General features: G+C 32.7%; 2 protein-coding genes and 1 long non-coding RNA gene across 3 annotated transcripts; 1 reads left to right on the forward strand and 2 right to left on the reverse strand.

The window, feature by feature from the left end:
- Positions 1–17398: 17398 nt before the first annotated feature.
- LOC128554218 (uncharacterized) lies at positions 17399–21769 on the reverse strand. The gene is made up of 2 exons (XM_053535464.1): positions 20627–21769; positions 17399–19216 (listed from the first exon to the last, which is right to left on the reverse strand). Exons 1-2 carry the CDS (start codon positions 21729–21731, stop codon positions 18933–18935), a joined length of 1389 nt encoding a protein of 462 aa, XP_053391439.1. The 5' UTR covers positions 21732–21769; the 3' UTR covers positions 17399–18932.
- Positions 21770–22743: 974 nt separating this feature from the next.
- LOC128554217 (uncharacterized) lies at positions 22744–47332 on the forward strand. The gene is made up of 5 exons (XM_053535463.1): positions 22744–22819; positions 33024–33101; positions 36045–36104; positions 41625–41852; positions 45360–47332. The coding sequence occupies exons 2-5, from the start codon at positions 33026–33028 to the stop codon at positions 45512–45514; spliced, it is 519 nt and encodes a 172-aa protein (XP_053391438.1). The 5' UTR covers positions 22744–22819; positions 33024–33025; the 3' UTR covers positions 45515–47332.
- A 9511-nt stretch (positions 47333–56843) lies between these two features.
- LOC128554216 (uncharacterized) lies at positions 56844–65122 on the reverse strand. The gene is made up of 4 exons (XR_008369552.1): positions 65035–65122; positions 59637–59674; positions 59096–59165; positions 56844–57299 (listed from the first exon to the last, which is right to left on the reverse strand). It is a non-coding gene; the product is annotated as an uncharacterized LOC128554216 (long non-coding RNA).
- Between the last annotated feature and the right edge of the window lie 1467 nt (positions 65123–66589).

Raw genomic sequence — 66589 nt, forward strand, 5'->3', positions numbered from 1 at the left:
GATCGTAGGATCGCGAAAGCGATCCCCGGGCGAGGCTTTTCTTCTCCGTGACGATTTGATAGGGGGTATTGTGACTATAATCATTCGTCCTCCATCTCATAATAATGTGGGGAAGTTGACAACTACTTGCGGAGAACAGGTTTTTTACTGGTACGGAATCCAGGAACGCTGGTTGAGTTAATTTTCCGTTACTGTTGAAAAATGGCGTTTAAACGCAAAACAAAACAAATCACAATCATTTTAGATATTCTTTAAACACAAATATAGCTCAGCTATTGTGTTTTAAAAATGGTTATATAGGAATCTTATTGACTCAACATACATTTATTTATGAAACTTCGTACGGCGATGAAACGGAGATGAAACAATTCTGAGTTGTTGACTTACTATTTTTCATACGTCATGAAAAAAAGTATAAAAACAAATGTTTATAACTTTATCACAGACAGTAAAAGAATAATTGACTAATTATAAAAATAACGCGGTTAAATGGTTTAAAATATTTTAACTCGCGGCTCAAAATATAAAATCTAAATATGGTTTGCAACCATCAAAGAATAGAACTTTCTGTCGTTTTTGCCAGAAAAAAGTTTTACAGGATTTGTTGGGAATCGATCTCGCATACCAATGACACCAGGCATAAAATTTCATTTCAGCCTTCGTGCGTACCGACTGCGTCACAGAGACTTAGGCCTATATACAAACTACGTCATAATTTTTACATAAAAGAACTATCTATATGTGTCTACTAGTTGCGGTGTGCATGAGTTATCTTTCTTGTCTCTATAACATTTATGTAAACAATAACAATTTTCTTTTTAAACAACTTTAATTACAATTTATTCTTTCTTTAAAAATGCCGCTTAAACAAAATCAACTTGCATATAATCCCGAAATACAGTTCATGTAGATCTAAAACACGTAACTGATCATTAAAATGTCTAGATCTACTTTCAGTTTCACTTTTGTATTTAACTCGGCTCTAAACATTTAATTTTCTTATAAAAACAACTTTTGGTTATCAGTTTCATGATAAGAACAAAACTCCCGCGTATCTGTTTGATGCTCGGTTGCTTAGAGATGAGCACGTTATCCTGTTTCCTTCAAAGAAAAGTGAGGCTAAAAATTTCGAAAAAAGTGGAAATTCCATATGAGCCGGACCGGGTGTCAAGCTGATTTTTTCTGAAAATGTAGATTTTAGAAACCTTATTTTCTCAGCAAAACTTCAGCTTGACACCAGGTCCGGCCCACAACGAAAATCGAGCATGTAGTGTGTAAATCGCGTGTAAAAACGGTAAAAGTCACGGACCTCGAGTATTTTAAAGGTCTGAGTCGTACAAATAACTTGGTTTTGAAGTTTTTAAAAGTCATAGTTTTAACGATTATGATCTTCTTTTGTGTTTTAGACAGTTAAAATTTCAATTATGGAGTTTTCATATTCTTATTATTTAGGGGGCCATCTCGCATATCTTATCATATCCCGTCCTTTATACTTAAATTGTTTGTTTTTATTGTCAAAAATAATTTTGTTCAGGACATAATAAAAGGAATCCCACTTAATTATATGCCCAAACCTTTGTTCCCAGTAACTATGTAGATACGGGCGTTCGATTATTTTTTTTAGAAAAATATTATATATATCTTTATTTCTAATATCTTTCAACAACTTATTTCCTTCAACAAACAAAGTTGATTCTGTTTTATCTCGTGTGTTGTGTGACGCGTGCGAATTTAATGTTTCTTTCCATGTTTTAGGTATTGCTTTTTTAATTATGTTAAATTCAACTATCCAATTGTATTTACGAATTAAATTTTGAAATAATCGGTTGACATCGATTTCCCCTGATTCAGACAATAGATCATCGATAAAGATAATTTCGGAATCTATCCAGTCTTTAGATATTAAACATTTTCCCTTATGTTTAATAAAACGATTTCCCCAAATAACTTGCTTTCTTATTTCACGAAACGACTTAAATTTGATATTTCTATTTATTTCCCTTTGAAATTCAATCCATATATCAATCATATTTTTATAAAAAGAGGGTAACAAATATTTTGTAGATGGAAGAGATTTGAAAGAATCTAAATTCATATTGAAAATCAACAGTTTTTTTCCATACTGATTCAAGAAAAATGGTGGAATAACTTTCCAATTTGCTCCTTCAATTTCTTTAAGATTGTTTACCCATTTGACTTTCATAGTTTTTGAAAATGAGTTTAGGTCTATCATATCAAGACCACCATCGAATTTTTCTCCTACAGTTATTGCGCGTTTGATCTTGTCTGTTTTACCATTCCACAGAAATTTATAGAACAAGGTGTTCATTTGACTGATAATTGATTTTGGTGTATCCAAATTTTGAATGAGATATGTCAATTTTGGTAATATTATAGATTTAATCACTACAATTTTGCCGTAGAAAGTAAGATTTCTTTTGCTCCAGTTCGACAGTACAGATTGACATTATATTATTTTATTATCCCAGTTTAATTTTTCACATTCCTGTTTATTATTTCCAAAGAAAACGCCTAATGCTTTCACATATTTATTTGTAAATTTAATATCAAATTCTTTGACACTTCTATTGTTTTTTTGTTTTCCTATCCATAAGCCTTCCGTTTTGGTTTTGTTTATTTTAAGTCCAGAATGTGCACCAAATTCATCAATTATCTTTATTGCAATTTGAATTTCTGACTTATCTTTCAGAAAAAGAGTGGTGTCATCTGCGAGTTGGGTAATTTTAAGATGTTTAACAGATTCATCTGTATTAACACAAATTCCACTAATGTCTTGACATTTTCGGATATTTGTCGCTAAGATTTCGGCAACAATGGTAAAGCTGATAACGGACATCCTTGTCTTATGACACGATGTACTTGAAAGAATTCTGATTTCCAGCCATTATTTATTATACATGAAGATATGTTAGTATATAAAACATTGACCCATTTAAGAAAAGACTCTTTGAAACCAAATTTAATTAAAACATTTAACAAAAAGTCCCATTCAACTGTATCTAAGGCCTTTTTGAAGTCTAAAAATAGAACAGTACCACTTATATCAAGTAAATGAGTGTAGTCAATTATATCTTGGATTTGACGGATATTGTAACCAACATATCTGCTTTTTATGTATCCTTGTTGATCCAAACTTATTATTTTCAGGAGTACATTTTGCAGTCGTTTTGCTAAAACTCTTGCTGCTAGCTTATTGTCTATATTTAGCAGAGAGATAGGTCTCCAATTTTCAATAATTTCAGGGTTGCCTGTTTTATAAATTAATGAGAAGACACTTTGTTTTTGAGTTCTTGACATTTCACCTCTTGTCTAGCCTTCATTTAAAGAGTCTACTACCAGGTTTCCAATAAGTTTCCAAAATTTAACGTAGAACTCAACCGTCAAGCCATCTAAACCAGGGCTTTTATTAAGCTTCATGTGAGAAATAGTTTGAGAACATTCTTCGTAAGTTAGCACACCTTCGCATTTACTTGAAAGTTTGTTTGTTAATTTGTTTTCTAACTCTATTGAATCGAGATAAGTCTGCGTATCTAATCTTGTTTTATCAGAAGTATATAACTGCTTATAGAATATTACTTCTTGATGTAAAATTTTATCTTTGTCTGATGTTCTTCTGTTACCTATAACTAGAGAATTAATTACCTTCCTGCTTTGTCTAGATTTTTCTAGGCTATGGAAATATTTTGAATTCCGTTCACCTTCTTCTAGCAGTTTAACTCTTGACCTAATTTGTGCACCGGATGTTTTTAAATTGTATATTTGCTCAATTTCGCGTTCAAGCTCCGAAATACGATATTTTACATTGTCGACAGGATTTAAAATGTTAAGAAGATCACTTAATTCTTTTTCTAATTTAGATAATTTGTTTTGTCTTTCACGTTAAATTTGTTTTGAAAATTTTATCGATGCTTCTCGAACTTCTAACTTACATATTTCCCATTTGATCTGTGGACTTTCGACACTTGACATTAACACTTTATTGATAACTTCCGTTATATTCGTAATATATTTATCATCTGTCAGTAAGGAATTATTAAGTTTCCAAAAACCAGGTCCACGATTACTAGGAATTCTTAATTTGAGGGAGGCTGCCATGTGATCGGTATATTGTATTTGAACTGGCCTTATATCAGCCGAATATACAAGAGGAAGAATATTTTCATCTATCAACCAAAAATAAAATCTGGAAAGTAGATCCCTCGGAAGCACCGAGAACAAGGCAAATAGTGAAAATTGCAGACTCGGTTTGATTGAGTCTGTTCATGGGCAGTAATGTAAAAAGCAACACTGCCCACGCCCCCTAGCACCGGCTTAAGCAGTATTCAATCTTCAAATCTAAATGAGTTGAAATCAATGATCCCGAAGGACCAGAAAATATAACAACACTGAGATGAAGTCGGGGCGACTTTTTACGGCCGCCACACAGCACTTAACACCCGCTGTTGTGAAGTAAATAAAATCTGGAAAGTAGATCCCTCGGAAGCACCGAGAACAAGGCAAATAGTGAAAATTGCAGACTCGGTTTGATTGAGTCTGTTCATGGGCAGTAATGTAAAAAGCAACACTGCCCACGCCCCCTAGCACCGGCTTAAGCAGTATTCAATCTTCAAATCTAAATGAGTTGAAATCAATGATCCCGAAGGACCAGAAAATATAACAACACTGAGATGAAGTCGGGGCGACTTTTTACGGCCGCCACACAGCACTTAACACCCGCTGTTGTGAAGTAAATAAAATCTGGAAAGTAGATCCCTCGGAAGCACCGAGAACAAGGCAAATAGTCTGTTCTGCTTTTTTCGATACCATTTTTTCTACGCCACGTAAACTGTACTTTGTTTTTATTAGTATGTTTCCATACATCTATTAAATTATGAAGTTTGATTAATTTTGATAAATTTTCTATCGGGACTTTATTTCGTTTATCTTGCGACTTACAAATTCTGTCAGTATTTGATAAAATATCATTATTGTCTCCAGCAACCAATTTTATACCTTGGCTATTTTCTGTTATTATTTCACTTAACTTCGAGAAAAAAATATTTCTCAGCTTTTTATCATTTGGCGCATAAATATTTACAAGTGTATAAGTATTACCATTAAGTTCAATATTTAGTATTACATATCTTCCATTTGCTTCATATAGATCATCTACAAGATTATAATTTGTTTGCTTGTCTATGAAAATTGAACAACCTCGGCTATTGGTTGAGCCAAAAGAATGAAATGCATCCCATTCTTCAAATTGGGACGAGATCTCCCTTCTAATTTTAGGTGAAAAATGAGTTTCTTGTATAAATGCTATTTGCGCTTTTTGCTGTTTTAACCATTCTATTACTCTTGCTCGTTTGTTTCGATCTTTTAAGCCCTGCGCATTTAAAGATACAAAATGGTTACTAAAAGTACTACTTTTTGACGCACACATAATGACTTATTTAATTGATATCTATTGCTAGCGTACTCTTAAAGTTACAGTATATCATATTGTAGTGAAGGTCACATGACCAAATGTAATTTTACTAAAAGTGCACATATCAAAGTATATTGTAATAAAAAAACATGACATGTGAAATAACAGAAGATAGAGTAATACTACATGAATTATAAACATATTATCATAGTTGAAAACATATATGTTATCGTATTACTAGATGTACTACTATTTGACACAAATAAAGGTATATGAAATTGGTAACCATGTACAACAAACGAAAATTTCGTGCATTTCGGTGAAGTTACAGTATATACGCATGGAAGTGAAGGTCACATGACCAAATATAATTTTACTATAAATATGCATATCATAGTACACTGTTATAAAAAAGTAACGTGTGCTTGTCTTAGATATTACAAGTGATAGAGTATAGACGGTACAGTTGCAAAAGACTGTAGTGTTTATACCACAAAATAGCATGAATCATAAACATATCATCATGGTTTAAAGCATACACTCTATAACAGACAAAATGTTGCATGTTTCTCGTAAACCTTCCGAAACGAAATAAAGCTCTTATAGCAAATTTGTCAAGTATACCCTAAGAGACACAAATAGTTAAATCTGTCCTTACATACGAGAAAGGAAGTCCTGTGCCTATATTTATTCCAAATACCCCTTTTTTATGATGAAATGAATATTTAAAGATAAATATATATTTTCATAGCTATTTTCGTTTTTGATATATTTTTTATATTTCTGATGAATCGTGAACTATTCATTCGGCACTGTCAGTCAACATGTTACAATTTCTTCTTTTTCTGTTTCTTTTTTTTTTTCTTTATCATGTGGTTCTTCCGGAGGTGTGGGCGGGGACCTTTCCGGCACGTTCATTTGTCTGCCTTTATTTGGAGTGAAGTATTTATCAATGGACGACTGACTGATAGCATTGTTTTGTGTAGCAGTATTTTTCACGGGATCCACGGGTTTTTCTCCTTGACTGGGTTTTGGTGTAGACGTAGGGTTAACATATTTAAGTGTTGTGTCTACGTCCTCCCTACCTTCCTCTTTGTCAGAGAACTGTCCCCCAGAACTAGTTACTGGTGTGTCAGAATCGTGGTCACTATCCTGCTCGCTGTCACCGGTATCACTGTCTCCGCATTTATCTCTTTTATGGCCGCTTCTTTTGCAGTTAGTGCATACCCAGTCATTCATGCACTCGGAAAATATATGGCCGGTCTGAAAACACTTGGTGCACTTGTTTTGGCCTATTGTCTTCAGATTTGGGTTGGCCGAAATGTATGATACGGCCTGTGAACTTTCCAAATGACATGAACCTAGGAAGAGGCTTCTGAAGGGCAGACGCTTTCACAATCAATATTCTATCTCCAGTTTCACAGTTGGTCAGTTTGTTGTTAACTTTTCACGATATGAGGTGATGACTTCAATGCTTCTCAGAGTTAAGGTTCTCGTTAAGACATCATCATCTACCGTTAGTGGCACATTTTTAATTCTCACCTTGATTGTGTTTTCCCCATCCGAACGATCTGGGTTAGTGTTAAGTACAGGGACGATTTTCCCCCTAAGAGGTACCCCTTCAGCCATTAAAGTGACCTTGTCCTCCAAATTATCTAAATATATGCGCCACATACCATTGATACGTTGCAATCCTGTAATATGTCCCACATCGATTCTTTGCCCAATTGCTTGATAGAGATCAACGTGTTTTATCCATTCAGCCTGTGTTGATTTGCGATTACCAAAGAAAGCACTTTCCTTCATAAACACAAGCGGTATATTGTACATACTTTCAGTTTGTGCGTTCCATCTGTCCGCCATTTTGTCTGTTCCCGTGGCTTGTGAAATTAGCTGTGAATCACTCTCGGCTATAGAAACCATTTGTTTGATCATTTGCTATCACTATAAGTCCAGTACACTTTTATTCCTCAATTATTGGATCAAAATCCTTTAGTTAGTTCACAAATCCTTTCAAAAAATATTATTTATTTGACCATAAGAAAACACCGCCTTAGCTAGTATCGCTTACGTCCAAAATAAAAGATGTATTTAGAACAAATTTTGAAAACTTATACAATCAAGTTCAAGAATTAAAAGATAGCATGATTAAACATGAAGAACTAAAAGACAAGATTATTGAAGCTGAGACAAAGTTACAAAATATGTATCAGTTAGAAATCAAAACAGAAGTAAATAAACTAAATACTGAAATGGCAAAATGGAATCAAGATTTGTTCGATACATTTTCAAATAAACTTGCAGAATATAAATCTGAACTGGAAAAGGCAGCTTCACAAAGAGGTGATGATCATGACACAGCATTAGATGACTTTAAAAAACAAATTCAAGGTTGGGTAAGTACTATCGATGTACGTCACAATTTACAGTACGCAGGCTTAAGTAATCTTACAGGTTTATTACAAAAAGATATTAATGCATCCAATACTAAAATCTAAAATAATAAAAATGAACTGGACTTTTTAGTTGAAAAATCAGTTAAACAAGGAGAGTTAATTACTGCTAATACTGAAGCAATTTCTACTAATACTCAATCAATTTCTACTAATTGGGAAAAAATTACAGAAGTAAGATATGTTTCCTTAAAACAAGAAACACAATTAGCTAAAACAAAGAATACTGTTGACTATCTATCTGCTTCTGAAGTTGATACAACGAAACGAGTTGATGATTTAGCTGAAGTAATTCTTAAACTTAAAAATAAAAATAAAAGAAGAATTGGAAAAATAAATAGAAAAAGTAAGACGTGAAGTGTTTCTTTTTTAATACAACAGTTATCATTATAAACCAGGAAACGTTAAAACATATTATGGCGTATTAGTATCAATAAGAAAGTATTATGATCACCGTATTATCATCATATTCATTAGATTTACCTTTAAGTGAAGAATTGGAAGAACTGTTGGATATGGGTTATTTAGATTTATTTAATTTGGAATCTGGAAATATCGTAGATTATAAAGATTTTATAAACATAAACCAAGAATATAAACTAGCTGTACCGTCTGTATCTTTAAAAAATGTTTTTTTCAGTCAAAAAAGCCGGAACTTATAAAATAGATATAAGTTTTTTTTATTATCAACGGCTATCAAGGGAAAAGCATGCCCAATATCACATTTAGTTTTAAGGTGGTGGCAAGATGGTTTTATCGGTGAATTTCCCTCTGGGATTGTAAATATAACACCCGAGGTCAGTGACATTGATCCGGAAATATCTATGTATAAGAAAAAAATTAAAATTTATCTAACAGAAAAGACAATGTTTAACATTAATCCTTATAGCGATTCATCATCTTTTGAAATATTATTTACGCTTTTGACGGATAGTTATGTCAGATTCTACATATTGGAGGAATATATAAATTATAAAGAAAGTAAACTTTTGAATTAAAACTTTAATTAAAACTTATTATTACTGTGTTTTTATTTAACTGGAATAATTAATACAATGGGAATATTTAATAATATAAATGAAAAAGTAAATAAAATAGAAAGGCAAATGATAAGAAAGCCTCCATTGTTCTTAACATGTTATACCCAAGATACCGATAGTGGATTATTTCAATGGAAAGTTGTAAATGCTAGTCCTGGTTTAGTTCAAAATGATAATACAGTAACAATTAAACAAAATTGCATCTTAATTATTCTTGTTGATGCAACTAAATTAGATAAAGGAGAAGCTAAATTACATCTAAAAAATAAAGAAAATGTAATTCTTCAAAGTTACAATGTAAAAAAATAACAGAAAAAAATGAATCTATTTCTATTAATTATGCTAATGAATTTAAAATGAATGATGTTATTTATATTAATTTTTTAAACGAAATGAATATTCAGTTAACAATTTATGGTTCTGTAATTTAAGAATAAGCTAATGTATCAATACCATTATCAAGAATATATCTTTTATCGATGTTTTATTTATAACATAACTTTAAAGATTGTGTTAATCAGAACGAATAACTTTAAAGGTGTGATTACTTTGGGTTGAATTAAACAAAGTATCTTTGTAATTTTTATGAACTATTGTTTACTTAACAACATGTTTTTTAATTCCTTTACATTTTTTAACATTAACTTCATTTTCTAATAAATAAGAATACATTTTACTTCTTAATCCGACAAATTCAACAATGGGAATGCTGGCAGCTTCATCTTTAAATTTTCCAGTTACTTTTTTATTATTGTCGAAATGAAATTCTTATTTTGGGTGGTAATCTCTATTATGAAATAAATCTTTGTCCTTATAAAAATCCTTATATGCAACTTCAGTATTTATTTCATAACATAATGAATCAGTGTCAGTAAATAAAAGCTTTGCTGAGTTTTCCTACTTTTTCTTAATATAATTATAATGAAAATCATGCATTAAATATTTTGATAAATCTAGAATGCACATTCCAACATAACAAGGTCTGTTTAATAACAAACTTTCTTTTATTCTATAAATACCAAAAAGGTTAGAATTAAACATCGTTGAACTAACAAATGAAGGTTTTGCTATATATTTTAATAAAATATTTTCATTATGTGTTAATTTAATATTAATTCTGTTACGTAAATTCTCCATCGTCTTACCGAACACAGATTGTTCATTAACTTAAAAAAGGTCTTTTTCAAATGAATATTTTGCTTTAGATCTTCTTTGAATATTAAACTCAATATATATTTTTTAACCAAGGACTTTCATCAAAAGTTAATATTCTGTGTATTTTTGTTACTTTTAGTCCTAATTGTGCATATAGTTCAAGGTTTTTATAATGAACTACATAATTTTGTTTGTTTTTGTTTTTTTCATTAAAGTTGGGACTAATTTTTTTACATTACTTTTTCTTATTTCTAATTCTGTTTTAATATTTTTACTATAATTTGAAAGCCATTGATCTGGTATTTTAATTTTTCAGGAGCCAAAGGGAAATCATTATGTACAGTGTGTAATTCTTTTGGATATTCAAGATCACATTCAATTATGAAGTTAGTTTTACCTTTCATATGATTTTGATATGGTTCAGTAAATGAAGATTCAGGTGACGGTAAAGCAGTTAAAACTTTCTTAGTTACTGATTCAAAATCAGCATAAATTACAAAAGGTACTGCTAAACCTTTATGATAATTTTTAAATTGTACTTTACTTCCCTCTTTTGGCATTTTTACGCCTTGGGTACCATTAATAGCTAAACAGTTTGGAATGTGTTCATTTAATATTCTTTCTTGTGAAAAATTTTGTAAACATGATTTGCAAAAATGTTTTTATGTTGATCTTTGGTTTATTAAACATTAATCTGTTAAAGTCTTTTATCCAAACATAATGGTTTATCTTATCTTTATGATTAATAACATGTCCCGCCTTTCGAAATATTGATATTTTGATATGTACAATGGATAAATACCTGCAGGTTCTTCATAACCAAATATATTAAATGATATTTCATTTTGAGTTTCAATTTTAGGTATTTGATTTAATGTAACAGGAAATTTTATTCCTTTATAATTGAGTTTTTCTATATGTTTTTTTTATAATTTGAAACTCATTCAGAATGTTTTGTTACAGGAAATTTGTAAGCTAAATGACACCATCTAAAACATTCATTATCATCATTCTTTATATTTATTAATCCTTTCATTGGATTTTGTAATGGTTTTGGTAACTCTAAATAACTAGTAGCAGCTAACGGATTATATCTATATCTATTTATATAATGAGCATCAACTGACTCTATTCTCCAACCACTTCCTTCTGAAATCCAATTACCAATTCTATTTATCATTTCATCAAAAGCTTGACGTAAAGTGTTTTTATTTCGTTTGTGTTAATAATTTCTAAAGCCTTTGATTGAAAATAAGCTGATTTATATATTGTATCTGTTGCACTCATTTTTACAAAAGTTATTTTTAAAACAACGTTTATTTTTATACCTTTTAAAATTTTAAGTTCAGATTTGAGTATTTGATAACAGTCGTTTATAGTTAAATATAATTGATTCTTTGGATCTTGTCTATATTCCATTTAAATTTCAAATTTCTTATAATATTGCTTTGTAGATCTCTCAGTTTCCATTTATATATTATATTTAGAAAAATAATTAAGAAAAAAACAAAAAAAATAAGAAGTTAAAATATTTAAATTTATATCTTTTTCCATTAGTTTTTGATATCCCACGTTTTACTCTGTTTTCCCCTTTACAGCACATTTTTATTAACCCCGAATTAATATCAAGGTCTTTAAATGCTGCGTAAGTGCTTTTATATATTTTTTCTTCATTAGTGTCACAATCGGTTGCAATAACCCTTTTAGGGTTGTTTCGATGATTATTTTGTCTGAGACAGTCACATAATCTTACATTACTTTCCTCATTAAACAACCACAGTCCCATTCAAATAAATTATTTTTTAAAAGATGAGGATCTATAACATTTTGTAATTTATCAATCACGTGATTTTTATATTCATCGCTAACTATTTGATCAAGTATTTATTTTATAACATTTCTTCTTTTAAGAACATTTTTATATGAATTTTTGTCTGGATTCATTATTTCTCCTAAAGTGCTAGATAATTTTGGCAAAATCATTCTGTCTACTTTTCTATTAAACGTCTATATATAATATACTTATAGAAAAAAATCTTTAAAAAACGCACGTAAAATTTAATACAGCTCTTCTTCTATTTTACTTTTATATCCGTTAAGTTTAAATTCCTTCATATACGTTTCAAAAGGTATTGAATAATATTTTCTTCCTGCATTTCTAAAAGTAAAGTAAAAATATCCTGAATAAAATTTTTCTCTTCTTCTTTATTCACTTTTCCAATTTGTGCTTTTGTTATAAGTTGTTTTATGTTGTGATGATGTGCTTTTAAAATAAATTTCTTGTCGTCAAGATTTTTTCTATTAGTAAATTTGGTAACTACTGATGGAACACCGCCAGCAACTGCTACAAATATAGGAATAGCTGGAACAAGTGCTAATGCAGCTGAGCAACCAAAGATACCTGCTGTAATATATAATCTAGTACTTACTCTTCCGCAAAACTTATAACTTTTTCTGTAAGCAGCAGCTAGTTTAGTTAAGTGAATGATTAATTGATCTATTGTTTCTATTCCATTATTAGAAATTAAATTTTTATTACTCATTTATATAATATATTTTTTAAATTAATTTTTTCCAATTCACTAAATGGTACCCAACTATTAAATTTTTCACTATAACCTTTCCATTTTACTAAAGCTTGTTTTTTCTTAAAGTCTCGTGTGATAACTTTTTCTATTCTAAAAACCTCTTGTTTAGTACGCAAAAGTTCTTGTTCATAAAATGAACCCTGAATTATTTCATCATTTAAATTTTTTATAGTGTATGTTCTGGGATTTGTGTTATTAATTCCATGAATTATAAATACTTCCTCTGTCCGGTTTGGTGTATATCCTTTTTCAAAATGTCTTTTAAGTTTGCTTAAGCGAACTCGATCACCAATTTTAAATTTTGGTTTACTCTTTGGTATCTTTAAATTACCGTATAAATTAAAGTAAACAGTACCTTTATTCTTAGTGTTATTATATTTTCTGGTCCTTCGGGATCATTGATTTCAACTCATTTAGATTTGAAGATTGAATACTGCTTAAGCCGGTGCTAGGGGGCGTGGGCAGTGTTGCATTTTCCATTACTGCTCATGAACAGACTCAATCAAACCGAGTCTGCAATGTTCACTGTTTGCATTGTTCTCGGTGCTTCCGAGGGATCTACTTTTCAGATTATATTTACTTCACAACAGCGGGTGTTAAACAAGTTGTTGCTATTCCCATGGGAACAAATTGTGCACCCCTTGTCGCAGATTTGTTTTTATATTGTTATGAAAGAGACTTTATGTTGAGCCTTTCTCCAGATACGCAGGCAGATATTATAACTGCATTTAATAATACATCACGCTATCTGGATGATATTCTTAATATGGATAATCCGTTTTTGGTCAATTGATGGGTACTATTTATCCTAGGGAGCTTCAGTTAATTAAAACTAACAATCCGGATACTGATGCTTCATTTTTAGATTTACATCTCTCTATTTATGACAATTTTATACATACCAAAATTTATGACAAGAGGGATGATTTTAATTTTAGTATTGTAAATTTTCCCCATTTGGATGGGGATGTACCTCAGGCTACATCTTATGGGGTATATATTTCGCAATTAATTCAGTTTGCCAGAGCGTGTAGTCATGTCAAGCATTTCAATGAACGTAATCAATATATTACAAGTAAACTTCTTCAGCAAGGCTACCGTTATTACAAATTGCGTAAATATTTTGCTAAATTTTATTATCGTAATTCTGATTTAGTTTTAAAATTCAATAGTAATCTAAAGACATTTCTGCGAGAAGGTATTTCTAAACCCGTTTTTTATGGGGATGTGGTTTACAAACTTCGTAAGATCTTGGATCATGGTAATTTTCCAAATGTATTTGGAAAGATTATCAAACGTTTTATTAAAAGAGGTTACGACCCAACTGTTTTGAGACATACCGCAAGTTTAGTGTTCAACCCGTTTACAGTTGGACACTACGCTTCCCGCTTTGATTGCGTCTGACGGTAGAGGGGGAGGACTCTATGATAAGCAGTTTTTAAATCCTACCAGGACTGAACTGTTTTAATATCTGTCTTCTGGCCTGTTTCGTCGGGCCCTTAAAGGTGTTTCTCTTGTTGCTCTGTCTTCTGAAAAGGCATTGAGTACATACGTTTTTGGTTCTTAAGGTTTGCTTTTTATATATTTATACACGAGCATTTTTGTGTTTTACATGCCATGCCTTTTTGTTTCCGTTACGTGTGTAAGAGATTCACCTGGAGGGGATTACTTTTATTTACTCTGTCCAATGTCTTTGGAACATGGTGGGGGTAAGGGTGAGGTTGGGTACGCACCATAAACCGGTTTAAGCTCCCCAGTGGTGTTTTTGCCACTGACCGTTCCAAGGCTATGCCCTACTGTGTTCCTTTGTTTGTTCGTTTTGTCCTTATGTGTTGGCTTTGTGTGCGCGCGCGTGTGTGTGTTTGTGTGTGTTGTTCGTTTTGTCCTTATTTGTTGGCTTTGAGTATGTGTGTGTGTGTGGTTCACGCGTCTGCGTGTTGTGGGTGTGGTGCACGCGTCTGCGTTCTGGGGGTTTCGTTTTGAGGAGGCTGCGTTTTTGGTGCGTGGCATTCCCTGTTTGATATTTTTATTTGTTTTTTAAGTGCTGTGTGGCAGCCGTAAAAAGTCGCCCCGACTTCATCTCAGTGTTGTTATATTTTCTGGTCCTTCGGGATCACTGATTTCAACTCATTTAGATTTGAAGATTGAATACTGCTTAAGCCGGTGCTAGGGGGCGTGGGCAGTGTTGCATTTTCCATTACTGCTCATGAACAGACTCAATCAAACCGAGTCTGCAATTTTCACTGTTTGCATTGTTCTCGGTGCTTCCGAGGGATCTACTTTTCAGATTATATTTACTGGCTTCGTTTGGTGTCATTTTTATACTAGAGTGTTTTGTTTTGTTATATTTATCAACCATATCCTGCAAATTATCTAAATAAGTATAAGTATTATTTGCTGTAAAATATTTCCACATTATTCTTTTTAAACTTCTATTAATTTTTTCAATTACTGCAGCCTTTCCTTCATTAAATGTATGATATGTTAATCTTATTTTTATTCAAAAATGATTCTAACTTTTTATTATAAAATTCTTTTCCTTCATATACCCATCAATTTGTAGGTGTTCTGCCTTCAGAAATTATTTTTTCAAATGCTTCAGTAACAGATTCTCCAGTTTTATTCTTTAATGGAATAACCCAAGCATATTTACTGAATATGTCAATGACGGTTAACAAGTACTTTACACCTTTATTATATTTTGAAAAAGCTTGCATATCAACTAAATCAGCAGACCAAGTATCATCAATGTCATGGACAATCACTCTTCGTTTAGAAATTTTCGTTTAATTGGTTTATGTAATTCTTCTGCTAATTCAACACTCCAGCGGTAGCTTGGTACAGTTATTTTGGGGGTATACTCTACCCCGTTTTCCCGTTTTTTGATTTTCGTTTTTGTCCAAGACCAAGTTTGTATTTCGTTTTAATTGCTGGTTTAACAACTAAATGTTTTGCAATCTTTTCTCCAAATGTTTTTGATTTAGTGTTATTTAAATTGGAAAGCATTTGTTTGTCACATGTACTTTTTTTACACCGCTGTCGTAGCAAAAGTCATGGTCCATATATACTGCATCTAGTTCATTGGCAGGAGGTCCATTATCTAAAAGATTTCCTGGCCAACAATAGTTATATCTTGGAAGTGTTAAACCTTTCTCAGTTAGTAAAGGTAACATTGCTTTATGGATATCTAAATTACCCCCTGTACTTTTAATAAACTTTGATTTCATTCTTCCACAAGATGAACAGGTAGCCATTATCATTCTTTTCCCCTTTTTTTGCTGTAACATAATGAGGATTTATATTATCAGTAAATCTTCTTTCTTTCAAACAATATATTCTATTCTGTAAACTCATCTATATCATATGTATTTAAAACTTTTTACTGGGTTTAAAACCTGTGGGTTTTAAATTGGCCAGCATGTGTCAGTCCGGACCAAGGACTAAAGGTTAAATTAGGTCAGATTGGCCCAGAAGCGGTATTTCCTATACTACTTGGATGAAATATATGTGAACGGGGAGAAGAGCATTATGTGCTTTTCACAGTTAATGCCTGTGAAATAAAAAAGAAATTTTAAAAAAACTGCTTTCGGTGAGGATCGAACTCCCGACCTTCGGTTTTCAACTTGGAACTCGGTAACCACTGCACCAATGTGGAAGTATGACGTCATTATTACAAATATAAGGAAACATAATAAATTTCAGTTATGGCAGCGTGACGAAAATCGTTTCCCATTGAAAATACTGTATTTTATCTTTTTTTTCTTACTAGCAAATAATAAATTTAGCGCTAAATTCTTATTATCAGATGCTCACTTACATTTTTATTCAACGTTCAAAGCAGTGAACGAAACACTTTTGTCAACCGTAAACAACAAGCGTCTACTGACATCTTACTGATTGATTAATTACTATGAGCATTGTGTACTGGAAGAAACCTGAACAACACCGATTCCAAAATAGTACCACGAATTTTCAACTCGATAGTAACTCTATACACAGATTTATTCATGTAATGCGACGCTGTCGGCGCCGCTTCGCGGCACCGGTAGCTCTGCTATTAAAACAAGTAATTTTCATTTTCTTTGTTGTGTTTAACGTCACACCGACACGATTATAGGTCATATGGCGACTTTTAAGCTTTGATGGTGGATGAAGACCCTAGGTGCCCCTCCGTGCATTATGTTATCATCAGCAGGTACCAGGGTAGAACCACCGACCTTCCGTAAGTCAGCTTGATGGCTTCCTCACATCCAGGATTCAACGTCCCGAGTGAGGCTCGATCCAACGGTGAAGGCCAAGTAATTTGAAGTCAGTAACATGAACCACTCGGCCACGGAGGCCCTCTAGTGATTTTAGTTACAAGTATGACAACGGGAATCCGTATTTTCACTACACGCCACTACTGCATAAATAGAATATTAATATTTCTTTGGTAAAAAAATGAATCATTCGAAATCATAATATACCCAACAGCCCTTCTAACTCAACAACTGTGTCTTTTATATCTTGACAGAATTAAATGCTTTTTTTTTTCCTTTAAATAAAATAAAAAACGATAACAATTGTTTGTAAAATCGTTGCGCCGTAAAGGTTGAAAACAGTAGCCTTAAAATAAAATGTGACAGAAATAGTACAACTTTGTAAAGCTCGCTATATTGCAAGTAGTGCCATCTGCGTGATTAAGCAATTATGCGGCGACCATTACACTCTACATGGGATACAAAATGGTATAAACATTTATGATTTATTGTATAAAACACTGAGAGTAAACAATGTAAACATAATGAACAAACAATCACTTCCTATTTCATGTTTCATTGACTAACATTGATATCCTGCAGAAATTGTAAAACAATCCTGCACATGATTAATTCGGAAAAACTTTTTTTATTTGATCAAAGGGACAAAACTCAACACGGCTTAACTTATATAGTAACTAAAATCAGGAACATTAATTCTCACCAGTGAGAATAATTCTCGCGGTGAGAATTGCCACGCTGGCAAAAATGACAGTTAAGTTCCACGCTGGCAAAAATGACGCGGGCGGTTATTGATTTCTCACTAGAGATAATAATTCTCGCCGGGGAGAATTGCCACGCTGGCAAAAATGACGCGGACGGTTATTGATTTCTCACTAGAGAGAATTAATGATAGTGTGTAAAGTTAATATCGGTTTTAAGATATTTTTTAAAGTTAAATATATATTTTTTAAAGTTAAATACATGTATATATTTTTCAGTACTTTATTTTAATCTAAAAACTTCTGGGGACGCTTTAGTCCACTTACGTTCAATAAAAAAACAAAAGTGTTTTTTTGAATTGTCCGGCATTGGATTTTTTAAAAGAGGGGCAAGGGGTCAAGCGAGGTCATCCTGTTTATATAACCTTACTTTCTAAACTACTGTCATACGTGAAATCTACACTCTGATATTGAGAATATTGACGGCTGTTTTAACTAAACAGTAATTATTATAGTCTGAATTTAACAGATGGGTTTAAGTTGTACTGCTTTCATGTGGAACTTGCTAATTATGTGACTGTGAATTTTTAGTTATCCTTATTTAACTTTAAAATGACTTGATTATTATCGCTTTTATGTTTTATCATGTTAAAATAAAAATAAAACATTGTATCCGAATTTCATTCAAATCTGTCGAAATTTTGTAGCATAAAAGCCTGAGAACAGGTGAGAGATTAGAAAAGACGTTGTCAGTTTTGTTCAATCAAATTACGCGTAATTTCGCGATCGTTTAGACTAGTGTAGAAACCTAGGGTAAAAACATAGACCGTCAGTTAAAATATATCGTGCATATAGGAAGAACACTCTTTCTTAAGGCATTTATCGGCCTGTAATTTATTGTTCGTTTCATTCTGTAGGTGTTGAAGTTTAAATACGTTTTCTTGACTTTTTCACTAAAAATATCGGTAGAATATACTTAAAATCAGTTTTTTAGAGTCCACCTTTACTTCATTGTTTTGCAAACAGTTACAGTAATGCTTTGTAAATGCAATGAATAAAGTAAATATTCAAAATTGAACATCCATTATAGTTGAAAAACAGTTCAAATATACATTTAATCCTATTTATAAAGTCTACTGTTTGAAAGAGACACTAGCGATTACTAGCAAATGGTCCTTTTCACAAGCGAAAATAGACTGTAAATGTTAAAATAAGAAACAAAACTAACGGCCGTAAGGGTCAAGTGGTCTCTAATCAGATTTGGTCATTAGTTAAGGTTTGACTGTATATGTCAAACTCCGAAAGAGATCAGTATATAAAATTAACAACAGTAGTGACAAATGAAACAATGGCCCCCAAAAATGTCAAAGATCCAGGCACATGTACTAAACCAGTATCTGTTACGTGCTTAATTTCGTCAAACGGAAAGGTTGAATTGTCTTGTTTCATTACGTATGCACAAATTTTCATCGAGCCGTGCACATCTTTCCTTCCTCCGAACCAGTTAATAACATCTACGGCGCATTTCAGACTGCTGTCTTCACAAAATGACAACTGGACATGACTTATCTCTAAATACATGACGGGTGAATCTGAAAGGATAAAAAGTAACGTAAGTTTTACTGAAACAGATTAATGGTTTATTGTTCCATGTTTATGTTGTTCATTGAAACCATCTGGAAAACAGGAGGTCTGCTACTACAGTGGTCAGTTCAGGTACTCTTGTCAGTGTATTATATGTTACATGAGTAAAAGTGTTGAAACTCAACAAAAGCAGAGACACTTTAATTGTGCAGTTGCAGAGATGTAGGTTCTTTTTTGTTAAAAGTTATTAGAAAACTATTGTGAAGCAATCAAGGATTTGTGGAAATGATGCAAATGTAGTAGTAGTTTCCAAGTATATGTTATCTACATATTATTCTATTAAAATTTTCTTCACTAATTGATGATTAGCAGACACTTGCCGAGTTGTGCATGAGCAAAAGATAGTTTGTTTTTACATTTTCATGAAAAATAAACACATTTTCTTTCTATTTCATGTTTTCATTAAGTTAGCCGGACAGGTCCGTATCTCTCTCTCTCTCTCTCTCTCTCTCTCTGTGTCTGTTCTTGGGGATTTATCTCACTCTGTCCGTCTGGTAAGATCGCTCTATGTCTGTACTTAGTCTAGTAGTTTTAAAGAAAAAGCTGGTTCTCCCTTGGAAAACTTTAAAACGAAAATGGCATTATTTTACAAACTTAGTCATTTTTGTTTATTTCTTGAGGTAGATATATAATAGTATTTCATGAAAAATAATTATCTCTCTTTTCATAGATTATTTCTGAGAAGAAATATCTAGGCATTAGACCTCTTAAAGAGTGGTCATAACCATTAAAAATCGTTAAACTAAACATATTATTGGTGAGCTATGCTACTCTTGACCACTGGCATGATGTACCAAATTGTCTTGGAGTAATTTAATAGCAATAGGTGTCAATTCCGGGTGATACTAGACTCAATTCCCAGAGAAAATCTATAAATTAGACATGCATTTGTCAAAATAACATTGATATTAAAAACACATTTGTTTTTAATTTTGTGACCAGTTTTTCATGATCAGTCTAGTGGCTAGTCTAACTTAAGTCCAGCATGTAATGAAACAGTCGATTTAAAATAAATGAGTTTACTAGTCAAAATCACTATTTTGATAACAAATATAATCACTGCGCAACTTCAAGGTGCTAACGTGTTAAGGGAATTATGTTACATATTTTTGATTACTAGTTACTAGATATACCTCACTATCATTGGTTTGAAATAGAATATTTCAAAAAGTAAGAAGATAGCTTATGGAATGGTACTACAACAAATCTTAAAAGACACCAAAAGAGCTAAACTGAACAAGAGTGAATAAATCTTATAAAATATATGATGACAAAGGGAATCTAAATTCTTGTTAATTTGGTGGTATGAATTCAGCTATTTGACATCGGACTTGACAAAGTATCGCTACATAAAATACCTTCATCAAATAAAAGTATCTCTGATGCAAATTCTCCCCCATCGAAGAACACAACAAGCGCTCTGATAAAGTAACCATCGTCAACAAGTCGTTTTTCAACTGCCAATCCAACGTTTTTTGCTGCATTTTGATCCCATGGGCTACCTATTGCAGATTTTATAGCTTCCTTTGCCGAAGTTAGATCAGTTTGAGAAGTAGTGTTATCGCTTTTGTCCGTAAAGATAACTATTTTGTTTCTATTTGCTTTATGTCTAAATAGATAATCTCCAAAATGTTTTATGTATAGAAACTGAAAGGTCCCATACGGTTTCATAAAAAGAACATCATTACGTTTCCAAGGATATCGTTCTTTATTGTTCTTCCACAATGTGCGTGCATCATCGGCAGTATGTACATCTTCGTTTGCGTATTTTGCAAAATTATTTATGCACCCTGACTCCATATCGTAAAAGGTTTTATTCATTTTTTCGTGACCAATTTGCCATTGTTCTATGGTTGAATTTAGCGAGGGTGATGATGTTAAATGTATATGTAGAAACTGCAGTGCAACGCCATCTGATACAAGTTCAAGATAAAACCGTTTGAACTCTAAGAGCGCGGACATATTGCATCGAACTATTTCTGTATAAAGATCTTTAAGGATACCAGACGATCCTGGAATCCGATACTGAAGAAGCTCCGGAAGGAATCGAATATGCATCACAGCATTTTGTTGCTCAAAACGCGAAACAAATGTTTTCTCAAGACGTTTCTGATCTTCGGATGTCTGTGCATGCAAAATGTTGTCCAAGTCAATAAGTAAACTATGTATCGTTATGACTGCATCGTCAATCTTATCAAGTTTAGATTGAGCTAGAACATTAGTCATTATGTCAGTGGTGGCGGAGTCAATTCTGTCTTTGATCTGGACAACTAACAGTTCAATGTCTGCATCATCTTTGTCTTCCTCAACTTCATCAAAGAACTCCAAAATATTCCTTCCCAAGTCCAATATGTCCATTACCTGATGTCCAATTTCGATTACAGCGGGGATAATAATAGTCACCCCTGAAACATTTTTAAACAAACTAAACAATAGGAATAATCGGAGTCCGTACCTTTCCATTGTGTACGAGATTTGCGACAGGTACACTTTTTGAAAAGTTTCTCTTTTTATTGCTTATAAATTGTCACGTTCCCAGTAAGTGAATTTTAATTTTACAGTTCAGTTCAAAATGAATATTCATCAAAATTATTAGCTAATAAATGTAGCTTGTATAACGCCTGTCATAATCTGCTGTTGGATATATAAAACAGGTGATACTTCTTTACACTATATTGACGTAATTACAAAAAAAAGTAACAGTCATTCCAACAGTTAATAGACTTTACTGACAAAGGGCAGCGTAACTCGGGCTTTTGTCGATGTTTGTTCGTGTTATTTCATATTATTAATTGAACATCAGGAGTCAGATACGCCTCATTTTAATGATTTAATCATCACAACGATATTATGTTGATGTCACGTCAACGTGATATTTAGCGCCATGTACGCAACAAGAAATAGCGCTTTCAAATTCATGAAATAGTTTGCTTATAACATGTTTCAAACAAAATGTCACATTACAAAAACGTGTTGATTTATTTAAACACGTACTGAGTTATTTGCTTTGCTGAATAATTCGCAATTATTTTCTCCCGAACTGAACTCAGCCGCAAAACGTATTACCATTTCCGGTCTTGGCATGTATAAAAAAAGACCTGCTATTGGCGCCATGCTTGCGCGAAGAAACAGTCACATCATATTTGATATAAATTTTACAATAAAGAACATATTAGAATCGAAATAATTTATAGCAAAACTGTGTTTTAACACTATTCATCCACTCGGGTGGTTATACGTATAACCGCATATCGTGTATAAATAGACTGTTTTGCTATAAATTATTTCTTAATTATAGCATTTTAAGATATCAATCTGGTTACCTTAAGCCAGTTATAAAGGGTTCATAAAAAGTGGCAATCAGTGTGTGTCTTTTTTAATTATGTCAACACGTTCTTTGCTTCCAAATGAGCAAGCTGTTATTGATAAAGGGGTTATATTTTGAACTGAACTGTTTTGGGATTTGTCGAAATGTTCTACAATAGATAACGCTCATTGAAGAACCAACACTTTTTTAGTGAACATAGGCGGTGACAGATTAACTATATGTAGTGAGTATTATTTTCATCATTTTCTATATAATACAATTTCCGTCAGTTAGATAAATCCATAGTATAATTGTGTAAAATAGGGTAAAATTTAAGTTCGGCAATCATTTGTTCAGGGTTATTCTAAATTTATTTGGGTTACACGGCTATATTTTATGTAATATAACCATGCTGTGATTATAAACATTTAGCCAATAATACATTGATTTTTGTACAAATTGACATAGTTCATTAAAGGAAATAAAAGAAAATGAATAGGTGATACTCTAATGATATGTGAATAAGTTTAAACAATGATGAATGAATATAAACATGTGTGTCAATAAAAGGTGAGATGTTTGGAAAACAAAGGAAATGTAATGTGAATTACTGTATATATATTTATTATGTAAAGGACGATATGCGATTCACATAAACAAATGGGATTTTTTTTAAATCTCTGAAACAACGATTTATAATTTTATTGTTTCGCTGCGCTACGCTATATGGTGACGTCGTTTAAGAAAATGTTTCAAATAATATTTCATAATGAAATGAATTAATTTACCATAGTCTTACAGTTGTATGTAGTATACTTTTCACGTCGTTTAAACTTTATGAAAAGTAATGATCAAATTAACTTGTTTTAAATACCAAAGAAAGAAAAAAATCAGCAGGAAAAACAAACATGTGATCAAAAGAATATTGCATTTGTGACATTCCGCATGGCATTTTTAAAACTTGTTGAATAAAACTGATAAAATACTCGACAAAATCTCGCATTTTATTCAACTCGGTTAAAAAAAAATCAATATGAAAATGCAGAAATAATATTTGTTATTTTATATCATATATAAACCCTAACCCTATATATATTAAATTCAGCTTTTTCTTGAGAAGTACGGGAGCTAGATATAAAATTTAGTTTATTTTTTTTATACAAATTCTGCTTTAGTATTTAAAATGTTAATCAATATTTGCAGATACGAGTATGTGTTGAAATGGAAATTATTTGCAACTATTCCTACAGATTATTCACAATTTATCTGTCTCATCAAACGATATTTTATGCGTACAGTTATGTCACGTAACAAAAATGTACTTACACTTCTTGATATAATCCACATGTATGTGTCACATTTTTGTAATTCATTTTGTCATATAGCTTGTTTGCAATAATTTTTTAACTTAATTATAATCTCCACACTGTAAAAAAATACCGTAAAATATTACGGGAAAAGTCCCGGCAGCTTGTTTCCAGGAAAGTTCCGTAACTTTACGGGTTGACTGTAACAGTATTAATAACGGGAAACCAGCTGCCGGGACTTTGCCCGTAAAAATCTAAAATAACGGACAATACTGTAGTTACTACGGTACCAAAAAGTTACAGTCTACCCGTAAGTATACGGTCCTGTCCTGGAAACCAGCTGCCGGGACTTTGCCCGTAAAAATGTAAAATAACGGTTTCCGCAGTAACTGAGATATGGTGAAAATGCATCAAAATTAACCTAAATGTCTAACTAAAAGGGGACAATATTCATGAAATATTGGTACCAGAGTTATGGACTTTGTGGATGATAAGGTGGAATAAATATTTCAAGTCTGAATCAAATCCATTAGGTAATAACTGAGACAGAGCGAAAGTGCTTCAAAACTTTAACCTGAAATTCTAAGTAAAAAGGGGGGATAATTCACGACCTATTTGTGCAAGAGTTGTCACTTTTGTAAATGCCGTGAGAGATGTTGAATAACTATTTACAGTTTTAATCAAATCTATTTACTGAGATATGAGTGAAAGTGTATGAAAACTCTATTCTGAAATTCTAAGTAAAATAGGGTACAATTCATGAAACATTGATATCAGAGTAATGGACCTTGTGTTTTATGATGTGGGTGTTAAGGTGTAACAACTATTTTAAGTTTAAATCAAATCCATTTAGTAATAACTGAGATAGAATAAAAGTGCATCAAAACTTAACCTGAAATTCTATGTAAAAAGGGGGATGATGAGGAATAACTATTTTAAGTTTGAAACAAATCCATCAAGTAATTACAGAGATAAAGTAAAAGTACATCAAAACTTTAATAAAAGTGCGGATGCAAAAGAATTCCAACGACTTCAAGATTTTTATTTCAAAGTCATTGCTCATTTAGAGCATATGACATAATAACAAACAATAATCAAAGAAAAAGAACATACATGAATATTGCTATGTTGGAACATAAAATTTTATGTTTTATTTAGTTGGAATAATAAAAAACAATATATTTACTGCAACATATAAATAATTAGATACATACATCTTAAGAAACATACCAAATTTTGGTCACAAGAATATGATACCTAAATCATATGGCAAAATATTAAAGTTCTGTCCAGTCTTAACTACAGCTGTCACTATTGGTGACAAATGCCCCCAAAGTAGGCCCAAGAATGCCACAGTTGTATTCACAAAAATCACATATCATTTTGTGACCTTGACCTAAGAAACCTCGGTCAAAAGCTTGACACACCTTCTCAATATAGTTAACATTTGTGTCAGATTATTTTCAACTCCCTTGATAAATGGCAGGGTTATGGACCAGACAAGAAACACCTTTGACTTCTAAATGTGACCTTGACCTTGGAGCTAGGGGTCTGCGTCTTGCACATGGCACCTCATCTCTATAGAGAACATTTATGCCAAGTAATTTCAAAATCTCTTCATCATTGGCAGAGTTATGGACCGGACAAGAGACAGATCATGTTAACCTATAACCTCTAAGTGTGACCTTGACCTTGGAGGCAGGGGTCTGGGTCTTGCTCACGACATGTTGTCTCAATATGGTGAACATTTATGCCAAGTAACTTCAAAGTTCCTTAATAAATGGCAGAGTTATGGACCGGACACGAAACATACCCTGTTAACCTTTGACTTGTAAGTGTGACCTTGCCCTTGGAGCTAGGGGTCTCGGTCTTGCGCATGACACGTCGTCTCATTATGGTAAATATTTATACCAAGTTCTTTCAAAATCTCTTCATGGATGGCAGAGTTATGGACCAGACACGAAACAGACCATGTTAACATTTGACCTCTAAGTGTGACCTTGACCTTGGAGCTAGGGGTCTGGGTTTTGCGCACGACACTTTGTCTCATTATGGTGAACATTTATGCCAAGTTATTTCAAATTCCCTTTATGGATGGAAGAGTTACAGTCCGGACAAGAATTTACCAGGCGCACGCATGGACGGACAGTGCGATTTTAATATGCCCACCTTCGGGGGCATTAAAATACTGTAACAGTAATTCTAGCATTTGAACTCTGAAATTTCAAATTCTGAACAATATTTCAACAAACTCATCATGAATTCTAGTTTCTCAAAGTCAATAGAACAAGAGCTCATAGTAGAACACGAAATGCCCACTGCCACCCCCTGATGCAAGTATGAGTATTACAACAAATCGACTGATATTTAGAACCAACAACAGGGAACGCATAGACTTATATACAAAAATTGTTGTTTTTTTTTTTTGTTTTTTACATTTTTTCTATTTAGTAATTTACACTAGAAGTTAAAACGTCTGATTTTAAACTACATAATTATATAAAACAAGAGCTGTCGGATGACAGCGCGCTCCATTATTCAAAGAATTGATTGAAGAAAGAGGTCAAAATATTACCACAAATTTTCAGACAAAGAAAAAAAAAATAAACAAACAATTTTCCTGTATTTGTGGAATTTGATAAGTCTTGCACTAAATGGCAATGTGTATGAAAACCTGAACCGATTTAAAAGTGCAGAAAGGGCCATAATTTAACCAAAGTAGATGACAGAGTTATGTATTCTTGCCTACAGATAGAGACTATTGTACTGAACAAGTGATAAAAGTTTCAAAGACATATGTAAAACACTTTACACAAAATATGAACCAAGATTTCTAAGTCAAAAGGGGCCATATTCAGGCAAAGTCCTTGATGGAGTTATGTACTCTTGGCCTTTTACTGGACATGGTGATGGTAAACAAGTGTTGAAAGTTTCAACGCTTTATTTTAAAAGACTTCGACAAAATGTGGACTGGTACGAAATACTTAATCAAGATTTCTAAGTCAAAAGGGGCCATAATTCAGCCAAAATCCTTGATGGAGTTATGTACTCTTGCCTATAACTGGACATGGTGATAGTAAACATGTGTTGATAGTTTCAAAGCTTTATCTCAAAAGACTTTGTCAAAATATAAACTGGTATGAAAAACTTAACCATGATTTCTAAGGCAAAAGGGGCCATAATTCAGCCAAAATCCTTGATAAGTTATGTGCTCTTGCCTATAACTGGACATGGTGGTGATTAATAAGTGCTGAAAGTTTCAAAGCTTTATCTCAAAAGACTTTGTCAAAATGTGGACTGATACGAAAAACTTAACCAAGGTGTGACGCAGACGCCGTGGTGAGTAGGATAGCTCTACTTATTCTTCGAATAGTTGACCTAAAAACTATTATCACTGGAACCTGAAACATCAATGTTTCCATACTGACGTTCATTCAAATTTCATATTGGATGTCTGACGTAATTTGTGATGTAAATTTCGTGTATGCCGTTGCATTTAAACAGTTCTGTTGCCAGACTAATTTTCAATTTCACTCAAGCTTAATAACAAATATGACTCATTTATGTAGTGTAGACATGGATGTAATAAAAAAATTATTAGATTTACATCAAGAAACCTGCCCCCATTTTTTCACAGGATAATACTGCGCTCCTAAAGTCGTGCAATATTTCCGCTGCAGAACTCTTGATACAAATCTATGTACATATAATTACACTAAGCTCATAACAGATTATACAATTTGGTGTGTAAAATTTCAGCTGAAACTGATCAATAATCTATGTACATATAATTACACTAAGCTCATAACAGATTATACAATTTGGTGTGTAAAATTTCAACTGAAACTGATCAATAATCTATGTACATATAATTACACTAAACTCATAACAGATTATACAATTTGGTGTGTAAAATTTCAACTGAAACTGATCAATAATCTATGTACATATAATTACACTAAGCTCATAACAGATTATACAATTTGGTGTGTAAAATTTCAACTGAAACTGATCAATAATGTAAAAATACTCCACACTCAATGTTTCAGGTCAGTAATAAAGTACAATGTACATGTAAAATCACAGAATTAAACAGAATTTAATTTCTTTACCTCACCATGGAACATCCTGAATTTACAACTCTTTCTTATAATTTCTCTAACATACAATTGAAATATCATGTGTTTTAACAAATATTCATCAGTCAGGGGTGTAACTGTTTTAAGTTATGTAACCTATTTCAGTTACTTTTTCAAGCATTTTATAACCTGTATTAGTCATATAAATATATGGTTAACTCAGGTAAGTTATTCAAAAAAAGTCTTCTTGCTGTTCTCACAAAGTGACCTTTAAAGTAAAATTAGTAGACAACTACACATGCTGACCAACATTCCTGTAAAGTTTTGTGACTCTACGTCAAATACTTTCAGAGCTACGTGCGAAACAACATTTTCGGAAGGACGGACGGACGAACAAGAGCAAATCTATATGCCCCCCCCCCCACCCCCAAAGTGGGGGCATAAAGATTTACTGCATGGCTGGAAAGATAAAAATTCAAGGATTCAGGAAATAATTGCATTAGTCTCATTCAAAATGTGGAATTAGCACAGGAGGGCTTTATAATATTTTATGATAACTAAAACAAGTTATGAAAGTATAAGCAATAACTCAAATGGGTTATGAACTGCCATATTACAACTTGAAGCAGTTACAACCCTGACTGTTCATATTTATCATGTTTATGGTACATGTAGTGAGGCAAGCATAGCAAGTTCTTCACAAAAGAATGTAAATTTAACAAGAAATTATAATAAAAGACTTGACATACAAATAGGATTCTTACATCATTAAATCTTGCCTGTTTTTCAGACTTTTCTAGGCAATTTGATATGCTCAAGCAATAAAACTGTTAAACATACATGTATATTATTTTTCTAAACTCTTTTAAACCTTACCCTGCTAAATTTCTATAATGAACTTGCCCATCTTTCAATAACAGACTAATTACAAACACTGTAGATCATGATCAGACTGCATACATGTGCAGGCTGGTCATGATCTACACTGGTCGCTGAATTAATTGTGTTCAGCATGATACGGGTTGAAAGTACCGGTAATTAGAATTCTAGTGAGTTTCTAGTGAGTTATATCTATACACCTTTTGTTAACGCCATTAATTTAGAAAATAGAAGTTTAAAAAAGATATAATTAAGAAAAAATGTATCTCATTTAGTGATTTGGCGTAGAATAAATCATTGTTTGGAGTTCAGATGGTTTCTTTTCTAGTGCACCGCTATGCCATTTGACGCCATGACGTAATGATTGTGACATCAGAACAGTGAATTTTTTGTATAATGAATTAAATAGTCACTTTTTTCAGCCTTCTTTGTTTAATAGGAAAAATAATCGGATCGTGTTAGAATTTCATATATCAAATGAAAGCTTCTGAAGTTGTTTTTCTTTTACAACACTCAATAAAGGAAGGTATTCCATTCAAAAGTATTAGTGACACAATTCACAAAGGGAATAAATTTCAGATGATAACCTGTTACATATTGTTCCAAATGAAATGAACTTTGAAAATAGAGCTAGAGCTTAAAAATTCAACCTGACATTTACACTTGTATCATGGCTTACTTATAACTTATTTGATTAAACGGTGTAGCTTTGTAGTAAATTGTACATGTGTTAAGTAGAAATGGAACAAGATCATCCTAACTTTTAGCAAAATCTAGATTATGTAGTTTTGTCATTTTCTAACAAACATTAAAATATCCAATCATATTTAATGGGGTTACCCCACAATGGGCTTCACTGACAGACATTAAAAAAGAGAAGATATCTATCCAATAGCCATCTTTCACTTTAGATATTAAGCTCAGATGTAGAAGATTACAATCAAGTAAATAACTTAACCTAATATATATTAATAGTATATGTACAAATTTATACTGTCTTTAGCTATACATGTTTGCAGTGTGTATTAATTCTAACCTAATGTATAGTACTGTTAATATGCATAAACTTTCTAAATTTAATGTTTTAACAATTGTGGTCTTGTATACCTTTAACAAAAGAAATTTCAACTACAAAGTAGACAAGTCTGTCATCAGATAATGACCAATATACATGATCATGTGAAATGTTACTAGCTTCTGTGGGTTATCAAAAATTAATGCACAGAGACAAAGTGAACTATGAATATTTTGAAGAGAATGAGTATAATAAGTGTTCTTCATACAATCAGTCTTCCTTTGACTAGTTCTACATAAATTAATATCACTTTTTCTCAGCTCTTAAGACAATAAATAAGTCTTTCTTTGGCTAGATTTTTACAAATTAATCTCACATTTTTTACAACCAGAATAAATAGAACTATATAGTTTCAACTTCAAAACAAAAAGAAGATTTGCAACGATTCGAACAAATCAAATGTTTTTTTGGCCATGTTGGCGAGCTCACACTTGGTCACAAGTTGGTGTCTTCTTAAAAATGATCTTTCAAATCAACAGCTTCCAAGTAAACTTCAACATTTAACTCAAAAGAGAAGACAACGACTTTTCATTTTATATGTGCATTGAATGATACCATCCCTGGTATACACCTTTGTATACGCATCCCCTTGTAACACATTGCGGGCTCATTAAAACTTCATTTTCAATGGAGTCAGATCACCTGATATGAACATATCTCTATACACTTCTGCAGTTTTTCAACTTAAAAGAACTTGAAATCTGTCGACCTGTCCAGCGACAAATTTCACAATATGTAATATTACAATTTACACTTGTGTCTGACCATTCATGGTAGGCTTCAACTTATAACATACTGATATCACCAATACTGAGGACGTAAGCGATGCGCCCTCATTGACAGAACCACTATCATTCTGTGAAGTAAATTGGATTGCTCCTCATCCCTTTTCATATCCTCTACTCTTAGAGCATAAGTACTGATACTGACAACAATGCTTTTTAAGATCAGTCATGGCTGAACTTCAACTTGAAGAATTTCAGGTGGCTTAACAACCAATCTATGAATCCCAACATTTACTCTTTGTGTATATTAGTCGAACTAATCCGGCAGTTTCTTTTATATTGTGACGGTCAAACTATATATTGCTTCAATTTATTATTACATTAAAAGCTGATGTGAACATACTTTTGAACTTCACAAATGTTGTTGTCTGTTTGTTGTTGTTGTTGCTGTTTTTTTTTTTTTGTTTTTTTTTTTGTTTTGTTTATTTAGAGTACAATTCTTCAAAGTTGCCTCCAGCTTATTAACGCACATAATCTGCAACATCAAAAATGTCCTCATGAGCAAGTACTACAGTTGCTTTCTTTCACAGTAGCCACGTCTAGCCGACCTTCCAACATGGTTACGAATATGGTTGGAACGAACCCAAGTCCACATTTATCTGCATTACTCATAAAAATACTGCAGTTTTCGATGTAAATATTGAACGGAACTGTTTTAGACAATCATAATCCAGACAGATGCACTAGTAATGTGTGTCTTAAAATAATTTCTTCCATTTATACGTGCATTTTTCAAACTTCAATAATGGCGCTATCCCAGAACGGTATTATACCGTAATCATATACTACGGTCGGTGCCCGTTACTATTTAACCGTAAAACCCATTAAATTTTGCGGTATTTTTTACAGTGCATGCGTCAAATAACGGTAGCATCTCAGGATTTCAGATGGTGTGTCCACGTGTTGTTTGTAAACAAAACAACTTACGCGTTCCATTACTTTTTAACACGCTTGATCACGCGTTGTTAAAACTTGTAACTTACTCTCCAATGTAGTCGTCACACGATGTATGGACGACTTTATTCTTTAAATTTGCAGATTTGGCATAAAATAGGTAAAATTTTGTACTTCCCTGCTTTCACTGTCAATCTGTATCGGCACTTTAGAGTCAATTAACCTTTAGCTCTCGCTTAAAACGTCAACTTACCCAAACACGTTCGACCCTCCTGCAAGGGTATAAAACACATAAAGAATTGACGAAATAATAGAATTCGTCAGTGCGCACTCCGTGACTATGTGGTTTAGTTTTATTACTTCGAATCACTTACACCTCACCGTTGTTCTTTTGAACTACGGAAGGTCGGTGATTCTACCTAGGTATCCACCCCTAGTTAGAGGAACCTTGGGTCATCCCCACCATCACAAGTCGCCTATCTGCTCCAGACGCAACATGCCATTTAATTGTAGTGTCATGTTTAAACGTGGATAATCAGATTTTGGCCATGTAACGGATTTGTTCGAAACTTTAGCATCTGATCATTTACACTCATTTATGTTCACTTAACACTTAATACAAATTAGATTTTCACTAGAGGTATTTTTAAAATTTCGTTTTCCTATCCTGGTTGCCCAACCAAGATAGAGTTATTTTATCATAAGTATAAATTTAATAAACATACTTTGCCTAAGGAAATGTATAAATATTAGACATATTGTAATATATTTGTAAAATATTTGCATTAAAAATTATGTATTTAGATGGAATTCATTAGAAACACAAGTTTGAAAAATTATTATTACCTCCCTTTGCCTATCTTGGTTGCGCAACCAAGATAGATTGGAAATAAATGAATTCAGAAGCTACACACAGCTTTTAAACTTGCATTTTGGTTCAGATTGTTCAGTAGTTGGTATGTCTATCAAATGCAAATGTAAAACTAGACAGTGTATCGAAATAAAAAGAAATACCCAGCTTTTTATATACTTTCATATTAAAGGGGAATAATTACAAAATTTTATAAAGATAATAAAATATATATTTCAAATAGGAATCTAACTCTATGTAATCGGTCTTTTTGTTCCTTAAATAATTCTCTACCAGAATATACAAAAAGTAAAAAATGTCATTAAATGTTGTTTAAATGTGATTGACCACCTTTAAGCGTTTCATGGGTTACACTAATGCCTCACCAGTCACTGTCATTCTTATGCTCACAAATTATTTCTGTCCTATATCCGAAACATTATGAATGCACATTACAATTTATCAAGGAATCACTGTTGATGTTATGGAATTATGTAGGTATTTGATAGAATTATTGAAATGTAATCAACATTTTACCTGCTATTAGATATTAATACTGCACATTGATTTCTTTTTCAGAAATGGCAGACAAATTCGCAACGAGTATTTTGAAATTAATAGCATTTAGAGGAAAAACAGATGGCATGAATAAACTAGGTACGATAAGTCAGCACTGCTTTGACTTACGCTATTTTATTTAGGTATATGTTGGGGTTTTTTTTGTTGTTGTTTTTTTTTCGTTTCGTTGTAGAGTTACACCGAGAAAACAAGGTCAAATGGTGATTTTTCGTGCTTTTTATGCAAGTGTGGGAAGACGTAATGTACCCCTCTATTCAGTATAAAGCGTTAGAACTACCGACCTTCCGTAGCATTTCCTCAGATGAAACGACAACGATCATATGTTTCCACTACTGCATACCACTGTACGAGGGACGTTCAATATGTAATGTTACTCCGTATGTAGTTCCGTAACCGCTTGTTATTTTTAGATGCGGTTTTCGGCACATTATAGAGCAATGTATTGGCAACACAATGCTATATAAATTATAAAAATTGGTAGTAAAAATATAATCATTTGAGTGAGGTGTACTCGGGTATACTAGACAATTTTAAGTCCAAAATATTGAGACTGTAATATACAATTCTTTCATACTACTATTCAACAACTAGAACTGTAGTTCAATTTTCAGTTTAAATTGAGAAAACAAAGCATGATCTTCACAAAAACATATGAAAACTAAAATAAAAATGTTTATAACAGTTTTAAATTGAGTGTGTATATTTTTACTCGAAAAATGATAAGATGAGTACAAAAAGCCTCTGCAATTTTGTCAGGCGCGATAATCATCGTTTAAAAATTCTTGTATTTTAAGTTGATACTAGAATCCTAATTCTCGATTGCAAAACTGGTTCTTACAACTTTGATTAATCGCTCAAAACACCCATTCCAGATGGAATCAACCTCGAGTTTAGATTTTTTAGTTATGTTGTAAAATTAAAAATGCAACAAATAGTTTAAAACAAACGCAAACGCATCACAAATTGCTGAACCTCGTAGAAAAATGATAGAACTTAGTGAATTTACAAGTTATTGTATTTTTCTGAGACTCTGGATGCCCAGGACAAACCTAAATTATAATTATGGTCCTAAACCTGTCGATTTTTATGATTTATATAGCGATGTGTTCCCAATTATGTGCTCTATATTGTGCCACAAACCGCATCTAAAAATATCCAACGGTTACGAAACTACATACGGAGTAACATTACATATTGAACGTCCCTCGTATTATACGGCGCAGATAGGTTTGGATCAATTGGAATTAATTTATTTTGATCGTTGAACACTATATAGGATCTACGGTGGTATGTTTAGGACACGGAATTATTTTTTTAGATTCAATTATCTCGAGCGCACGACATCTTACCTCGAGCGATCAACATATTTTCTTGAGCGATCAACATCTTATCTCGAGTGATCAACATATTATCTTAAGTGCTCAACATCTTATCACGTGCAATCATCATATTATCCTGAGCGATCAACATCTTATCTCGTGCGCACGACATCTTTTCTCGAGCGATCAACATCTTATTTTGTGCGCACGACATTTTATCTTGAGCGATCAACATCTTATCTCGTGCGCACGACATCTTTTCTCGAGCGATCAACATCTTATTTTGTGCGCACGACATCTTATCTTGAGCAATTAACATCTTATCTCGAACGATCAACATCTTATATTGAGCGTCAGCATCTTATTTCGAGCTATCAACATCTTATCTCGTGCGCACACGATAAGATATTGATCGCTCAAGATAAGAAATTGATCGCTCGAGATAAGATGTTGATCGCTCGAGATAAGATGTTGATCGCTGAAGATAAGATGTTGTGCGCACGAGATCAGATGTTGATCGCTCGAAATAAGATGTTGATCGCTTAAGATAAGATGTCGTGCGCACGAGATAAGATTTTGATCGTTCGAGATAAGATGTTGATCGCTCAAGATAAGATGTCGTCACACGAGGTAAGATGTTGATCCCTCGAGATAAGATGTTGATCGCTCAAGATAAGATGTCGCGCTCTAGAGATAAGATGTTGATCGCTCGAGATAAGATGTTGATCGCTCAAGATAATATGTTGATCGATCGAGATAAGATGTTGATCGCTCAAGATAAGATGTCGTGCGCACGAAACAAGATGTTGATCGCTCGAGATAAGATGTTGATCGTTCAAGATAAAATATTGATCGCTCAAGATAAGATGTCGTGCGCACGAGATGAGATGTTGATCGCTCGAGATAAGATGTCGTGCGCACGATATAAGATGTTGATCGCTCAAGATAAAATGTCGTGCGCTCGATATAAGATGTCGTGCGCTCGAGATAAGATGTAGTGCACACGAGATAATTTAATCTTAAAAAATAGATAGTATATGTCCTAAACATACCACCGTAAGAATCCAAGTTTTCAGGCGGAAATTTAAAATCTGAAAAATAATCTTAATACTGCAAGTATTAAGGATGCGAACTAATGTTAAGGTGATATTGTCATGATTTCTGTGTAATTTTAGACACCATGTTGTATTATTTTAGACCACTCTAATATTTTCATTATTTGAGATCATTTCTGTATTAGAATAACTAAAACACTTAAAAATACATATTTTACGTGCCAGTTTCATATGACTTATATTACACATTGCGCACCGCTACATTCCCGTGCGCCATATTACCGGCGATGTAAACAGAGAGCGCGGAGAAGTGTTATGTTGTTATAGACGTAAAAACAAGTATTGTTCAATGTTATATTTGCTTGAAAATCAGTATGATAGATAAGGTGTTGTTTGTTTTATTATAATTAAGTCACATTTTGGTGAAAAAGAAGGCTATTTGATAGTTTGAGCAAATCAAAAAGTCTCAACTGCGCAATATTACCGGCCACACTCGTTATTGAGCTAAGCTGGAAGACTATAACAACAGCCCCAACAAATACATGAATACGGGAAAAATGTGTCAACATTGAGTGTAGTCTCCAAAAGTTGCTGGATGTTATTATATAATTCACCCACTAACTTTCTAAAAATCACATATATTTCAGTAATTCCCACCGGATTACTGTCCTTGACGGTGGCAATGACTTTGTTCCGTTCTATAACAGGTTTGTAAAATAATTCCATTACTTCTGCAAAATAAAATATGAAGTAAAGAAAAAAGCAACCTAGCTTACTTCTTATTTACACTCACGGACTTCACATACGCTTTATCTATGTATTTTGAAAATTCTATCAAAGATTTTCGTAACACATTATTTTATACTTAATTTAATGAAATATGGATAATGAATAAGGATGTGAAGGTGGGAAACAATTTTCGGAGCTTAACAAATTGTACCTACCGCTCAGGATGCTCCTATTTAGAATAATTTTGTTCGGATAAAAAGAGATTTGGGCTTAGGCGGAAAACAGTATTCAACATATGGGAAAATTAGACACATCGATTTTTCGCACGAGTAAAAATATTCTATATTGCGCAAAGAAGAAGTCCTTTACTTTATTTAAATTTATGGAAAAATTATTATAGGTATTTAAGCTTTGCAAACAATGTGATAATATTCAATGCATTGTCTTTCTTACGAATATTTTATTTTAAAAATGAATTTAAAGGAAAATGATTTTTTTTGCGTATACTTTATGTCTGTCTTTTTACAATTATATACATAGTAAAATATGGATAATTTGCTGAAATTTCTTCTGTTTAACAAAGAATAAATAGATTCTTATTTGCCCTTGAAGACCATTGCAAACGAACGACTTAGTAATCTATATTAATTTAGCTATTGTTTCATATTAACTTCAGTTTTCTAGGTGAAGAACTATATGGTCCTTTTTTCAAGCATTTTGCAGATAAGTATAGGTGTTTTTTCGTTATTGGAAAGGCTCGAACATTCCCGTGTATTTCCGTCAATTCTTACGGAATTTAAGCTCCTTAACGGTAAAGACTTATTTCATCTCACTCGCTAAACTGCACACATGTACGGATTTATAAATTAGTTGACGCTCCATATTATGATTTTATGTACAGCAAATAGTGAATTTTAAACAGCTTGATGATCGAAATTCAAAATTTCAAAAAGAAGAATTTCGAGTTTGCATCAAATTTGGATCTTGCTCGAAGCTCGAAACTGAAATGTTCAGTGTTTTATTCGAGCCAACATTGAACATCGAGTCTGTCGAAAATGGAAGATTGAAATATAATACAGGGAAAAACTTGAATTTTGATATATCCAAACTTTTAATCTTTGAATTATGATCTTGAGCAGATCACAATTCCAGTATTTTATTGAAATTCAGCTTTTCAAAATTTGAAGTACGATTTTCAACGTGGCTTGACACTAATTGCTTGCTCGATGTTTGACTTAAAAAATCAATATCTTTGAACAGGTTGTTCGTTCAATACAAGATCGAAACTTGGCTTTTGGAATATTATGGAATATTATGTTCCGATCATTGAGCTGGCTCGAATTTAAAAGCTTTTTTGAAATCCGACGATTTTCGATCTTCAGGGCTAGCTTGGGATCAAAATTCGACAAGTTATGAAATTGAATTTCGATCTTCGAGCTGACATAAGATTCAAAGCTAGTTGGACGCCGCTCAAGACATAATAATAAATGTGCAGTTATCAGATTACACAAGAAAACTATTTAAAACCTTTATTTCATAATCATGATAATCGAACAAAGCATTATAAAAGAGAGCTTCAATCTGATTATAAGATAGTACAAATTATTTTTGCAAAGTGATTGTTCGGTTTTATAATAATGTGTTTGTTGAGAATACCGTTACAAAGGTCATCTTTGCAATCCCTGTAAATTAGACTTGACAATATTCCTTAAATCTTTTTGATCAAAAGTATTAATGTAATGGTACATTGGTGAAGAAGGGATTACTTGTTAGACACCGGCCTTAATACGGAGTAGGCCGAAAGCTAGCGAACAGTCTCGACAGCCGATTTACCTGGCCAAACTTATTATTGGCTTTTGTGGTGATTTTCACGATGTGTCTGATTTTTCGTGTATTCGTTTGTTGTTACATCGTTACAATTTTATTGATTGACAGGTTTCTCCAATAATAAAAGGTTAAGTGACCTTTAACGTCGCAACATGCGCAATTATATAACGTTGGCGTAATTTAAAACGTCCACGAAATAACTTGATGGTATTTAATATTGTCATTCCATAGCTTTTAAATAAAAGATTTTGAGAAACGTCCTATTTAAATGGAATAAAGTCAATACCAAATTTAATGAATAGATCCGTAATTATAAGTCGGAAGTTTTGACGAAATAGTGATTTGGTACAGCAGCAAAGCTCCAAAAGTCATACTAAGTTAACGAAGTTCACAATATCATTATTTGATCTGAAATATGGACGATTTTGGTATAAAAATCAAACTGCCAAACTTCTAATTTAAACAGCCATGATTATATAAGTTGCAATCGCCTCTTACAGCTTACACTCCATCCGCATGTCATTTTATCACAAAATATATACATATAAATATTTATTTAGGTTAAAACAAACAAATTGTAAGCAAAGTATTTTACACCGTATAACAGTTAACGCACTTAGTTCAGGACTTTGACATGGTGGGGGTAATAGTGAGGTTGGGTGCGCACCATAAAACGGTTTAAACTCCCCAGTGGTGTTTTTGCCACTGACCGTTCCAAGGCGGTGCCCCACTGTGTTCCTTTGTTTGTTCGTTTTGTCCTAATGTGTTGGCTTTGTGTGTGGGCGCGTGTGTGTGTGTGAGTGTGTTTGTGGTGCACGCGTCTGCGTGCTATTGGTTTCGTTTTGGGGAGGCTGCGTTTTTGGTACGTGGCATTCACTGTTTCATATTTGTCTTTGTGTTTGATATTTCAAATTATCAAAAACACAATAGTGAAAAGAACAATAAAATGCCCAGACCATTTGTCTAAAAACAATGATAGTGGTATCAAACGTATATAAAATCGAGTATCTGGTTAAGAGAGCAATAACCAATCATATACTCTACATCTGTAATATTATACAATTTATAATGTTATCTATAATGTAATTTCAAGACTTGATATGTAAATAGACTATATACGAAAAAGTGTAATAACCTAGGATGACCCATGAAAGCTCAAAAGCTTATTTTCAATGGGGTCCAGGAATATAATACTTACTACTGGTAATATAAAAGCTCAACACATGTAACTTATAATAAAGTTGCGAGAGAAACTAACAATAAACAATTAAGGCTTCGGAATCGTCTGCATATTTTGTTTCCATAGAACATTATAGACAATACACAATACTGTTTAAGTCATATATTTTAAATTTCTTCATATGTAACTTGTCTTTTTACTTAATACTATCTGGTAATTGGTGACAGTGTAAAAATGTTGTATTCTCTTTACCGAAGCTTTTTGGAACACTAAAATTGTACCAATTTCCCCTTGTGTTGTATAAATATGCATCCTTAGCCAGTACAAAAGTTTCCTCCACATAGGGCGGACATGTGTTGTAAATTTAAAAAAAAACATGATTCAGTCGCAGCTGCCAATTTCTATTTTCTACATTGAAAATACAAAAATTCGAAAGTCGACTTTCATTTACAGTTTCTACAGGTCCCAGGTTCTTAATAAATCTAAATCATTTATTTTGGCACGTTTTGAGTTTATCTTTTAAATATTTATTCATATTGGGTACAATGAGTGACATGTGTAATCTAAGTGACACTGTATCAGTGTAGAGCAAAAATATTTCGAAGTTTTAAAATCTAAAAAGTTTGGTTGTCTATATAAAAATTGAGTCTTGAGTTGAACTTAGGTACATCATCATTCACAATAGTTTCACCGGACAAAGAATTATTAATCTTGAGACTTAGGCATTTTAATGCATTTACATATAAAATGTAATGTCTATTGCAGACAATATTAAAATCTTCAACTCTCTTTAGTTTGCGATTGGTGCCACAAATTAATTATTCCGGCTTGCCTATATGTAAAGACAATTTATTGTAATCAAGTCATGGTGAAAAGTGTTCAAAAACAGCACTTAGTGTTTTTAGGAATGACCCCTTGATTTCTATGTGGAAATAAAAAGGTCTTATCGCCAGCATATAAAATTACTTCACAATCAATGTCAATACTAATGACCATATCATTAACATAGCACAAATGTATAACAAATTAGGATACTACCTTTCTACAGGTTTTAAACACACTGTTAACTATAATTGTTTGATTCCTCTGTATTTTCAACATGTATCAGTTCAAGTTTGTTAGAAAGTATATTCTTCTGTGTATCAAATCTGTTTTGCAGATCTATCATAACCATACCAGTATCAAAATTTGATGCCGCCCATACCTAAAGGACCAGAAAATCTAACAACTCTGACAACTTTGTAAAAGTTGCTTATACTAATTTTGTTGCAAATGTAGCAAAAAGTTATTAAAAATGATTTGCAATTTTCTTTGGGCTGTGACAATATACTTCTGTTAATACGAATCCTTAAGTTTTATCATATCTTCAATTTCAGATGTATTTCACTGTTTGTTACATAGTAGCTGTGTTACATTTCTCATTTCCTGCTTTAATTTTAAAATTCCGGTAAAAAGAAACCCTCCCTTGTTGTGGAAGTATATTTTTAACTTCTTTAATTATTGTTATCATTCTAATCTTATCAAGTTAGAAGGGCGAAACAATACGGATATCTTGTACGTAATTATTTAATAAACTTTAAAACAGATAGTATTACATTTACATTGATTCATTGTGAATATGCATTACATTTTTATACTCGTATACTAATTTAAAGCGGATATTCGTTTAATAACAGTTTGATATCAATAGTTTTCATTACACTTTGTATATGTAACTATGATTCTTAATGTACTTATAATGTTATAATGGCATTACTCATATACTTTGTAAGATATTTTCTGTGTATGTATTTAAATAATTGTTAAGTCAGTCACTGAAATGTAGAATAAAAGAATATATATAAATATATAGACCAAGAATTACTTTGGTAAATATGGCAATATTTACAAAATGATATCGAGCAAGATCACTATTCGATATAATTACAACTTAAACACTGGTGTATGTTTTTAATTGCTTAGTGCATGAACCATCAAATCAATTACTCAAACTAAGGACAAATTAGGTAATTCTCAGAAAGTAGAATAAATGTGAAAGTAGACAACACAGAAAGCAAGATTTGATAAGTGCATAAACGCCATAAACATCAATTACAAAGTTCACCGTTATAACCGTATTTCTATTAGGTGACTTTTGATTTTAGGGTGTAACTTTGTGGAACGTGCTAATTTCAATGCTAATTAAACTTATATTTGTCATTTTTGTAATATTTTATTTCAATATCATAAATATAAATGATCACTTTGTATTGTTTCTAATTTTCATGAAAATCTATGATTAATATAAGCCAGAGATAAAACAAGGAAATTGTTTATTTAGAAATGTTATCCCTATAGCTATGAATTAACATGTAAATTTGTTTTTAAAAATTACAACCTAGTATATATCGTCTGCTAAATCATATTTCTTCTTAATATTTTTCCTTTGATTTTTTTAATATCTAAAGTATATTCACATATTAAAACATTTTATTAATGTGTTTTATTGCAGGAATATTTTGCGTGACGTCTGACTGTACTCTTCAGTACACAGCTGGTGTTTACTTCCTTATAAGGAGCTTTGACAGCATACTATTTTGGGCCATCAATCTGATCTTAGCATGGATGTATAAGGATGATGATGATGATGAAAATAAGAAAGATAAGCCACTGCAGAGGTTTCCGTTCCAGTTGTTTGTTTGTATTAGCGTCTTGGGCAACCTTGCCGTCTTCGTAGTATGTAAGGATAATTTTGAGAAAGCATAAATTTTACACATACGTCCATAAAATGTATAAAGTTTGTGCTTAAGTCCATGAAAAAGGAAGAGAAGAATATATTGTCAAGTGATATCAATTACTTAACTGCTTGCGGGGTAATGAAACGAATGAAACCCATAGTCAAACCTGTGCTTAAGTCCACATCCGAATAAAAGCTACATTCATAATACCTGTATATATAGGCATCTGTCTTCTGTCCGTTTAACTATAAAATGAAAAGCATGTATGTTAAGATAAAAAAAGAATTTGTTTGAAGTCCACAAGATTGGTCTTAACAGTCTTTTAAATTCCTATATCTAAAAGATATGTGAAACTCTCTAGAAATGTGATAAGCAAAGGCTGTTTCATTTTACTCAACTGATGTTTTGACAGTATTATACCAGAATACTGTTTTCAAGTACTGGTTTTCAGATTTAAGATTAGGGACTCGGGGCGTGTAAGCTGCGAATCAGTTTTAATGGGGATTTTCTGTGTAAAAATGAAATCGTAGCCTGATTATTTGAATACTCATTTAAATAGTAACGCAAACTAGAGATGAATACTTCAAAACTGACCAACAGTTTGCACGCAAAGCGTTCTCCTGTCACAGTGAATGTATTAATTATCTTTCGTACATAGAGGTTTCATCATGTTATTGTAAATTTCATATTTTACCGAACACCAACACATATAACGGTTCAGCTTGTTTGAAAAGTATGATAATAATGTATAAATAAGGAGTCCAGTACTTTTAAACTACATGTGATCATGCTATGATTAATATTAATCAATGAAAATGCAAAGATGCAGTAATGAAAGTGCTTTCATGAAGAAATGGTCCAGTTCATCGCTAAACCAGAATGCTGGTAAACATCGCCACGAACACAAATCAAGTATAAATTAGCGAACTTTTAAGTTCTCTGTAAAGATAAATCAAATCTGCATCGTTTACCATTCCGCGATTTTTGGTATTCTATACAATGATTGTAAAAATACAAAAAAAAATATGATGAAACTCACCTTTGTCGGCGTTCTTTTATCGCGGCATGTATAAGCTCGGAAGTTGCGACAGAGTGATTTACCGTATAACTCTGAAAAAGGTAGCTCTGTTGTTTATCAGGCGTAAAATTGTGTCTGCAAAAAACATTTGTATTTGATGCATTAATACATTTTTATCCCTCACTGTATTATTTGCACAACGGACTTTGTCGGGAAACTTGCGCCACACAATGATTAACCATCTAAGCAAATGACTGCACTAACCTGCACACTCAACAAAAGAAACAGGTGGGTCATGTCTGTTTTAATAGAACAAAGTGTAAGTGGTTTGAAGCAAGTGACCCACACATGTCTTTTATATATGTACCGACCTACAAGTACAATGCATTTTTCAACTTTCGACGGATCACTTATCAATTGACCAAAGAGTTGTTAAACCCTGTTCTAAGTAAGTTACAGTCACTTCAATAATTCTGTTTAACGGCCGTCCATTTAGATCAAGCCCCCCCCCCCCCCCCCCCCCCCCCCCCCCCCCCCCCATACCCCTAACGGTTAAGAACGCTCATCCACACCAATGATAAGTAACGGCCTGTTGAATTGCTGATCTAGTGGCAAGCTTTGCAAGTGGTTTGGATTTTTGCGATAAGTCTTGGTATCAAAAGCCATTTCAAGGCAAGCCAATTTTGTGGATCATATTTTTATTTATAAGCTCACATGTAACAGCCGGATGTACCTTTTAAGTTAGAATGAAATTGCCAAATAGAATACTACTACTCATGTTCTTGTTTATCGGACCATTTTTCATTTCATGTTTATGCATTAATTTATTAGCCATTATGAGAGCAAAAGTCAAAATTGAAACTCCAGTCTTTAAAATGATATTTTTAGCTTTCTTGATCTTATGATGATGTGATTTTGCAGCAAAATAAGTAAGTCTACTGCTGCATGTGTTTGCTGTAGTACACGTGATAAGGATGTTATACTTAAAACATCACTGAATGTGATATTCTGTAAATATCTCGTGTATTCTTGAAAGTTGAAAAAAAAATCCATTACGAAACTTCATATACTTGGTCGCAGGGCAGAAATAGTTGCCTTTATCCAGGACATATATTGGCGTGGCAGTAGGTGTACTATGATCCCAACGATAACTTGATATTTACAAACATGACTATAAATAGATTAAAATGGAACATAGGGAATTCAGAAATTTTCTAGCATGTTACAATTTAAATATTTCCAGATTTTGTACCAATTGCTAATTAGCTCAGTGGTAAAACATACTGTCCATGGTCAACGTATCTTTTGCCGTGTGGGTTCGAAACTCAGCATCGACATTTAATTTTCATTTCACTTTTGCATAAAAATTAAGTTTCCTTCATGAGCTCTGTGACAACACGACAGAGAGGTATCTAAAGCCAATATGGCAGATCAGAATAGTTTATTATATATCAAAGATGATATTGATTAAATGCATGCACTTAAGCCATGCAAATAATGAACATACTATTGTGTTATATAAAGACATATATACAAATACAAACCATCAAACTAAAGAAACAAAAATAATGAAACAAAACTGAAAACGAATAGGAAAAACAAGAAAAAATCTGAAAAAAACTCTTGAAATTTCGAATACACAAAACGATTTGCTTATATCCAATTGTTGTCTGCATTTTACCCAACTGAGCTATGTTGCCATATACTTACTGGATATTTAAAATGAAAGAAAAACTAATATTTAATTGTCAAGTAATGGGCAACCATTACCAATTGTTATTTCATCAGTTATCATGAAATAGACTTGTCCTCGCTTTTCGGCGGGAATCACGTTATCTTTAGGAATTAGTAGCATAACCTGATGTATTGGCGCTGAAAATATATAACGCGGCAGTAGAAATTCCTTCAAAAAGTGTTGGGTTGAGGAGGATGTGCACTTTTGTACACGAAGTGTCGACATGTCTGCTTAGTCATTTGTGAAGTAATGAACCGGTTTGAAAATAGACTACCCCCGGGAATTGCCTGTGCGTGAAATTGATTTAACGAGGCATTTAATAATATATGGACTGGATTGAAATAAGTTATAGCTCTTGTGTGCCTACTGAAAAATAACATAAATTTATTTCTAAAGAGAACATAAATTCCTTTACTTGAAAAGGTTCCTTATGATGTGGTTATTGTCATGGTAAGAAGTTTTAACATGACGTATTTATAATTACACATTTATATTATCATTCTTTTCTTTGAGTCGACCTAAGATATAAACACTACTAATCACATGAAATTATTTGATGACTTGCACGTTGGTCTTATACTTAAAACATTCATCGAATGTTGATGTCCGCATTTTTAATAACTTTGTTTCGTGTCTTATTCTCGGAATACTTATATCTATAGTTTATATGAATATTCAAAAAATCTCACATGTATGTATCAGTAACTTTAGTTTAATTTAGACTTACAACATTTATTTCTCATTTATTCACTTCAGGTGCCAAGCTGGTATTTGAAAACTTCAACGAAATTGAGGATATATGTCCGTCAACTTCTGGACGAGGAACAGCTGCAAATATTGTTGTAATTTCAGATTGTGTGTACATCACTGTCTTTGTTTTAACAACCATTGTGTCTGCTGCAAGAGAGTAATCGGAAACATGAGTAATATGTACTTATAAGGGACCTTTACGCATTTACAAACTGAAAGCTATTTCATTGTGAAAGGAAAATATGTTCTTTCAAATGACAATCACGCTACTTGTTCTAACGCTAGTTAAAATGATATTGACAGATTAACAATAAAACTAAAATGTATGCCGATTCTTGGTTAGCGTAGAGAGCCACAGAGAAAATATTAAAAGGAATAAGGTGAACATCATATGTCATATATCCAGATTTATATATACCATGTAACTGTAGTGATTATGTCTATTAAAAAAATTACATTTGCTTGATAACAGTATTTAAAAAAGACTCGTTTAGTGTGTCAAGTAATGCTTGATATAATGTGGCGGCCGGTGGTCATTTGCCATTACATTCAGATAATTCTAGAAGAACTAGATGAAAAAAAAAGACAACGCTGCACTTTACAACAATAATTTAAAGTTACTGATTTCACCAATTAAATCACCTATTCTCAGAAAATACAACATAAAGACAGCTGCTACTGAACAAGTTAAATTTCATTCAGTCTCTAAGTGCCATCGTAATAGGTGAATGTGCTGTCCTCACTGTAACTCGACAATACGCTCTACTATTTATAATTAAAAAATCAATAGTAATATTCGTTCAGACATTTCCTGAAATTCCTCTGATGTTATCTATTACATGAAATGCCAATAATTGTGCAGTACAGAAGCCAGATTTCGGGAACACTGTTACAAAATTCATAATAATAATAAATTTCGAAATTTCCTATACAATCATTTTCGTTAAACAGGACATTCGGTTAAAGATGTTTTTGTATAAGCTGTTGGACAATAAAAATATGAAGTTAACATGACTTCTGGTTTCAATGCTAAACTTAAAAATGTCTTTGAACTTAAATAGATTCAATTTCTACATACAAACACCCTTCCCATTAGGTTTAAATGATACATTTATCAAAAGGGAAATATCTCAAAAAATTCCGGAATTGATATATTCTCTTTCTGTTCCGCAAAAGAACACGCAAAACTCGTTCTCACGATGTTCGACAAATCGGCATATCAAAGGTAAACTTCGCAAAAGAATAACCGAATAACTGTCGCTGATTGCAATAAGATACATTGTACTAAACACATGGTATGTTATCATCTTTAGCCTCATTAACTGTTTCTTCGTTGAGACAAATTGATCAAGAAGCTGATATTATTTATATACGTACACATCCATTTTACGAAACGCGACTTTATTGCGTTATATGCAATTATTTATAGACCTCGTATTGATTCCGATCATAAACGCAGCTTTTTCGGCGACGCCGTCTAAATTCGTTTTCGTTACCTATGCCACGTGACTTCAGTTTGCAAATCAAAATACTTGATAACGCATTATAGATAATTTATCAAAATGGAAGATTTATGCAACACTCTGCCTGACTGGAAGAGAGTGTCATATTCTTTCACTCTGTTGATTGTGCTACGCTGAGTGAAATGTAGACAAAGCGTTTATCCTAAACGACGCTGTTCACAGTTTTAAAGCTAACTTTGGCTCAGTACATTTAGCAAGAATATTGATATATCTCAAAATGATAAGTAAGTTTAATAAATATGATAAAAACCTGTTCAAATACCAACATATATCAATTTAAAAAAGAGCTGAATACGGCCTGCGTATCACATGTATAAGGGTGTGATAAGAGTCTTTTATGTAAAGAAGTGCTTTTTAAAAGATTTTCCTTGTTACAACTGTCGTCTGTATATGAAAAGGTTTCTTGCTTTTGTGACTTATTCAGATTGCATATTAAAATGAGTACTTGTTTGCTTTGATATATTTGTTATAAATTATTTAACTGATTTATTATATATGAATATTTTTCTTTAGTATGGTATGCAAATATTGAACTCAGTTAAAATCTGTTTTATTATATATATGCTATATAATGACTGAATCTCATTACACTGAAATGAAGGTACGCTGCATACAGTTTATCTATGTGATATGACTACGGTCAAACTTTGCTTATGAAACAGAAATATTGAAATAATTACAATTGTATGTTTTGCTTGACCTTCACTTTTTTATAGGTGTGACGTCATTGTCCAAAGATTAATGAATAGCGAATATGCATTTGTTAAAGCGGGATCAGTTGGCCTATTTTAGAAAAAAATAATAAATAAAAAATCCTTTAATTGATTTTTTCTCATGTATTCTAATCAAACTTGATTTGTAGCATCTTTATTAGGCCCGCAGCCAACTTTGTTCAGCTGGCCCTGGGACATTTAACCCCTTTTAGGGGCTGCTAGAGCTAAAACTAGAAATGCCTTTATACAGCGTCTCATGAACAGCTTGGTGGATCTTTGTCATACTTGGTCTGGAGCATCATAATAAGGTCCTCTTCCAAATTTATTTATATAGGAACTTGTGCCGTATTAGGGACCACTATAGCTAAAAGTAGATATGCCTTTTATGTAATGGATTTTTATCAAACTCGATGTATAACAATATCGTAAGGTCTCCTGCTATTTTGTTACAAATGGGGATAGGGACCAATTTAGCTAAAAATATAAACACGTTTAATGACCTCTTCTCATGAACCGCTTCATAAATCTTCATCAAACTATTCTGAAGTTATTGGTTTCCGTTTCGAAATTTTGTTTAATATAACACTCAGCATATTCCTCATATAATGCGTATTTTACATTTTTGATTTCTCTATTTTTTTTCCGCTGCAAATCTTCAAAAACGACTATTGACGTCTATTTTGATGAACCATGATTTCACGTCAGTCAGACTGTTTTCGCGGGTCGTTCTATTCAGTCAACAAGTATTGATTTGCTTGTTACTCATCATATTTTCAATTAAAAATGTCTTTAAAAATGGTGTAGAATTTGTTGAGGTCATTTTAACGTTGAAGTCGATATTTACGTAAAGTGACGTCATATGGACAAATATGACGTTGAGTTTTGAAAAAAAAGGTTTGCTTCAATCTTGTCTCATGTAAAACCCAAACGATAGAATTTGACAAAAATCTACCATGATCATGAAAACTTTATTTTCTGTCGATTGAAGAAATAAATGCCCCTATGAACCGAAGAAACCCAGGAGAGGGGTCCGAATCAGGTGATGGTGTCCGAATTCACTTTCGGGAAGAAAAGGAAGGTCTTACCATACGCACAGGTGCATCCACAAGTTTTGTCGTTTTTAGAAAGAGACTGAAGGAGGAAAAGAAGATGAACTTCAAGAAGACGAAAGGATAAAATGTGTAGAAATGTGGGGTGGGGTGTTAGGAAAGGCTTATTGGTGAAATACTGTCAAAATGATCCACTCTCGATTCTTTACAAAGTTAACATTCTAATCATATAGATCTACTAAGGGTCCCACATGATGTGCTCCATCATCTAGTTCTTATAAATTACTAAACTCCTCACAGCGATTACCATAGCGTCCATTTAGTGTACCGTAAGGGGAAGTAATTGCTGCGTGGAGTTTTATAAATGTTCTTTGACATATAGAGGACGGTATCTATGAGCAAACGGGTAAGTATCTTTGTTTAATTTCATCTATCGTCAGAGATATAATCAAAACAGTGACAGGATGCATATAATTAAAATTTCATCAACAAAAATAAATTGCATGTATAGGATCCATAGTTGAGTATGTATAGTTCTACCAAGGAGAGTGGTAAATTCCGTTATTTGAACTTTAAACAAAGAACAATATGTCTCAAAACGTCAAAATACATGATTTATACATGTATAAAATTTCAAAATAATGAAAAATTAACTCTAACCTGTAAAATCAAATCCCGCCGTCAAATTATGTGGACATTTGCCCGGGCAAGCCAAGGGCAACTTATCTTATGGTCAGATATTACAAGGCTTGAGAAGTAAGAATTGTTAGATCATGGGATTTGCATGCTTGCCTGTGTGCGTATTTAGGGAGGGTTAGGGATAATATTAAGAAAAACAAGACACGAACAACATTTACGCCCTTGGAGGGGTAAAATCACAAACTTTAAAATATTTGAATCTGTTGTATAATATTGATCAATGATCTTGTACAATAATAATGCTTGTTGTTTGTGTTTCAAGTGTAAAAACTCCGAACAATATTGTACAATCATTAAATTTCGTGGGCATGAAATTTCGTGGTTTTGGTCAAAACGGCAATTTCGTGGGGATATGAGTTCGAGAATATCAACTTTTGAACATAAAATGAATGGGAATTTTACTTGTTCGTTGGGATTAAATTTCGCTTATTAACTCAACCACGAATCCACGAAAAATAGTCCCCCACGAATATTAATGATTTCACAGTATACACAATTGCACATGCAAATGTGCAAATATTCTTCATGTCATGTTTTACAACGAACACCTTGTTTATTGGTACTTTAAATAAAAAGAATAAGCTACAAAAAATATTTTTAAAGCGATTTTCAAAAATAACACGATCAGTATTTTAAGCAAAGATGTCGTATTGGCGTATGTTATACATTCTGCATTGAAACCATTTCGCATTGAAGTCGCCAATTTAACAGTTATAAAGACCTCTTTTGAAAAGAAAACCCTCTTTCTCACGTACAATGATTCGTTTTACGCCTGTAATGAACAACTGATGAACAGGAATGTAAAATACTAAGATAAGATCTGAGAAAAGATATTTCAGAAAAACACCCATACTTAGCTAAGGGTAGCGTTATGTAAAAAATGAAATCGGTGACCCCATAATTTTATTCCTTCTTTCGACAGAAAATAAAGTTTTCATCATCATGCTATTTTTTGTCAAATTCTATCGCTTGGGTTTTACATGAGACCACATTAGGGGCAAATTTTGTATCATTTAAACTCAACGTCATATTTGTCAGACAATGACAATTTTTATTTGACAATGGCCACCGGCCCATATCAACACAGATACAGCTAATATAATGATATGAATACAATACTGGAATCCAACAACGGTTGGAATGCAGTAATACAAATAGACCACTTCTATCAATTCCTACTAGAGTCAAGATAGATATAAACGGAATATACCGAAGGACATATATGATATAATTGCAATGTCGACTGGGCATGAATTTGTACCAAAGTACGCAAGGTTGCCTGCAAAATGTCTATATATAACTCACTTTCAAATAGTTATAAAACAAAATGAACCTATGTAGAGATGGTACCTACCCAAATAAATCAAAGGGGGACAACTCTGAATTGATCAAAAAACTGAAGCCAACATTAAACATTGATCAAAAGTGAAAGAAAAATCAGATAGGTCCTTTTTCAAACAACTTATCAGGCAGACAAAATATGATCTACATTTGTTTAAATCCCTTTGTATTCAATATACAATATGCACGCTTTTCTTATGACTTACACTGACAGTTATTTTGTAAGTTGTAGTGAGGCCCTGATAGAAAGTTTAGTAATGCATGAAGATTATATAGAATAATGCATACATTCCTTTGAAGAAAATTAACGACATTAAGAAACCTTATTAAGTTTTGATCTTTTAGCCAAAGTTGTTTATTTATTGTTCTCAATGGTGATACATTGGTTTACACAACATTTATATATCAAAATGTAAAATGTATATATCCAACAATGAGAAATAACAAAAAAAATTAAATTGGTAACACAAAAATTCATTGTCGTCAAATATAATTACAATGTTTTAAGGTAGTGGTTGTAATTACTACATGTTAAGGTAGCTGACAGGTAATGACTCTATGTAATGTATTTTAAGCAATTCTCAATTTAAACATTCTCTGGAAGGAACTAGCACGTTTGCTTTCCTTGAAAAACGAATAAATGCTGAAAAAGCATATGGAGATACTCTATTTGATGATTTTCGTTACCGGTCAACTACCCTAAACAAACTAAAAGGTGTTTTATTTATTGTTGAAAACAAAGTAATCGGATAATTTCAGATATCAACATTAATTTAAAACTTATACTGTTTACACAACTTGAAAAAAAAGGTTTTTGTTGGGGCCTCTCATTTACAAATATATCAACAATTATCACCTGAATTGAGTGCATTCATGAGTGAAAAATATTGATGGTAAAATGGTGTAGGGCTTTGTTTACAATATAAAATCTTTAATAACTTCTTTAAGGTACATTTTTGGTATGGTTTTGGTAAGCTTATAATAAAGAGCATGTCATTCTCTTTCACTCAGAATTTTTTCAAGCGTTTTAGACTCTTGGCTAGTCTTGGAATTTGACTTAATTAAAATACAAAAGGAAGTTCAGTATAGGCTCTTTCAAAATGTTGAAAGTAGAGTAAACTTACCTTATACTCTATAGAATTTACTTAGCTGTGGGAGCTTTTGATATAGACTATAATTGGGGAAGTCCTAAAATCTTTGAAAAACGATCAATACAAGAGTTGTCCATTTTGCTTCAGATATTTTGAGAAAGTCATTTTTTAGATATCAAATATTTCTATTTTTGACATGGAGAAGTGGAAAACCATAAATATATTTAGAAAATTGGTGCACTTAGCTATCATTTCACTCTGAAAAAAACCTATAAAGATGAATTTGAATTTTTTAGGTACCATCTCTAACCTATGGGGCATAACTAACTAGACAGATATGAGGTATATGACATAATTACAGTATCATCATTGCTTGAAGCTATACTAAGTATATGCATACATACACATACACAAGGATCTGCAAGCATAGTTATTCTTATGCTCTATACATGTAAAGTTACTGCTTTGTCCACAGGTAATGATGCAAAATACCGCCGAAGATGTATATATAGAGGCGCACATGAACGGGTAGAACAAACATAAAAAAAAACACTTGGTTCAAGAACATATATTTTCGAAGACCGTGTCGGCAACAAATATACTATACATAAAACTATACATGTATATATCCGACATCCACAGGTCAACACACATAAGTAACACATAAACGCCTTCGGATTTAGGAGAGATGCTATGACTCCTAACTGGAATGTTCTACAGCATTAAATTTAAGTTTGAAGCTATGTTCGTTTCTAATTGTCCCGAGGTCACAGGTTAACCCTTCAATATACATGTACTTTTTTTGTATATAATATTTTGAATGATGTGACATATACTTAATACGTATATCCAGTTCGTTTCTTTATCCAGGTACCATTTAAGCTCAAGATCTGAGGAGTTTTAAAAATATTAATGTACTACACATGTAGCCCATGAACAACATATGTATCCCTTCGGTTTTTCGCTAATAAATATTTTTCTAGCAAAGTCATCTATATGTATTTTTTCTAGGTTGGGTTTAGCATACGGAAGGTTTCGGGGCAAAATTTAGGCTGGCGAAGGGCAGTTACAACATATTTCCATCTGTTGATAAAAATGTTGCTAATTTTCAATCATACCGCTTCACGGAGTATAAGGTTATAAGGTCATTTCTACAAATATGTCCCCCTCCGTGTTTACACCTGTTCACCAATTAACTTGTCCACAATTGTCAAGATGCTTCAACATAAGATAATTTTTCTCGATTAATCTAGAATCTTCCATTTGTAAAATTTTAAACCAATATCTTACACATCTTTTATCAGCATTGATAAACAGAAGGAACCTTCCACAGTCGTCCAAAGAAGCTAGATTTGCCGAGTTTTTACTAACGCACATGTATCTTTTGCATACATAATGTTGTAAAGTTTCAACTGAAGAATAAAAATGTATTCCCGAGATTTCAGAGCCATATAATAGGATTAGGCTTATTTTAGTATCAAAAATATTAAAGAACACTTCACGCGGGAGTTGACCGTACTCATAAAGTTTAGATAAAACATAGATTAAAACTCTTATGGCTTTTAAAGCTTGTTCACTTGTCATTCTGTTAAGGGATAGCTGTGATGATAACGTTACACCTACATATTAACAGAAACTACTGACAACTTCAAGAACTTGACCATAGTAAGTCCGTTTTTCATGTTTAGACAGCGTTAAAAGGCAAGGTTTTTAACAAATTTAGTAACTTTTGAAATTCAGCAACTGTATCGAAGTCAGTGCAAGATCACCAGCAAATAGCAACGATAACAATTCAGTTATATTAGCCATTTCCTATTTCCTAGCCATTATGCCGCTATATCCTATCAATTTTGGATAGCTGTTGTTTATTAATCAATAACTGCTTGTAAAATAAACAAATTGTCTGTTGTAGAATAATCTTTACGGAACCCAGCTTGTGGCTCACCAAATCTATCAAATATATTTAGTAATACATAAAAAATTTAATGCCTCGTTAAAATGCTAGTATAAATCTAACTGAAAATATTCAACTAGGAGATTCCCCTGAAATAAGTAGGCGCATTAACATTTCCTTTTTTATGGACAATGACAATTATTGCCTTACTCCATGATTTTGGAACTATCATGAGTCCTACAGTCTATCAAATAATTTACTTACTAACGGTAACAACAAGTCGATACCGTTTATAAAGAATTCAGGTATAATATTATCTTGAAACATTTTATGACGATAATGTATTTTACACTTTTTGAAAAGATATTATTGTAAATATGTTCATTTTTCTTTGTTCTATTCCTTATTCGACTTTTCAACAAGGAATAGGGAGCCAGTGCCTTATTCCTTATTCGGTTTCTCGATCTTAATCACTTGTGCTACGATCTAGCGTGTTCATTTTATGCTGCTGAACCGAGTAAGGATTATTTCCTCACTGCTTTTACCTAGCGTTCTCCAAATAAGGAATAAGGAACCAGCTTATTCGTTTTGTAATAATTATCCATTTTTAAACGAATTAAACAAATAAGAAAAAGACATAAGGAGAAACTTAATAAGCCTTCGTCAAATTGAAAAGGGAGTCGAGGTGCTTGTCCGCTCCTGTTCTCCTTCCAGCCCACTACACAGTAAAAAAATGGTCATTTTAACTTAAGGTTGTTTATAAGTTTGTGCAAGGTTAAAATTAAGGATAGTGTCCAAACGTTTGAAGATTTTCGCAAAATACGCTATGTATTGGAATTTCATTTTAAGGTTTATAACATGTATAAACACTTTCTGATCATCATCGATACCGGTAAGGAAAACAAAACAAAACTAGTGCGTACTGGGTAATAGGGGACCCTCGATTAGGATTATACATACATTATAAACACCGAATAACTCACTGCAAAGGCGGTTGCACTTTGGGATTCTGTTTGACCGGATACTGGTCGCGTGTCAACCAGTGTTACTTATTTCTTTGGCGCATGTTCGAACTTTCATGATCTTGCAAAACTACGAAGGAATGATAAGTTATTTACATGAATATTAATTTTATTAATTTTATTATTTTCTTCGTGTTTTCCTTTTTAGAGTTTTTGTTTAGTGTACTACACATACTTGTTTTCTCGTTATATGTTTATGTTTGTGTCTTCTTAGATTTTTGAAAATTCACTATCTTGGTTTGGTATGACATGTATTACAACACGAGCTCAATCTGACTAAAGTACTTGATCTTCTAAACGAAGATCTGAAAACGACCCATTCACATTCGTCTTCTACTTATTTTGGATTTCCAATATTGCTATTTTTATTTTCGCAAATCTATTTTTGTTTGAACCAATCAGACAACTTGTTCGAATGTCAAAGAGAAAGAAAAATTTGTAGTTAACCCAGGGCTCGAACCTGGGACCTCTCGTTTACAGAGAAAGTACCCTACCGACTGAGCTAACCGGCTATCTGAAATCTTTCGACTTAAAAATTGTTGATATCAAAACCCAAGACTTTATAAAGCTTACAGAATGCTGTAAGGTAGCTTTTGATTGGCTAGCGGAAGGGTTGTCAGAACGAGGCCATCAATAGCTCGTTGTCAGATCCTATGCGTAGCGTAATAGGAGATGTACTTTAGTCAGATTGAACACGAGCTCTACTTGTACAGGTGAAAAAAACAGACTGGCATACATTGCATTTAAAGATTATAACTGAAATGTGTCTGTAGGACACAGAGTGCCCCCACTGATACATTTGTCACAAATAAGGGGCAATGTTTGCAGTCTTAAGGGGGTATAGCTTCAACAAACATTTTATATAAAAGAATTCATTATTCTAGGCCATATACTTTTTGAGCTGTGTGCATCACAAACAAAAAAATCCACTATTTTGGCTATTTCAAGCGCCATAACTCTGAAATAAGCGCTAAGATTCCCACGAAAAATGCCAAGTGTGCAGAGTCACATCATGATAAAGACTCAAGCAAGATTTCATGAATTCAACCAAATAGTTTTTTGAGCTAGGCACATTATTAGTTTGAAAATGTGCATTTCTTGACTATTTCAGGGGCCATAACTTTAAAAATAGGGGGTAAGGCAGCCAAAGAATATGAGGTGTGCAAGTTTATATCATGATAAAGAGTCATGCAAGTTTTCATCTATTCATATCATATACTTTTTGAGCTAGGTGGGTCACAAGGTAAAAATGTACATTTCTGACTATTGCAGGGGCAATAATTCTGGAAGAAGTGGATGGAGTCAGTCAAAAAGCAGGAGGTTAGCAAGTTCATATCATGATAAAGACTCATACAAGGTTTAATCAATTTATATGAAATTACTTTTTGAGTTAGACGGGTCACAAGGTGAAAATGTGTATTTTTGATTATTTCAGAGGCCATAACTCTGGAAATAGGGGCGGAGCCAGATGAAAAATAGGAATTGCGCAATTTCATATCATGATTAAGACTCGTGCAAGGTTTTATGAATCTATATCAAATACTTTTGAGATAGGCGTGTCGCAAGGTGAAAATGTGCATTTTTTACTATTTCAGGGTCCATAACTCTAAATAAAGGGGGTGGAGCCAGACAAAAAATAAAGGGTGCGCATGTTCATATCATGATAAAGACCCATTCAAGGTTTCATCAATTTATATCAAAAACTTTTTAATCTAGGCGTGTCACGAACTACGGACGGACAGACAGACGGACGTCCGGACGGACAAACCTCACGGACAGACGGATAACCCGAAACTAGTATATTCCCTCCCCCACCCCTAATAGCTTCGTTGTCGTGGGGGGGGGTACAATAACACAATTAAATGTTAATTAATAATAGTCTTCGGAATATTCTTTATATCAATCCTTTTCCTCATGTAGAGGGAATGATAATCTCTACATAAGTGTAGTTTATTGCTTTTTATTGCAAGCCATTTAATTATCTATAGCTAACTTAAATTTCATTTTCAGGTGAACACAGAAAACGGACACGCAAGATGTTTCATATATCAGAATACAAACTATGAACTCGTATAATTTTGGAGAAAAACTACTTTAATTCAATTAATGGCACAAAATTTTAATATATGCGTAAACATATGAAATTACATCATTAAGATTTGTCCTTTGTACAACAGGTTTGTCAGATATTGGTCATTCCAGAAGACCAGTAAAATAAATATCATTCATCGATGGTATATTGCGAGAGGACTACTAGCTCTTTATGCACAAACATTAAACACATGATGAATAAACATAGGCTACATCTAAAACATAATTTTAAAAACAAGGTTATTAAGTTTGATACAGAAGACAACGTAGTTCATTTAGGGTTTACGTCACATTACTACTGTGTGTCTAATTCACTAAAACATCTTTTTACAGAACTCTGCAGAGCTTATATATTATACATTGCAAATAACAAAATAAATACTTTCTCTTTACTGTTGATATATCAAATGAAAGCTATTTCTATATTTCAGACAAAAGCATAACTCTGGTAAAATGTCTCTTTAAACCTTTGTTATATCAGGTTCTTTACGTTATTTTTCTTCGGAGCTGTCATCAGTTTGACCTGCAAAATATTTAAATTTTATCATATTCTAATAGGCTTGTTTCTGTTAAAACACGCTTACGCTAAAATGACTTTGCTACACCCTCGTGAAATTATTCCGCAGATGTATAAACCTCTTTCCGTGTATTAATAACATTAAAACACGGTTTATCTATACATTATTTTTTAAAAACAGAACAACCGTCTCTGACAAGTTCCTTCTTATACATATATGGAAACTGGAAGCCAAGCTTGAACAGTCTTGGTAGAAACCAAGACGAGAAGATTTTTATGTTTTCCACTATAACATACAGGGAAAATATTTACCAAACCTCTTAGTGGCCCTATTTTTTTAACAAATCAGAATACATGTAAATCTGACGTTCACAAGGGATATTTGTGTGAAATTATTTTACATTTGGACAAAAGGTTTAGAAAATGTTATCTTGCGGCTACGTGTTTTGACAAACTCGAAATAATTTTATGACTTTTATTAGTAAAGTGCCATCTAGCGGCCGTACTGTTTTTGACGAATCAGAACAATTCAAATAATCTTGATAAAGAGTTACTCAATGATCATTCCTGTAAAATTATTCTAAACTCGGACCAGCAGTTTCTGGCATGAAAATACTTAACCTTTCAACTTTTTATATGTATATATGAAAAGTGACCATGGTTTCTGGCGGCACTGTTTGACACACGTATGAATAATCTTGGTAGAAGGGCACCAAAGGATATCATTTGTGGGATATTCTTTTGAATGTTTTCCAGCAGTGCCTAGCAAGAAGATTTTCAAGTTTCACTATCTGCATTTAGGAAAAAGCAACCATAACCTTTGGAGGCGATGTATTCTGACAAATTAAACTAATTAGAAAAGTGTTGGTAGAGTTACTTGAATAAAAATCATAAAGGGCCACCAGAGTAACATTCGTGTTAAATTATTCATAAATTAGGCCACCTGTTTCTGACAAGAAGTTTTCCATTATATACAATTAAGGAAAAGTGACCACGCCCTCTGGTGACCATGTCCTCTTACGAATCAGATTGTTTAAATACTTTTGGTAGAGAGTTACCTAGGGAACATGTTTATGTTTTCTTTTTAATCGAACAAGCACTTTCGTTTCTGACAAGATTTTTTCTGAAAATCCTCTATAAACATATACGGAAAATTGACAAACATCATTTTGACAAATCGGAATCATCTGAATAATCTTCTTAATGTTAGGCAGTCCGTTTCTGACAGAATGATTTGAACCGCGCCATGAGAAAACTAACATAGTGGCTTTGCGACCAGCATGGATCCAGACCAGCCTGCGCATCCGCGCAGTCCAGTCAGGATCCATGCTGTTCTCTAACAGTTTCTCTAATTGCAATAGGCTTTGCGCAGGCTGGTCTGGATCCATGCTGGTCGCAAAGCCACTATGTTGGTTTTCTCATGGCGCGGCTCATTTATAAAGTTTTCACAAAATTCAAATTGATAAATGTAACAGCATTTTGAATCAAGATACAAGCAGACGCTTGCGATTTGAGTATCTTTCTTTGTTTCTGAGCAATTCTAACTGAAGCTGATATTTACGTTTGATATAGTTTATTCTAATTTATTTTAGCTCGACTGTGACGAAAGCTAGACATTTATTTGAATCACTCTAGACGTCAGCTTCTTGGGAAAAAAAGCTAGTACTTGTGTCATATAAGAATGTGTAGTGCTGTCCCCATTGTGGTACAAACCTACAATTTTCTGGTTGAGCTCCCGACACCATATTCACAAGACCATCGCTCTCCTTTATTTATACTTCAGAATATGTTACTATACTTACTACAAACCAGATTGCAGGTTTTTTCACCGCTTACGTAACATTCCTGACAAGTTTTGCCTTCTGCGCACTCCTGTAAAGAGTTTAGTGTAAGAAATGTTTCAGATCTAATTGTTGGCTAAAATGTTCCTTGTTGACATGCATGACCTATTAGCATGGGCTTAAAATACATGTAAACTGAGAGCACTTTGTCCTTCAGACCACTTGATTCATTTCTAACTTAAAAATTCGCCGTGTAAATCAACATTTATTAGAACCCGCAAAAATAAATTCATTACAAATCAGCAAAATTATCATTTCAGATTTTTCCAGTTAAGTTATTAATTATCTGACATTATATCAAAGGCCTTTCTATTCTTTAAATGGTGATATTTCTTATCTTTCTATTACTATCTTATTCTTTTCTTTCGAGGCAAATTTTTGACATTATATTTATAGGTAGAATATCTGAGTTCTCAGATATATATGTCTACCTAATGTGAAAATGTCTGTAGTAAATGAAACTTAAATGATTAGCGTATAATGTGTATCCTGTGTGACTTACATCTCCTTCTTCTAGACTGTCATCACATGGGTCTGCATCTGAAATACCCAAGTTATAGGTTAACATGATAATTGAAGCATTTATATCAAATAAAAAGTAAGACTTTACAAAATAGCACTTTTGTTGTTTCTCATCGATCATATAAAAGCAGTAAAATAATCTAAAATACTGCTTTCATTTCCCAGTAACAAGATATGTACTATTATTCGTAATTTTAACATGTCCAAAACATTGCGGAATGATACTAATTTCACTTGGGTAATGATTACATTTTACTCGAACTTTATCATAGACTCCCTGTGTAAAATCTCAAACTTTTAACTAAAATAAAAGTATTAAATTGATATAATATATCAATGAAACTTCAGTTTTGTTGTTTGTAGCATCATCAGGGGCATGTGCTGTGAGAAATCGTAATTTGATTTTTAGAATATTGTGACATTTATTTCTAAAGTCACTATATGTTCATTGTAAATTTACTTTTTTTTACCCAAGTGGAAACTGGCAGGTACTCGAAAATGCAGCTCTCTGACTGGTCAGTTAGAACCCGTAATGTACTGTGATGTCATGATAAAGTTATGAATTACATTGCTATTGGACACAACTGCACACAATTTTGCATACCATACGCCTGTCAAGTCTTTATCTTTTAGCCTGCTGGTGGCATGTGATTCTGCCTTTGCGACCAGTGCAGACCAAGATCAGCCGGCACATCCGTGCAGTCTGATCATGGTCTGCACTGTTCGCCATTCATTCATCCCTTTTAACAGTTAATGGTACTGTCTAAATTGAAAGATGGACAAGTTCATTATAGAAATATAGCAGGATAAGGGTTATTTAAAAAAAGACAGAACGCATGCAAGCTAAATAGCAGACTCGGTTTGACTGAGTTTGTTAATGAGAATTAAATGAGTGAAATGAGCATCAAATTTATTGCTCCTTACATGCAATACAAATTATTTTGAATGGACTCAGTTGTTTGTTCAAAAGGACCAAGATGGTGAAATATTGTTATTTAATATCAACGATATATTCAGTCATATTACAATACATGAGAAACAAAACAAAATGCGGATATATCTTTATATACCTTTTATAAATAATTATCTATTCTTTCTTGATTCTGTTATGTCGGGATAACGAAATGTTATAAATAAGAGGACAGGTACAGTCAATTCTAAGATAATTTTTAAGATGACTTAACATGGAAATCTCATTAGAATACTTATATGGTGATCTCGCAGTTATTATAATTCCTATCTTTACATTTACATATATAGTCTAATACAATATTTACAAAAATGGGAAACGAATTTAATCATAAACATGCAGTTATCGGAATATAACATAATAGTGAGTAGGTTATAGGAAAAAGATGTTTCCTTTTGTGAAGAAAGCACCAAACTTTGTATGTAACTATTGTGAAGTATGCTGAATCCAAAAAAAAAGGAGGAGACACGCTGTTCGCTAACCTCAATTAGCTTAAAATGAGGCCCCAAAAAGGGACCTATATTCTATGTATTTTAATCATATATTTTTGTAAGCATCCAAAGGGTTAATTTATAACCTAGATAAGTAACTATTATTGACATAATATTTTTTTAGTTACATTTTATACACATTTAATATATAGGACACTGACAAATGACATAGAAGAGGCCCTAAAAGGGGGAAAATTGTTTAAAAATTTCATTTACAGGATGACTTTAATTTTTAGTGTGAATATTATATCACTCTTGTAAACAAAACTTATTTTAGTATTTTTAAAATTATATCAAAATATTATTTAAACATTCTTTACATTGTGCGGTTCATTAAGGGTATTTTATAAAACAAGTTCACATATAGGTACATACTGTAATTCACATACTCAACTTTACAGTACTTATACTTTACATGGAGTACCGATAGTTCAATTTCCCTATGAATATTATTATTAAGCATTCAAAAGAGTAGCTAAAGAAGGGGTTATTTTGTGTTTCTCTTGTAAATTCAATAACTAATGTAAATTCATGTAAAACGTATTATACAAAACATAATTTCTATGTTTTTCAAGACAATTAATGACTTCAAGCTAAAGCATACGATCATCCTAATGCTTTCTTTACAACAAAAGAAAATGGAATGTGAGCTAAATGTATTGTTGTATTTATTATTGCTAATTTATACTATATTCAATGATTTTAATTTATTTGAATTTGATTAAGATTTCAAGTTTTAGAATCAGTCTAAATTCCGCTTTCTTAAAAATAGCACTGGTATTGTATGATAGATTAACCTTTGTACAGTTTGAACCAACGACCTTCCTATTGATCTGACAACACCTTTACCATTAAGACGGTCTCTCTCACTGAACCACTCCAAAGAGCAGTGATTTCCTGCAGACACCACAAGAACGCAAATAGTTACATATAAAAATATGTTTAAGATGAAAATATGATACAGAAATAAAGAAAGTCATACCAAATAGAGTTAGATGTAATTTTTTTAAGGTAAAGATTAATCGATTAGTTTATAAACAATGTCTCCTTAAAATGTACTGAGCTACAGTTATTTTGCATATTAAGCCTTTTGATAAATAACAAAATAGTGTATTTTCTGTCTTAGGTTACAAATCGGCCTATATAATAATATCATGTATCTGATTAACTTACAAAAGTTGAAAGAAAAGTTACGATCAGGTTACCCTAAACAAACAACTTTTAATTTTATGTGTAACAACCCTTTCAATATTTAACTAAAACTGTAATTTGCCAGTATTTCACTCTCTAGCACACATGCCTTCAAAATGTCTAAGTACACAGGATTGGCTTGATACATTTATATCTGCCTTTGTATGTATTCTTGTAGTTACAGTGATGAGTTTCCTCCAACTTATAGCGGCTAATTATGAAGCATATTGCATATTTAAGCTAAGTACCAGTTCTCTTGATCATTTCCAGCTGACAGGATTAGCAATGTCAATGCATGCTATAAATGCCTGTCTACAACCTGCTTGATATAATGCTATTTGCTACATACGTGAACAGCTCTCAGGGGTTGCTTTCATTACGTCTAATTGCTTAAGAAAATATGTTCTCTGGCTTCATTTTGATAGTTCTTTGCATGATAGAACAACCTATCCTTCCAGATGTCATGTGCGCTTCTTGAATCTTTTAAAACGGCATAACCATAAGTAAAGATATCCTATGCCTTACAAACGTATTGAGACTGTATCACAACAAGATAATGCATTATAAAGAATGTTAGCTTTAAGTCTAGAAAATACAAGTGTGTATCAGTTTTGGTTGCTCGAAATATTATCCCCTTTTGGTTTTGTTTTTATGCATCTGCGGCAAACAAATGTGTACCTTGTCGCACGCATACCAGTTAGTGCACCACATGTTGTGACTTCAAACTTTTGGAACTTTTGGAACAATACATGGTCATGTTATAAACAAAGGTGTCAAGCTGTAAGTCAGTAAATGGTGCCAGATACCATTCTAGTTCCAAAAGGAAATAGATAGCATGATAACATCTAAATTACCTGATGTTCACATTTCTAATATTTATATACGAAGCCATGTTTGGGGAGAGACATTAAGGTATGAACATACTAAATAGCTGGCCTTCTTTATTCTAGATAAAATTGACAAAATTCAAATAGCTACAGCACAGAGCATGACCCGTTTTAAATGTCTGTAGCTTATATTTTTACATTTTCTACAAGAATATTGTCAGTGCTGGAAAAAAAAACATCAAAAGAAAATTGGGGCTCATGTACTTCAGTCAAACAAACCAACTACAATATCATCTAAAAATGATACTCCAAATGTATGACCTACATTTCCATAATAAATCTGTCATGCTATCATATTATTGCGAAAATGCTTCCTATATGTCAAGGATAGATCTATTATGTGATTTCAGCAAAAAATGTAAAAAAAAAAGGAAGGAAAAAAGCTCTACAGAGCAATGTAGGAGGACTTTTTGAATGCGCCATTTTGCGACTACCATGATATTTTTTTCCGCGTCAGTTTTCTATCTAGTTTCTGTATACCTTAATTGTGACCCTTGCATTGCTTAATTCTGTTGAATCTGGATTGACCAGTAATGACACTTGACTTTCATTACTATGTACACTTCATAGAACCAATCAAATGCCAGTGCAATAACACATTCATGTAAATATAAATTTGTCAAACAAATGTATTAGAGAAGCACTGGAAAACCTATTAGAATTCTTAGATATCTATTGAATGGGTGTAAATATATGTTTCTTTTATTTTATGGGTTTTTAGATGAGTCATATGATTTAAAAACATGATTATTTCATATACTGTTATGTAACATAAAAAATGGTCCATTGAAAGGCCTCTCTTTTTTATACAAATCTATTGCCCTAATAAATCCAGATATATAGGTTACCTCGTGGACCTAAACATGTGAATATTTTTACTTTTTTGATATTTTATATATAAGGTCCATGAATTCTGTTTCTTTACTTATGTTAAGTTCAGTAATATGATATTTTAACGAATGAAATAATAATTTGCCCTTAAAATATGATTTTTAACAATTTTCCCTTGAAGGACCTCGTATTATTTTTCCTGAGTCATGTGTATTGATCATGAATGCGTATAAAATCTAACTGAATAAATTTTGTTTCAAGGGTTATAATTGGTTAAGGTAATGAATTAACATTTTTGAAATTGTTCTAGATATATTTAATTGAAATAAATAAAAGGTAGTTCCCCTTTGGGGCCTCATGTTTTGGTCTATTCAAGCCAACAAATCGTATATGTAGTCCATTTCTGATTCAGTATACTTTATAACACTTAAATACAAACTTTCATGCTTTCTTCATAGGAAACATCTTTTCACACGTAGTTTTGAAATTAAACATACAGTAAAATCTGATTACCTCCCTTTTTAGTATGTATCTTGAAAAATAAGAGTATTTTGTAGTATATTTTGTATATTTGTCAATACCAAATGGTTGTTTGTCTATGCTAGTGATATGTTATCCATGTTTAGATCATATGAACCATTATTTTATAGATAAATTTCAATTCAAAGGAAAAACATTTTTTTTCAAGACATTTTTACCTCCCTTTTTTAGACTGATTTAAAAGGAGGTTCCAGGGCAGATATAGCGTGTCTCCTCCTCTTATAGGATTTGGGATACCTTAAAGTAATTTCATGCAAAATTTGGTGCTTTCTTCACAAATGGGAACATCTTTGCCATTTTTTGTTCCATATCTTACTCGCTATAATGGGATAAAGTTAAATCATTATGTTTCAGCTAAAAAGTTGTTTAAATTAAATCAAAACACTTAACATTGGCTGTTGTAGGCAAAATGTATTACAAGCAATTATGTTACATAAGCAAGGAAAATATTGTTAAGCAGGTAATCACCACTGTCACCACAGAGTCCACACGGTCCAGGAAAGCCGTCTGCGAACGAACGTACCAGGTAAAGCACCACCTGAAACGAAAATCTTTATTTTATTGTTTTTTTATTTTGTTTTATATTTTACATATACTTTCAGGCAAACTATGGTGGTATGTATCTTTGCTTAATGTATGCGATGGCCTAATCAATAGGCTCGGTAAATGTATATATGAAAAATGTGAGTAAACAACAAACACTTTGATATCAAGTTACACGGCGGTATTGTACTTCTTAATGATATGTTTTGCGTAAAATACCAAACGCAGTTTCAGATGAATCAGAAGTAATTATTCCAATAGATGATCCGTTTGTGTCTCAATTTGAACTATACTTAAATGCATACAATCAAGTTTTTGTAACTGTAATGATATAGCAGATTATACAACCGAACGTTACGAAAGTATACATACTTTGAATTTGTTATTTTTCAATGCATCCGCTCAAACGTGCGCAAACAAGGCAATTCACGTGCTATTAATACATTATTTACATTAATTTTTTTCTTCCATAATAACCTCTTCTTGTAGCATAAAAGATGCCACATAATCCATAGTATGTTTTGCTGTATCAGTTACCAACCCCAAACGCACTGCCCACCCCCCCCCCCCCCCCCCCCCCCCCAAAAAAAAAAAAAAAATGTATGTACGCGCTTCTCCCATTGTTTACTCCTCTTTTCAAAGTCGGTGTCGATTCAATTTTTGTCCATAACCGTGAATTTATAAGAATCGCGTGTAACTTGTGCTATATGTTTGGGGTTTTTTTGGGTTTTTTGGGGTTTTTTTTTTTTTGGGGGGGGGGGGGGGGGTGGGGTGGAGGGGGAGGTTTTTTTTGTGTGTTTTTTTTTTTAGTTCTGGGTTTTTCAACAGAATCTCAGTTATGTAACGGCGGACAGTTAATCTAACAAGTGTTCCTAGATTCTGTACCAATTCTCTGCAAGTAACTGCCAACTTCCCTACATGAATTAGAGGTGGAGGACGAATGATTTCATACACAAAGTCTTTCATCAAATCGTCACGGAGAACATACGCTCCGCCCGTAGACCGAACTCGCGACCCGAGATCCGTAGATCTGCGCTCTCCCTATTGAGCTAAGCGGGCGGGCTTGTTTGTTTTCAGGAATCATATTAACGATTTTGGTAAATATCAGTCGGTATGTTTTTATCTAATTTCTCGAAGAAAGTTCGAAAGCTTGTCACTACGTTCGTACTGATCCGTACCCGAAATGTGTTCTTACTCAAAACAACTCGAATGTAATGTTATTATTCTTGATATTGTGTTCCTGTTTATCAAATTAGAAAAAAAAAAACATAAAAAATTATTTGTAAAAATCTGGAAAGTATATCCTCGTCATGTTTGTAATAAGAGATAAAAAAATGTTAAAAAACTACCAGCATACGAGTATGCCTTTTTGGTAGTGTTGTTGATTTCGGAGCCCTGGTTATGGATATTTAAAACTTGTTTACCGTAACTTGTTTACCGTTTCCAAGAAAAGCATAATGATAATTAGAAAATGTATCGG

Source organism: Mercenaria mercenaria, unplaced genomic scaffold (genome assembly GCF_021730395.1).
Source record: "Mercenaria mercenaria strain notata unplaced genomic scaffold, MADL_Memer_1 contig_4840, whole genome shotgun sequence".
NCBI classification, from domain to species: Eukaryota; Metazoa; Mollusca; class Bivalvia; order Venerida; family Veneridae; genus Mercenaria; species Mercenaria mercenaria.

What these genes read in the sequence shown, in the direction of transcription:
- LOC128554218 (XM_053535464.1), bottom strand. Translation starts at nt 21,731, where the DNA reads ATGGAAAGGTACGGACTCCGATTATTCCTATTGTTTAGTTTGTTTAAA. An exon ending in GATACTTTTATTTGATGAAG is followed by an intron (nt 19,217 to 20,626) that starts GTATTTTATGTA and finishes TTATCCTTTCAG; the next exon opens with ATTCACCCGTCATGTATTTA.
- LOC128554217 (XM_053535463.1), top strand. Translation starts at nt 33,026, where the DNA reads ATGGCAGACAAATTCGCAACGAGTATTTTGAAATTAATAGCATTTAGA. An exon ending in TTTGTTCCGTTCTATAACAG is followed by an intron (nt 36,105 to 41,624) that starts GTTTGTAAAATA and finishes GTTTTATTGCAG; the next exon opens with GAATATTTTGCGTGACGTCT. An exon ending in CCTTGCCGTCTTCGTAGTAT is followed by an intron (nt 41,853 to 45,359) that starts GTAAGGATAATT and finishes TATTCACTTCAG; the next exon opens with GTGCCAAGCTGGTATTTGAA.